The 72,089-nt window shown below is 39.7% G+C and overlaps 2 long non-coding RNA genes and 1 pseudogene across 2 annotated transcripts; 1 reads left to right on the top strand and 2 right to left on the bottom strand.

Moving 5' to 3' along the window:
* Nucleotides 1-28,955: 28,955 nt before the first annotated feature.
* On the bottom strand, nt 28,956-30,388 carry LOC132608827 (uncharacterized). The gene is made up of 3 exons (XR_009570535.1): nt 30,142-30,388; nt 29,782-29,834; nt 28,956-29,060 (listed from the first exon to the last, which is right to left on the bottom strand). It is a non-coding gene; the product is annotated as an uncharacterized LOC132608827 (long non-coding RNA).
* A 3,360-nt stretch (nt 30,389-33,748) lies between these two features.
* Nucleotides 33,749-49,630, top strand: LOC132609074 (uncharacterized; annotated as a pseudogene).
* A 209-nt stretch (nt 49,631-49,839) lies between these two features.
* LOC132611145 (uncharacterized) lies at nt 49,840-51,940 on the bottom strand. Its single transcript, XR_009571481.1, has 3 exons — nt 51,645-51,940; nt 51,055-51,100; nt 49,840-50,112 (listed from the first exon to the last, which is right to left on the bottom strand). It is a non-coding gene; the product is annotated as an uncharacterized LOC132611145 (long non-coding RNA).
* Nucleotides 51,941-72,089: the final 20,149 nt, after the last annotated feature.

Raw genomic sequence — 72,089 nt, forward strand, 5'->3', positions numbered from 1 at the left:
AAACCCATGTAACAAAAGGAAAAAGGGGCCACAAATTATTCATTATTCAAGAACTTTCAAGAAGACAAAAGTTGAGAGCAAAAAAAAAGAAGGGAAATTCGGCCAACAAGCAAAAGAGAGAAAAAATTTGAAGCTTCCAATCTTTGATCCAAAAATTTATTTCTTCTTGAATTCCTACTAAGTTCAAGACCCTCTTCAACGTGGTATAATTATTTAGGCAAGAAAACCACTTTGGTGGCAAGTGGAAAATTAAAGAAAAGGTAAGAATTCTATCCTTTTTTATGTTATGGAAGGCGTATATATATATATGTTGTAGTGAGTAGAATTGAATGAAAATCATGAAAATGTCGTATGTTGTGTGTGGGCCGTGTGGGTATGTGTGAGTGTATGTGGCCGTGTATGTGTGTGTAGGGTAGGGAAGATGAACTAATTTTTATGTAGCAATTTGGTTGTTGTTGATATTTATTCTTTGATGAAAATGAGAATTTGGTGATTCGAGTTGAAGTTGTGATAATTGTGGGCTGTTTTGGAAGCCACCATGGTCATTAATGTAGTTCTTGTATTTGCGGGAATAACATTGCTAACGTATGAATTGTTGTTGTAGTTTATGAATTTGAAAGAAGAAAATGTGTCGTCGTAGTTTCGTTGCAATTGTAGAAGTTTCGGGTGGAATATGGTGTTAGTGGGATTGTTTGAATATTATGTAAATTGTTTGAAATGTTCTTGAATTGTGTTTGAATGATCTTGGATTAGTAATGAATATGTGAGCGTTAATATTGGCTTGAAAATACGTAGTTGAATTGAATGTGATAAGCTACGTAGGGATTCTAGGTTACTAATATTAGAATGCGCTTTAAATTGATTCTTGATGTTATTGGTATGGTTGTTGGTATGGTTGGTATGGTTGTTGATGAATTTGGCCGAGTTAAATTTTCGGGGATGTTGAATTTACAGGGGAGATGCTGCCGAAATTTCTGTAGACAAGTACTAGTTAGAATTGAATTTCTAAGTACTTGTAGCTAATGTTTGGTATTTGATAATGTTATTGTAGATATTGGAGAGCCCGAGACTTGAGTCGGGATTTGGTTAGTGAGCGATCGAGGTATGTAAAACCTACCTTTCCTTGTTTTGGCATGACCCTTTTGAAATGAACAAAAATGTATATGTATGCTTATAAAGAAAATCCTACTCTTAGAGCCACTAGGATGGCTAACATCCTTGACTTCCATAAGCTATTTCATATGGCTTGATACATATTTGTGATATTCGAAGACTCTAGTTGTTATGTTTCCGAATGTTGTTCGAAAGAAAAATCGAGAGGACTAAGTCTTTGATGAATATTTTGGTACGTAAATATGGTCCAAAAGTCTCCATTTGATTTGATCCATAATGTCATTCGAAAGTTTCCTATTATGAATATTTGATCCATAATGATGTTCGAAAGTTTTCTAATACAAATAATACTTGAATTTCCAAGTATGGCTTATGAAATATTTTTAGAAGGTTCTGTACTTCAAAAGCTCGTAACTTTCTTATACTAACTCCGATTGACCCGAATCTTATTTTTGAACCTTCAGATGTCGGTAAATATATTTGTCCATCGAGTTTTGAAATTTATTTATGTACTTATATGCATATGGTTTCCTCACTACTCCGCTCGTGCATACTACTATAATATCGTTCGCCCCATCCCGGGCCGGTTTTGTGATCGTTCGCACTATGTTATATTCGGCAGTATGATGTGTTACGGTTCCGAGACCTCGCCATAGGGACGGGTACCGCATATATACGGCGTTATGATGTGATATGGCATATGATATGCTCTGATGTTGTGATATGTTATGATGATACGATATGTTCGGGGATTGTACGGAGATTTGAAACCTTCTGGAGTATGATGTGTTGTGGCGCCAACGTCGGAGTGGCGACCGCGTTCCTGAGCCCTATGCATGATTTTTATTTGCATTATTTATATTTTCAGCATAGGTTTTGATATACTAATTCTGTATCCATTTTCTGTACTCCTCACTTCAGTTATGATTCGGATTACTGTGCTTCATGCTTTACATACTCAGTACATATTTCGTACTGACCCCCTTTCTTCGGGGGCTGCGTTTCATGCCCGCAGGTACAGACGTTCGTTCTGGTGACCCGCCAGTGTAGGACACTTATTCTGCTATTTGGAGTACTCCTTTGATCCGGAGCTCATATTTTGGTACATATCTTTTGTCATACACATTTCTGTATATATGATTATTTGAGGGTACGGCGGGGCCTTGTCCCGTCATATGTTTCTGTTATGATTTGTAGAGGCCTGTAGACATATATGTGGGTAATGGGTCGCGTTTGTTCGATTATGTTTGCGATTTGTGCCTTAAGCGGTCCCGTTTGCTATTATGGCCAAAACGGCCCATATGTTTGTATATGTATGTATATTCGGGCGATGTGTATTCCGCCAGCCTGCCGACTTTTAGTATGATATTTTTCGTTACAGGTGGCCGCTTAAGATGATGTCTGTTCACAGTATCCGCATGAATATCGTATGTTTAATTTGAATAAGTCTTTGATATGTTGATTTGGCAAGCGAGTGATTTTAGGTGTCCAATTAGGACACTAGTTACTGCCTACGGGGCTGGGTCGTGACAGTAATATCCAAAATGACCTGTAGCTTCCTGTTTATAGATGTGGTGCACCACACACCGATGAACAAGACTCTACTAGACACGGCCTGTTGACATTCCGAGGATGAACCGCTCTGATACCACTTTTGTCACGACCCAACCCCGTAGGCCGCGACTAGTGTCCGAGGTGGACACCCGTACGCACTTGCTAGCTAAAATTCATTGCGGTTAACCAACTCAAGACTTTTATAGATACAAGGCAAAATGTTGTTTAAAGCTGTTGCGTATAATAGCACATACTAGCCGGTCAGGCTGTCGTAAAGTAGGGAAAATGCCAAACGTAAACCATATTAACATAACTGGAAAACAACGACCCATGACCCACATACATGTCCACAGGCCTCTAAGAGTAACAACAGTGTCATATGGCGGGACAGGGCCCCACCGTACCCTAGTTAGACACATATACATATATATATATATATATATAACAGAAGGATCTGTACCAAAAATATAGGCTCCGGACAAGGGAGCACTTCAAAGTAGCAGAATGGATGTCCTAGGCTGATGGGTCACCGCAACGAGCGTCTGTACTTGCGAGCATGAAACGCAGCCCCCGAAGAAAGGGGGTCAGTACGGAAAATGTACTGAGCATATAAGGCATGATATACAGTAAACAAGGCCATAATCAGAACAAGAAATACAAAAAGTAAGTACACTATGGGACTCGGTAAACAAAACATAGTCGCCACCCCATCGCTGGCGCCATAACACATCATACTCCAGAGTAGGGAATAGCTCCATAACACATCATACTCCAGAACCCATCATACTCCAGAACACATCATACTCCAGAACATATATACATATAACGTACCCGGCCCTCTAATGAGGGACTCGGTGAACAATGCAGTGGAGTGCGCACGATAACATATTCTGGCCCGGGCTCAGTGAAGGACATATTGAGGCATCCACGAGCAGAGTAGTGAGAAACCATATGCATATAAATCATTTTTTTAAGACTCAATGAGTAAGTACGCTAATCGACACTTGAAGGATCATAAACACGTTTCGGGTCAATCCGGGTTAGCGTAAGAAAGTTATGGACATCATTTACTACGGAACTTTCTATGAATGTTTCAAAGCAATCTGAGACCGTCTACGAAAGTTAGGGACATTAATACTTATAGGACTCTTTTAGGAACAGGAATTCTTTACGCTTTGTTCGTTATTTAATCATACAATAAGCTTGATTATGCTAAGTGCTTATGTCAAGAAGTGAATAAGAATCATAAACAAACTCGGTATTAAGGAATAGAGTTACCCCAAGGTGCGTGTCATACCTTACTTAGCTCTAAGACATGCCAAAAGAAAGAAAGGATAAGCCTTACATACCTGGAAGATGATTCTCGACTTTCAACTCATTTCCCGTCTTGCAACTCGCCTAAGAATTATTCGTAGCCTCGTAATCTTCATATGGAATCGTTCATAATATCGTTAGGATCGTCGTCGTACGTTCGTCTCGAAACTTTAATTAGAACCCTTTTTTAAATCCTACCGAAATTCGGGCAGCATTTCCCCTGTTTATATGCCTAGCCCGAGATTCCAATTCAATAGCCAACAACATCAACAACAATACCAATCGTATTAACATCATTCCCAATACCGACGTATGCCATAAAACGGCCCGCACACTGTTTTTCTAAATTTCTCAATCAACCAAATTTGCGATATAACTATTTTATAATTTTATTTCCGTAAAGGAGTCGAAATTCATATGAACAACATCAATAATAACATCCTCTACGTTTTTCAAGTTAGATACATTTATTTTTATCCAAAACTCTCTTCAAATCTCATTCCATAATTCACAACACCAACAAACGAATTTATCAGGCTATTCTTTCCGTTCTAATCCGTTAAAACTCTAAATAAACTCGTTAACAATGAAAAGGAACCTTATTCATAACTTAAGCACGCAGACACCACGTTATCACTCTTCTCCTTGGTTGATTTTTAGCTCAAATTGAAGACAACGCAGCGTACAACACTTTTCTCTTCATGGGCTTCGGGATTCGGGGCTCAAATTTTGGTCAAAATTGGTTTTTCTTCTCTCCAAGGCTCTTCTCTCTCTCTTTCCAGAATTTTCTGGTGTTCTTGGTCTGAAAAATGAGTAGAAAGGGCTGAAATTTCACTTAAATAGGCATGGGTCATGGGCCTAACCCGGTTGGGCTCGGATTGGGCCTAGCCCACTGACCTTTCTGCCTTAAAACGTTTGTATCTCCTTCTCCCAACGTCACCTATGGACCCACGACCTATGGTTGGAAAGTAATTCAATTATATAGAACTTTCATCTGGGAGTTTTCCAAAATGCCCAAATACTGATGGGGTGATGGCCTCCCGAAGTCAGATCACCCGACAACGTAACTTAAAAATATTTATTTGGAGGTTTTCCACTTTGATTTGGCTCAAGGGTCCTTCTTGAGTTGTGTTTAACTTCACATATGTGTTTCATATAACTTGTCACATGTCCCAAAAAAAATCTCGATGTGGGGGCCCCACCTAAGCTTATGAATAATCCGATGTACAAAAATACGAAATGTGATACCATCAACGTGAGTTTGAATTAGGTAGCGACAACATGATTGTCAATTTTGAGGAAGCACGTGTCACGCTCATGCTCTGAAAACGCAGGCTATAACAAGCATGTGTGAATCGGGATGTGTTCTTGGCCATTTTATTTCATCATATTCATGGATATACCATGCCACATTTGGAACCTGTATGTTTATCTGTTGATACTTGTTGAAATATGATTTTCCCTTTTTACATTTTTGAGATATAACCGCCTAGTTTTTTAAGTGTTGTGTGTTCAGCTTTATCTATAAATGTGTGTTTTCGATCATTGTCGGCCTATGATACCTCTGGAGTACTACTAGTTGTACTCTCACTACAGTTTTTCACTGTGCGCAGATACCGATCCCTGTTCCAGTTCAAGACCGTGTGGCTAATCTCGAGGCACAGCATTTGAGAGATTCAGGATGAGCTACATGGCTGATCTGTGGCCCCCGGACTTTTCCTATTTATTTACTATCTGTTTGATTTCCACAAACAGTGTTATTTTGTCTTTTAGACTTGTATCCGTCTTATCTAGTGCTATTGTATGGTTTAGACTAGGTTTTGGGTTGTAAATACTAAGTTATCTTTCCGCATTTTCATTTATACATAATCAGACTATTGGATAATTGTTATACCTTGTGGTTTTATACACTTAGAATCCTCATATGTAAGTTATCGTAGTTTTGACATCAGGATTTGTCTTCGGAGGTTATATGAGATTGGACAGGCCTAACTTCTACTTAAAGGTGTTTCAATTCATGATTGGTAAGTACGGAAGGATTAGAGAATAAGAGAATAGAAACGGAAAGGTTCTTTAAAAGGTGTTTCTGGAAAATATAGGGTATGGGCCGTATAAGTGAAATATGGTCTGTATTTTGAGATATGGACCGTATTTAAGGATTTTAAAAATTTACAGAGAAGCAGAAAATTGAGGTGACATTATACGTCCAACAATACAGACCGTACAATGTTATAAGACCAGAAAGTTTACGGCCTGTATAATGCAATGTCGGTGGAATTTTCCAGATTTTAAGTATGACGACCCCTCTTCATTTTAACTAGTTTAAACATAATCCCAATTTCAAGAACGCTCTAGAGAGCTCTCCAAACACATTCAAACACATCTCCAAGCCTAAATCAAAGATCAAAGTATTTAGGGTTTCAAAGTGAGGTTTAAACTTATCTTCTCTTCCTGAAGAAGCTTGGGTGAGTATTTCAAGGTGGAGTAACCTTGGAATTGAAGTGTTCTTGAACTTTGAGGTAATATTTCATCCTAGTTTCATGCTTATGAGTTTATTTGGTAATTATGCTAAGATTTGGGGAAAAGAAATTGAAGAAAAGGTCAAAAGGTGTGGTGTTGAAGTTGTTGTTATGAATTGACTATGAAAGGAAGTTTCGGGAGTAAATTGAGTATGATTTTAATATATTATTTGGGGTTATGGTATTATTGATATTTTATTGTTGTCTTGGGAGTTGATTTGGTGTTGGTAGAAGTAAAGGATATAGGGGAAATACTATCCAACTTTCATTAGCCTACCAATTACTTTTGTTTGACCTTATAAGAGTTTCAATGACTTAACCTTAGTATGAATCATTTTAAATGTAGATTTGTGAGCTCTAGAGGATTGGCATTAAGTATATAAGGAGACAATAAGATATGTTAAGGGTGTCCCTTGTCAGGACCCGACTAGGGGCTATGTCGGGTACCTGGAGCTGACCACCGACCACCACTCATGCTACTAGTCATCACACTTATCCTGCATTCCTTTGTTAATCTCACACTTCTAATCATGGGGAAATCGTTAAAATTTTCAAGAACACATCTAATTCCATATATATAAGCCCTTCGACTATCAAAATAATAAAATAGATGTACATATATACAATGAGGCGATCATAAGACCATACTACCCACACATACGTATCTACGAGCCTCTACTAGACTACTAGACATAAGGATGGGAGATGACCCCGTTGCTCCCAAGTATGTACACAAAATAATAAATCAAATAGCACCTCCGAACTAATGGAGTGTTCTTGTGACTCTGCTGATCAGCTCCTATGAATCTGGGTCGCCTCCCTGTCTACATGCGGGCATGAACACAGCGTCCAAAGAAAAGGGCGTCAGTACGAACATTTTACTGAGTATGTAAGGCACGAATCAAATGAACATAATAAGGGAATCATAAAACATAAGATGAAGATATAACCTGCTTGACCTTTTAGAGTAACCACGTGTTACACATCATACAATATAAACATATCATATGTATCATCGTCGTTAACCCGCGTCTGGGTAACCATCATACGCCGCCCACTAGTGGTTTCATGTCCGACCCTCTAGGCACGGTGTAATCATATGAAGCCCGCCTTTATGGTGAAATGTACAGCCATCTAGGCACGATGGAATCGTATGCAGCCCGCCTTCGCGGTGACATGTCCGTCCATCTAGGAACGGTGGAATCGTATCATCATATACATCTCAGAACTTATCATGACCTTATCATAAGTTTATCATAAACTCATGATAAAACATGAATTAGAATTCAAAGATAGCCTATAACCAAATCGGAGTGACGTAAGGTCGAGAACCCCCGATTCCATTATGGAGTAATCATGATCATCATACCTCACCTTGAAAGAACTAGCATCATAAGGTGAGTTAACACAATGAACCACATCATGAGATCGTAATTAGGGTCATTAGCTTTGTAGAAACATCATATCATAGACTTTAGATTCTTTAGACTCAATTCATCATTATTACTATCATACTCGTAAAATATCTCTTTCCTTTATATGTTGTGAAGCTCTTTATAACCATATACTCACAATTTCCGATATGTAGGAAAGTCATGGAAAGATAGGGGGATTCATGACATAGGAATCATGCCTTAGAAAGAAGGGACTAGCTTTACATACCTTTTCATTTAGCTATTCTATCGCTTGATCGTTCTCCTCCAATGCTCACGTTTCTACCTTCAAGAGAGTTTGTACTAACATTAGATAATCGATAGCTTAAGCGTACTTGACTAAAGCTAGATAAAATTGGGCAGCATTTCTTTTGTTTATACAACTTCCTCCATATCATATATCAACTCTTAAACGTCAATAGTAACATTCGTAATTTCTTAAGCAACAATGTTCATTCACCTACATTATCCAAATTTTCCAATTTCACTTCAAATCCTCCATAACCATGGTTCTAGTACAGTATTACATTTATTCCTATGTAATATTTATCCCATGTCCTTAATGTCATTTATAACATAATTATAATCACAACATATCAAGAATCATGATTCATTTCAAGCTACTACTTAAAAATGTCACTACTCTCATATTCATGACCCATCTTCCTTCTCCTTTCATAATCTAAGTCTTTCAACCCCCTCAATACCCTAAATAACATGAAATGATAATAAAACTTACCTTTGATAGTGTGGGAATGAGCTTTGGGTGGAAATACTTCACTTGAGCAAAACCCTAGTTCCACTTCCAATGAGATTTCTTGTCTTGGATGAACCCTAGTGAGTTTCTTGCACTTGATTCTCTTGGTTTGATGAAGTTGATCATTAGTTTCTCTTGAATTCTTGTAGGAGAAGTGTGGAGAGGGTTCTAGAGAATTCTTTAGGTGTGAAGTGAAAAATGAAATGAAATAAATAAGGTTGGGTCCCTTATATTAACTTAAAAATTTGTCCCGACTTGGTTATATGGACAAACATACGGTTCGTACAATTTATATGGACCGTATGTGTGACCGTATCTTTGGTCCAGTGAAGTCTCCACTTCTGGGCATTTTATACGGCCAGTATCTTTTATACAGTCCATATAGTGGACCGTACAATGCTCAGTTTTCCGAAACTTGTTCCCGTCGACTCGTTTGATCTCCAATCCTTATGGAACCTTCTTAACACTTGTTTAACACTTCATTATCAATCTAGGGGATGTTATAACTCTTCTTCTATGACATCATTAAGCCATCATTAACTTGATACCTCGTAAATTCTTTCCGATGCACAACGTATACCTCGCCTTTCTTGACGAACGTTCTTCTCTCACCTCGAATGTCTTTGAAATCTCAATTAGAACCATTAAATACTACTCCTTACCTATAGAAACATTGTACACCTTGTGCCTTTTGTTAGTCTATTCACTTTGCAACAACATGAAATTTTTTGAGGTGTAACATCCTTCCCCCCTTTAAAAACATTCATCCTCGAATGTTAAGTTCTCGGGAATTCTACGAAAATTTCGCCTGAGTTTCCCCTGTAATATGGCACTACCATCCTGTCACAACACCCATAATAACAATGCCTCACAGGGATACAATATAATAGCAATAAATTTTGGCCACACACGATCCAAATGCATAAAAAGGAAACATAATCTTGATGTTTCATCTCGGATCTCTTCCGGGGGCTGAAATAGGTGTGGATACTTAGACTTCATATTTTCTTCCGCCTCCCAAGTCATTTCTTCTCGATTATTGTTTCTCCAGAAAACCTTAACTGAAGCTACTTCTTTATTCCTAAGCTTCCGTACTTGCCTATCTAGTATGGCAATGGGTACCTCTTCATAAGCCAACTTTTCTTTCACCTGAACATCATCTACTGGCACGATCCTAGTAGGATCTCCAACACATTTACGGAGCATTGAAACATGGAAAACTGGATGGACTGCTTCAAGTTCTGAGGGTAAGTCCAATCCATATGCTACTCGACCCACCTTGCTGACTATCCTATAAGGTCCAATGTATCGAGGACTCAACTTCCCTTTCTTACCAATTCTCATCACGCTCCTTCTGTTTGAATAAATATTGGAGATTCTTATGATTCGTATAAATATCAACATGAATGACGTACAAATAATGTCTCCACATCTTAAGTGCATGAATAACCGCAGCCAATTCAAGATCATGAGTTGGATAGTTCTTTTCATGTTTTCGCAACTGCCTTGAAGCATAGGCAATGACTTTACCGTACTGTATCAATACACATCCTTACCCAACGTCGGAAGCATCACAATATACAACATAACCATCTTGCCCTTCTGGAAGTGTTAGGACTGCGGCTGAAGTTAGTTTATCCTTCAATTCCTGGAAGCTGCGTTCACAAGCATCAGTCCATCGAAATTTGGCCGAATTTTGGGGCATCAGTCCATTGAAATTTGGCCGACTTCTGGGTTAACTTCGTCAATGGTGCGAAAATAGAGGAAAACGCTTCCACAAACCTTCTATTGTAGCCTGCCAAGCCTAGAAAACTAAGGACTTCTGTAGGTGTTATAGGCCTTGGCCAAGTTTTCACAGCCTCAATTTTCTGAGTGTCAACTCGAACGCCATCTGCTGAAATAATATGGCCCAGAAAAGTCACAAAATTTAGCCAAAACTTACATTTAGAAAATTTTGCATACAATTCACGAGTCCGAAGAATTCCAAGGACAATTCGCAAATGGTCTACATGCTCTGATTCTGTCTGAGAGTACACTAGAATGTCATCAATAAACACGATCACGAATAGATCTAAGAGGGGCCTGAATACATTATTCATCAAATTCATAAACACCACTGGAGCATTAGTCAACCCAAATGACATTATCCGAAATTCATAATTGTCATATCTCGTTCGAAAAGCTGTTTTAGGAATGTCTTCCTCTCTAACTCTCACTTGATGATAACCTGACCTCAAATCTATTTTTGAAAACCACTTGGCACCCTATAATTGGTCAAACAGATCATCAATTCTTGGTAGCGGATATTTGTTCTTTATCGTCACCTTATTCAACTTCCTAATCAATACACATTTGTAAAGAACCATCTTTCTTTCGCACAAATAGGACTGGTGCTCCCCATGGTGACGAACTGGGCCTAATAAATCCCTTCTCAAGTAAATCCTTCAATTATGCCTTTAGCTCTTTCAATTCTGCAGGAGCCATTTGGTAAGGAGGAATAGAAATAGGCTTGGTGTCCGGCAACACATCAATAGCAAAATCAATCTCTCTTTCCGGAGGAAGACTTGGGAGTTCATCTGGAAATACATCCGGAAATTCATTCACTACCGAAACGGATTGGAAAGTTGGTGACTTGGCCTCGGTGTCATGAACTCGAACTTAGTGATAAATATAGCCTTTAGCTATCATCTTTCTTTCCTTAAGATAGGAAATAAACCTACCCCTTGGAGATGCTGTATTACCTTTCCATTCAAGCACGGGTTCTCCTGGAAATTGAAATCGAACTACCTTCATTCGGCAATCGACATTGGCATAACATGAGGCCAACCAATCCATACCCATAAACACGTCAAATTCTAACATTTCCAGCTCAACTAAATCAACTTTAGTTTGGCGGTCACGTATCACAATTACACAATTCTTGTATACTTGTCTAGCTGTCACGGGATCACCAATGAAGCCATCTACAAATTCTTGCCAAACTGAAGGAGGTGCATTTTCTTTTCTGGAAGATACCCAATTATTAGTATATCATAAGACCATACTACCCACATATACGTATCTACGAGCCTCTACTAGGGTACTAGACATAAGGACGGGACAAGACCCCGTCATGCCCAAGTATGTACACAAAATAATAAATCAAATAGCACCTCTGAAATAATGGAGTGCTCTCGTGACTCAGCTGATCAGCTCTTATGAATTTGGGTCGCCTCCCTGTCTACCTGTGGGCATGAACACAACGTCCAAAGAAAAGGGCGTCAGTACTGTTACACCTCAAAAATTTTCCGTGAGTCTACAATGAATAGACCAATGAAGGGTATAAGTGTGCGATGTTTTACTAAGTAGGGAATGACTAATTATGAATTTTTGGAATTTAGAAAGTTGTAGAATTTCAATTCAACCAGTGGTCGTAAAGCAGAATACGACCCGTAAAGTGATTTACGGACCGTATACTCCCATCGTCCTCCAGCCTTTCAAAAATTTCAAATTTCTGTCCAATGTTAAAATGGTTAAATACGACTTGGTATACGGCCCGTAAACTGGTTTACGGACCGTAAACCTCGATCGTAAACTGCCATGATCCTCAGCAAACCTTTCTATTTTGATATGCTTAAACACGACCACACTATATGGTCCGTAAACTGGTATACGACCCGTAAAGTGTGGTTTACGACCACTATTCACCCCGACGACTGTTCATTAAAAATCAGATTTTGAGTTGTTAAAAAGGGACCATAAGCTCATATTATTTCATTTTCTCATCTATACCACTCAAGAAGTCTCTAAAACTCTCCAAACACTTCATCCATGGGAATTCAAGAGAATCAAGGAAATCAATGATCATCAACACCAAATCAAGGAAGCAAAGCTTATGAAACTCAAGTAGAAGTTGTCTCCTTCAAGAAATACCAAAGGAGAGGATATAGGGTTTTGGTGCTAAGGTAGAAACTCAACTCAAGGCTTGTTCCACCATCAACCAAGGTAATTTTCATGACCATTCCATGTTGTTTAAAGTATTGGGAAGCTGAGACACTTGAAACATAGAAGAACATAGAAGTTGGATCTTGAATGAGTGAATAGTGTCACAATTGGAAGATGGATGAATGGAATCATAAAGGTTGATATGCTATGATTATGAATACATTGTAAATGATGTTTAGGTCATGAAATAAGTATTATATACAAGGAAATGGGATAACGAGCTATAACCATAAATGAGAAGGAAATAGGAGAGAAATGGTGGATTTTGCTTATGGTATATAAATGACGATTGTTGCTTGCAATATTATGAGTGTTGTTGTAAATGTTTGGGAGTTGAAATAAAATGGGGGAAAAGTAGTAGAAACAAAGGAAATGCCGCCTAATTTTCTCTATAGATAACGACGCGTTTTTAAAGTTGATTAACTAATGTTAATACGATTCTCTCGTGAAGGTAATGACGTGACCTCGAAGGAAGACGAGTGATCGATAGTGTAGCTAAGCGACAAGGTATATGAGGCTAGTACTTTCTTCCTAATGGCATGAATCCTATAGCATGAATTCCTTTCCTCTTCATGAATTCCTATATTCCGGAAAGCTAAAAGCCTATATCCATAAGTGCCCATATAAGATAAAAAGATATGTTATGATGATGCCATGTTGTTAATGATGTTACTTATTGCTCACACTCACCTCATGTATCATTTCCTTCAAGGTGAGGCAGAATGCTTATATATGTTCATAATGGAATCGAGGGTTCACGACCTTACGTCACCTCGATAGAATGCAGTCGTGCTAGAGTCTTTATGCATGTATGATGACAAGTGTATTTTGATAAGCATATTATTATAAGTATTTTATGATAAGCATGTCATGATTGCATCACACCGGGCCTAGTTGGCCAGGCAGTCACCGCCAAGGCGGGCAGCTATACGGATACACCATGACCTTTTGGCATGGGCAGACACCACTAGTGGGCGGCATGAGATGGTACCCCGGACGCGGGAGGCCTGGACGCGGGCTAGGTTATTGATTATCACACCGTTCCAATATGGACGAGCAGCTTACATATTATGCATATATGATATGGTGATGAGTATGAGTAAGACAGCATGCATCACTTCTCTTATGATTGTCATTAAGATCCAGATGTTTCGTACTGATACTCTCATTATGTTATTGTTGTCTTTCTTCATTGTGTATGCCTCTCATACTCAGTACAATATTCGTACTGACGTCCGTTTTATTTGGATGCTGTGTTCATACCCACAGGTAGGCAGGGAGGTGAGCTAGATCCAGATCCATAGTAGCTGTCAGCTGATTGAGAGCACTCCATTGTCCGGAGGTGCTTATGCTCATTCTTTTAGTATATATGCATATTTTGGGCACGACGGAGTCTTGTTCCGTCTATGTGTATTCAGTCTGTCAGTAGAGGCTCTTAGATACGCAGTGTGGGTTAGATGGTCTCACAAGATGTTGTTATATGTATATATTATTTTGATGGCCGAGAGGCAAGTGCATAAAAAGCATTGTGTGTACAAAGTTAATAAAAAGGCAGTGAATGAGTAAGATGAGTAGTAGACCAAGCGCTGCTCGGTGGCTAGCTCCGGGTACCCGTCGCGGCCCCTAACTGGGTCGTGACAAAAGTGGTGTCAGAGCAGTTCGTCTTAGGAAGTGTCTACGAGCCGTGTCTAGTAGAGTCTTGTTTATGATGTGTTGCGCCACGCTAATAAACAAGAGGCTACAAGGCATTTAGGAAAATGACCATCTTTCTTTTTATTAGATCGTGCGATAGAGCCATACATAAGATTTCATTTTTCCTAAAAGTGTGTTGTGCTTTCAGAATACCGCCAAAGGGAAAAGCTACAGCCGCCCAGAAGGGCAAAGCTACGACAAAAAGGTGAGCAGAACGAGAGCTTCCGATGAATGTAGGAGAGGGTGAATTACAAAATGAGGCCCCGCCCAATGTAGAAGAGCAAGGAGGAGCCTCAGCTCCGATCCCTCCACCCGGTGCTTCAGGTCAGCAAGTGACCGAGGCCATACACTTATTGACATAATTGGTTGCCGCCCAGGCACAACGACAGAATGCGGACCCGAGTGATCGTTCAGCTAGTATGAGAGCCCGTGATTTCCTGACCTTAAATCCTCCGGAATTCTTTGGGTCAAAGCCGGATGAAGATCCGCAAAACTTTATTGATGAAATGTTGAGGACCTTAAAGATTATTCATGCCTCTGAGACCGAATCCGTGGAGTTGGCTTCTTATAGACTCCACGATGTGGCGGTATTATGGTACAATAATTGGATGGCATCAAGATGAGAGAATGTGCCCCCTCCGGTGTGGCAAGAATTTGTGGATGCCTTTATTCGCCATTATTTTCCACCCGAGGTCCGCCGAGCTAGAGCGGACAGGTTCTTGAATCTAAAGCAAGGAAGCATGAGTGCCCGATAGTATAGTATGAAGTTCAATTCTTTAGCTAGATATGCTCCAACTATGGTAGCCGATATGGGAGACCGGGTCCATAGATTCGTGAGTGGTTTGGGGCCACACTTATTTAGATATTGCTTGACGGCCTCTCTGCAAGATGGGATGGACATTTCCCGAATACAGGCCCATGCTCAGAATCTTGAGGAACGACAACAGCCGCAAAGAAGTGATCGTGATAATGATCGAAGACAAGGTAAGAGGGCTAGATCTATGGGAGCCAGCAGTGAATATAGAGGGGGACCGAGACAGATGCATTCTAGGCACTCAGGTCAGTCAGGGACCAGTGCGCCTCCCAGATTCTCGGACAGGAGGTTTGATCGTTCTTTTCAGTCAGGACAGGGCCAGGGTTCGAGGGCCTCGGATTTTCAATCCAGAGGGGATTTTAGTCAGAGGGGACCCCCAGTACCGCGGTGCAGCCAGTGTGGTAGACTACATTCCGGGCAGTGCCGTCAGGGCTCGGATGCGTGTTATGCCTATGGGCAAGTTAGCCATATGATGAGAGATTGTCCTTCGGCGAGAGGTAGAGTTGGGACTCAGCCCACAGGTTCAGTAACGGGTTCTTCCTCAGTACGCCCGACAGCACAGACTTCTCAGACTACAGCAGGTAGAGGCAGAGGTAGAGGGGGAGCATCTACTTCAGGTGTTGTTCAGCCCCGCGTATATGCTTTAGCTGGGCGACAGGATCTTGAGTCTTCCCCATATGTGGTTACAGGTACATTGACTATATTCTCCCGTGATGTATATGCTCTGATCGATCCGGGTTCTACTTTCTCATATATTACTCTGTATGTTGTTGATTGTATTGGGGTGAGACCCGAGACAATTAGACCTTTCGAGGTATTTACTCCGGTTGGTGATCCCCTAATAGCAAGACAAGTATGTAAGAATTGTGTATTTATTATATGTGATCGTCAGACAAAAGCTAATTTGATTGAACTGGAAATGATAGATTTTGATGTAATCATGGGGATGGATTGGTTTGCCTCGTGCTATGCCAATGTTGATTGCCGGACGAAGATGGTTCGATTTCAATTTCCGGGAGAGCCCGTGCTTGAATGGAAGGGTAATACGGCGTCTCCAAAGGGTAGGTTTATTTCCTACCTTAAGGCGAGAAAACTGATAGCTAAAGGTTATATTTATCATCTAGTTCGGGTTCATGACACAGAAGCAAGGGTGCCAACTTTCCAGTCTATTCCGGTAGTGAATGAATTCCCAGATGTATTTCCAGACGAACTTCCAGGTCTTTCTCCGGAAAGAGAAATTGACTTTCTATTGATGTGTTACCTGACACTGAGCCTATTTCTATTCCTCCTTATCGAATGGCTTCAGCAGAATTGAAAGAGCTGAAGGCACAGTTGAAGGACTTACTTGAAAGGGGATTTATAAGGCCCAGTTCATCGCCGTGGGGAGCACCGATCTTTTTCGTAAGAAAGAAGGACGGATCTCTACGGATGTGCATCGATTACAGACAGCTGAACAAGGTAACAATAAAGAACAAGTATCCCCTCCCCAGAATTGACAATTTGTTTGATCAATTACAGGGCGCTAAGTGGTTCTCCAAGATAGATTTGAGATCTGGTTATCATCAAGTGAGAATTAGAGAAGGAGATATTCCCAACACAGCCTTCAGAACGAGATATGGCCACTACGAATTTCGAGTGATGTCGTTTGGGTTTACTAATGCTCCGGTGGTGTTCATGAATTTAATGAATAATGTATTCAGGCCATTTTTGGATCTCTTCGTGATAGCGTTTATTGATGATATTTTGGTGTATTCTCGCACAGAATCAGAACATGCAGATCATTTAAGAATTGTTCTTGGCGTTCTTCGAGCGCGGGAATTTTATGCCAAATTTTCAAAGTGCGAGTTCTGGCTAAATTCTGTGGCATTTCTAGGTCATGTTATTTTAGATGATGGCATCCGAGTCGACACTCAGAAAATAGAAGCTGTGAAGACTTGGCCAAGGCCTACAACGCCTATGGAAGTTCGTAGTTTCCTGGGGTTGGCGGGATATTATAGAAGATTTGTAGAGGGCTTCTCGTCTATTTCTGCTCCATTAATGAAGCTAACCCAGAAGTCGGCGAAATTTCAGTGGAACGATGCTTATGAGCGTAGTTTCCAAGAGTTGAAAGACAGATTGACTTCAGCTCAAGTGTTAACACTTCCAGAAGGGCCAGATGGCTATGTGGCATATTGTGACGCTTCCGGTGTCGGGTTAGGATGCGTATTGATGCAACATGGGAAAGTTATTGCATATGCTTCGAGACAGTTGCGGAAACATGAACAGAATTATCCAACTCATGATCTCGAATTGGCCGCGGTTATTCATGCGTTGAAGGTATGGAGACATTATTTGTATGGGGTGCACGTTGATATCTATACAGATCACAAAAGTCTTCAATATATTTTCAAGCAGGTGGAGTTAAACCTGCGGCAAAGGCAGTGGTTAGAATTGTTAAAAGATTATGATGCGAATATTTTATACCACCCCGGAAAGGCAAATGTAGTAGCCGACGCGCTTAGCCGCCGATCAATGGGTAGTTTATGTGAAGTCTCCCCAGAAAAGAAAGAGATGGCTCGTGAGCTCCACCAACTAGCTAATCTTGGAGTACGTGTAATGGATTCGGGTGATGTAGGGATTTACATTAATGATCCCACAGTTTCATCTCTGAACGCAGAAGTGAAAGAACGGCAATATGAAGACCCTCAATTGCGTCATTACAGAGACACGTCTCATGAAAAAAAGAAGTCTTCATTTGAAGTTTCTATGGATGGGGTTCTTAGGTACCGAAGCAGATTATGTGTGCCGGATGTGGCGGAATTGCGCCATCGAATATAAGAGGAAGCCCATTATTCCCGGTATTCTATTCATCCAGGTGCAACCAAGATGTATCATGATCTCAAATTGTTATATTGGTGGGATGGCATGAAGAAAGACATAGCAGAATTTGCAGCACAGTGTCCGAATTGCCAACAAGTAAAGGCCGAACATCAAAAGCCAGGAGGCTTATTGCAAGCAATGGAAATTCCTACGTGGAAATAGGAAATCATTAATATGGATTTTATTGTGGGATTACCCCATTCACGAGGGAAGTATGATTCTATATGGGTAATCGTGGACAGATTGACAAAAGCAGCCCATTTTCTCCCAGTTAGGACTACCTACTCAGCCGAAGATTATGCGAGGTTATATCTCAAGGAAATTGTGCGACTTCATGGTATTCCATTGTCTATTTTTACTTATAGAGGAGCACAATTCACAGCTAAGTTCTGGAAGTCCTTTCAGGAAGGTTTAGGCACTCAAGTGAAACTTAGCACGGCATTCCATCCACAGACTGATGGACAAGCTGAGCGCACTATTCAGACCCTGGAAGATATGCTACGAGCATGTGTGCTGGATTTTAGTGGTAGTTGGGATGAGCATTTGCCCCTTATTGAATTTGCTTACAACAATAGCTACCATTCCAGTATTCAAATGGCTCCATATGAAGCTTTATATGGAAGGAAGTGTAGATCTCCAATTGGATGGTTTGAAACAGGAGAAGCACAATTGATAGGCCACGAATTGATTCAACAAGCAGTACAAAAATTTAAGGTGATCCGAGATCGATTGTTAACGGCCCAAAGCCGCCAAAAGTCTTATGCAGACGATCGCCGACGAGACTTTGAATTTCAAGTTGGCGATTGGGTGTTTCTGAAGGTATCACCGATGAAAGGAGTGATGAGATTTGGCAAGAAAGGGAAGTTAAGCCCTAGATACATCGGACCCTATGAAATCATTAGTAAGGTGGGTCAGGTAGCTTATGAACTGAATTTGCCTTCGGAGCTTGAATCAGTCCATCGAGTGTTCCATGTTTCGATGCTCCGTAAGTGTATCAGAGATCCCACAAAGATTGCCCCGATAGGGGATGTGCAAGTGACAGAGAAGCTAACATACGAAGAAGTGCCTATTGCTATTCTAGATAGGCAGGTGCGAAGACTTCGGAATAAAGAGGTAGCATCAGTCAAAGTTCTATGGCGAAACAACAACAGGGAAGAAATGACTTGGGAAGCGGAGGAGGATATGAAAGCCAAATATCCACATTTATTCCAGCCCCCAGAGGAGGTCCAAGCTGAGATGTCAACGATATAAGGTATGTATGCTTTGCTTTACTCTTTTGGTCGTGCGTGGCCACAAATATATTAATATTGTGATGCAGTCCTGTGAAGCGATGATATTATGGGTAATTGTGGCAGGTTGGTAATGCCAAATTACAAAGGAAACTCTGGCGAAATTTTTGTAGAATCCCGAGTGTTTAACATTCGAGGACGAATGTTCCAAAGGGGGGAAGAATGTTACACCTCGAAAATTTTCCGTGAGCCTACAATAAATAGACCAATGAAGGGTATGAGTGTGCGATGTTTTACTAAGTAGGGAATGACTAATTATGAATTTTTGGAATTTAGAAAGTTGTAGAATTTCAATTCAGCCAGTGGTCGTAAAGCAGAATACGGCCCGTAAAGTGATTTACGGACCGTATACTGCCATCGTCCTCCAGCCTTTCAAAAATTTCAACTTTCTGTCCAATGTTAAAATGGTTAAATACGACTTGGTATACGGCCCGTAAACTGGTTTACGGACCGTAAACCTCGATCGTAAACTACCATGATCCTCAGCCAACCTTTCTGTTTTGATATGCTTAAACACGACCACACTATATGGTCCGTAAACTGGTATACGGCCCGTAAAGTGTGGTTTACGACCACTATTCACCCCGGCGACTGTTCATTAAAAATCAGATTTTGAGTTGTTAAAAAGGGACCATAAGCTCATATTATTTCATTTTCTCATCTATACCACTCAAGAAGTCTCTAGAACTCTCCAAACACTTCATCCATGGGAATTCAAGAGAATCAAGGAAATCAATGATCATCAACACCAAATCAAGGAAGCAAAGCTTATGAAACTCAAGTAGAAGTTGTCTCCTTCAAGAAATACCAAAGGAGAGGAGATAGGGTTTTGGTGTTAAGGTAGAAACTCAACTCAAGGCTTGTTCCACCATCAACCAAGGTATGTTTCATGACCATTCCATGTTGTTTAAAGTATTGGGAAGCTGAGACGCTTGAAACATAGAAGAACATAGAAAATGGGTCTTGAATGAGTGAATAGTGTCACAATTGGAAGATGGTTGAATGGAATCATGAAAGTTGATATGCTATGATTATGAATACGTTGTAAATGATGTTTAGGTCATGAAATAAGTATTATATACAAGGAAATGGGATAACGAGCTATAACCATAATTGAGAAGGAAATTGGAGATAAATGGTGGATTTTGCTTAAGGCATATAAATGACGTTTGTTGCTTGCAATATTATGAGTGTTGTTGTAAATGTTTTGGAGTTGAAATAAGACGGGGGAAAAGTAGTAGAAACAAAGGAAATGCTGCCTAATTTTCTCTATAGATAACGACACGTTTTTAAAGTTGATTAACTAATGTTAATACGATTCTCTCGTGAAGGTAACGACGTGACCTCGAAGGAAGACGAGTGATCGATAGTGTAGCTAAGCGACAAGGTATATGAGGCTAGTCATTTCTTCCTAATGGCATGAATCCTATAGCATGAATTCCTTTCCTCTTCATGAATTCCTATATTCCGGAAAGCTAAAAGCTTATATCCATAAGTGCCCATATAAGATAAAGAGATATGTTATGATGATGCCATGTTGTTAATGATGTTACTTATTGCTCACACTCACCTTATGTATCATTTCCTTCAAGGTGATGCAGAATGCTTATATATGTTCATAATGGAATCGAGGGTTCACGACCTTACGTCACCTCGATAGAATGCAGTCGTGCTAGAGTCTTTATGCATGTATGATGACAAGTGTATTTTGATAAGCATATTATTATAAGTATTTTATGATAAGCATGTCATGATTGCATCACACCGGGCCTAGTTGACCGGGCAGTCACCGCCAAGGCGGGCAGCTATACGGATACACCATGACCTTTTGGCATGGGCAGACACCACTAGTGGGCGGCATGAGATGGTACCCCGGACGCGGGAGGCCTGGACGCGGGCTATGTTATTAATTATCACACTGTTCTGATATGGACGGGCAGCTTACATATTATGCATATATGATATGGTGATGAGTATGAGTAAGACAGCATGCATCACTTCTCTTATGATTGTCATTAAGATCCAGATGTTTTATACTGATATTCTCATTATGTTATTGTTGTCTTTCTTCATTGTGTATGCCTATCATACTCAGTACAATATTCGTACTGACATCTGTTTTCTTTGGACGTTGTGTTCATGCCCACAGGTAGGCAGGGAGGTGAGCTAGATCCAGATCCATAGTAGCTGTCAGCTGATTGAGAGCACTCCATTGTCCGGAGGTGCTTATGCTCATTCTTTTGGTATATATGCATATTTTGGGCACGACGGAGTCTTGTTCCGTCTGTGTGTATTTTGTCTGTCAGTAGAGGCTCGTAGATACGCAGTGTGGGTTAGATGGTCTCACAAGATGTTGTTATATGTATATATTATTTTGATGGCCGAGAGACAAGTGTATAAAAAGCATTTATCTTTTCATATAAAATATAATTTTTCTACAATGTGTGTACAAAGTTAATAAAAAGGCAGTAAATGAGTAAGATGAGTAGTAGACCAAGCGGTGCTCGGTGGCTAGCTCCGGGTACCCGTCGCGGCCCCTAGCTGGGTCGTGACAAGTACGAACATTGTACTGAGTATGTAAGGCATGAATAAAATGAACATAATAAGGTAATCATAAGACATAAGATAAAGATATAACCTCCTTGACCTTTTAGGGTAACCACGTGTTACACATCATACATATATAAACATATCTTATGTACCATCATCGTTAACCGCGTCCTTGTACCAATCATACGCTGCCCACTAGTGGTGTTATGTCCAGCCCTCTAGGCACGGTGTAATCATATGCAGCCCGCCTTTGCGGTGACATGTCCGGCCGTCTAGGCATGGTGGAATCATATTCATCCCGCCTTCGCGGTGACATGTCCGACCATCTAGGCACGGTGGAATCGTATCATCATATACATCTCATAACTTATCATGACCTTTTCATAAGTTTATCATAAACTCATCATAAAACATGCATTAGAATTCAAAGATAGCCTATAACTATATCGGGGTGACGTAAGGTCGAGAACCCCCGATTCCATTATGGAGTAATCATGATCATCATACCTCACCTTGAAAGAACTAGCATCATAAGGTTAGTGTAATACAATGAACCACATTAAGAGATCGTACTTAGGGTCATTAGCTTTGTAGAAACATCATATCATAGACTTTAGAATATTTAGACTAAACTCATCATTATTACTATCATACTCGTAACATATCTCTTTCCTTTATTTGATGTGAAGCTCTTTATAACCATATACTCACAATTTATGATGTGTAGGAAAGTCATGGAAAGATAGGGGGATTCATGACATAGGAGTCAGGCCTTAGAAAGAAGGAACTAGCCTTACATACCTTTTCATTTAGCTATTCTATCGCTTGATCGTTCTCCCCCAATGCTCACGTTTCTACCTTCAACAGAGTTTGTACTAACATTAGATAATCGATAGCTTAAGCGTACTTGACTAAAGCTAGAGAAAATTGGGCAGCATTTCTTTTGTTTATACAACTTCCTCCATATCATATATCAACTCCTAAACATCAATAGTAACATTCATAATTTCATTTCAAGCTACTACTTAAAAATGCCACTACTCTCATATTCATGACCCATCTTCTACCTCCTTTCCTAATCTAAGTCTTTCAACCCCTCAATACCCTAAATAACATGAAATCATCATAAAACTTACCTTTGATAGTGTGGGAATGAGCTTTGGGTGGAAAAACTTCGCTTGAGAAAAACCCTAGTTCCACTTCCAATGAGATTTCTTGTCTTGGATGAACCCTAGTGAGTTTCTTGTACTTGATTCTCTTGGTTTGATGAAGTTGATCATTAGTTTCTCTTGAATTATTGTAGGGGAAGAGTGGAGGGGTTCTATAGAATTCTTGAGGTGTGGAGTGAAAAATGAAATGAAATAATTGAGGTTGGGGTCCCTTATATTAACTTAAAAATATGTCCCGACTCGGTTATACGGACAAACATACGGTCCGTACAATTTATATGGACCGTATCTTTGGTCCAGTGAAGGCACCAGTTCTGGGCAGTTTATACGGCCTAATATTTGGCCAGTATCTTTTGTACGGTCCGTATAGTGGACCGTACAATGCTCAGTTTTCCGAAACTTGTTCCCGTCGACTCGTTTGATCTCCAATCCTTCTGGAACCTTCTTAACACTTGTTTAACACTTCATTATCAAACTAGGGGATGTTATAACTCTTTTTCGAAGACATCATTAAGCCATCATTAACTTGATACCTCATAAATTCTTTCCGATGCACAACGTATACCTCGCCTTTCTTGACGAACGTTCTTTTCTCACCTCGAATGTCCTTGAAATCTCAATTAGAACCATTAAATACTACTCCTTACCTATAGAAACATCGTACACCTCGTGCCTTTCGTTAGTCTATTCACTATGCACCAACATGAAATTTTTCGAGGTGTAACATCCCTTTATTTCTTATGGCCTGATCATAATGATACAAACTTATACAATTGTCCTTCATAATGACTCCATTCCTAGAAATACTAGAAGCTTATGGTTTTTGAGGTTCTTATGATATTGTTGACATTTATCTCATGATTATTGATCTTTATCATATGGTTATTGATCTTATTCATTGATGTTGATATCATCTTATGGTTATTGTTCCTTCAAGGTGAAATATGTCCTTGATGATAGATCCATAATGGTAATCGGAGGTTTACCGACCTTACATCACTCTGATAGAGTCATGACATTTCTTGAGCTCTCATGCATGCTTATATATATGCGTAGCTATTTTCTCACACCGAGCCGCACTGGCCGAGTACGATACCCATTGTGCACACCACTGTAGTTGGGTATGGATATCACCGAGCCTATTATGGTCGGGTATGGATGACATCGAGCCTATCATGGCTGGGTACGATATTATATATATGTATGAAAATGTTTTTTTTTAACAGCTAGGCATGCATGACATCCGCCTCAAGGGGTATTCAAAGGTATAAATTGATCTCTTTTATCTTATGTTGTCTTCATACTTTCATTATGTTATTACTCATGCCTTACATACTCGGTTAATTATTCATACTTAGTTAATTATTCATACTGATGTCCTTTTTGTTGTGGACGATGCGTTCATGCCCGTAGGTAGACAGGGAGACAGATCAGATCCTTAGGCTGCTTTCAACGTCTGTACAGGAGCACTCCACTTGTTCCGAAGCTGCAGTCTAGTTGGCATGATTCTTTTGAGTATATATGGGCATGGCGGGGTCCTGTGTTTTCCTTATTATGATATATATGCATTCTATGTAGAGGGTCGTAGATAGATTCGTTCAGTTAGATGACAGCCTTGTCGGCTTGTATACATAGGCATAGTTTGATGACATATATATGTATGTATATATCTTTTGGGCTTGTGTCCCTGACGGTTTCTGACATTTGATAGTTAGCATTATGGACCACTTAGGTATGATTATGTGATGCATGTATGTTTGAGATGCTCGGTAGGTTAGCTTCGGGTGTGTCACGACCCAACTAGTGGACCATGACGAGTACCCGGAGCTGACTACTGAGCACCATTTATCATGCCATTTATCATACTCAACCTGGAGACATATCACTCTCAACACATGACATATCATTAAACAATCACCAAATATCTCCCCAAAACATGCATATATACATAAGCCCATGAGGCTACAAAAATAATGTACAAGACATACACTGAAAAAGTCCCATAGCATCTACAACCCACATATAAGTATCTACGAGCCTCTAACTAGAGTACTGAAATCATAAGTACGGGACAGGACCCCGCCATGCCCCAGTATGTACACAAAAGAATATACCAAGAAATGGCGATTCCAGAGTAGTGGAGTGCTCCTGCAAATCTGCTAAAAAAGCTCCTAAGCGTCTGCACCGTCTCCCTGTCTACCTGTGGGCATGAACACAACATCCATAAAAGAAAAAGAACGTCAATATGAACAATGTACTAAGTATGTAAGGCATGTACAAAGACATAATCAAGAAATAAGAAAGCATAAGTAGAAAAGGGAACCTGTAACTGATTGCCTCATAAGGCGGAATCATGCATGCTAACAAGAGAAAACATCATATCATGCATATATACATACATACATACATATATATATATATATATATATATATATAGATATATATATATATATATATATATATATATATCTGCCCGACCATATAAGTACGGTGTGATCATCATTAGCCCGCGTCCGTGGTAACCATCTCAAGCCGCCCACTAGTGGTGTCTGCCCATGCCATATAGACATGGTGTAATCATCATCATAGCTGCCCACTACGCCTCTCGTAGTGGTGACTGCCCGGCCATATAGGTGCGGTGTAATCATACATATACATAATATGAAGCCTGCATGGGAGCTCAAGTAAAAGCTATAACTCTATCGAAGTAACGTAAGGTTGGGAACCTCCGATTATGTTATGGAATAGTCATGATCATCATGTCCCACCTTGAAAGAACTAGTAACATGAGATGAGGCTAACAACAATGATAAATCATCATGGGAAACATAGAATAAGATCATAAGCCTTATAAAAGCATCAATTCATAAACTTTGGAAACTTTGGAATTAGAACCATCAATCTCATCATTATCATAAAACATATCCCATCTCTATCTTGTAAAGAGATCTTAAGAACCTTTAACTTTCATCTTTTAGGATGGAAGAAGATCATGGGAATATAGAAAAGAATCCACAATATAAGAGTCATGCCTTTGAAAGAAGGGGACTAGCCTTACATACCTTTATGCCTCTCTAGCCTTGTCAACTAAACGCTTCCTTCCAGGTTCACGATTCTACATTCAAGAGAATTCGTATTAAGATTAGATAACCGGAAACATACTTGAAGCTTAGCTAAGACAACTAAGGGCTAACGAAAATTGGACAACACTTCCTTTGTTTCTACAACTTCCTCCCTATAATATAATAACTCCCAAACATCAATAATAACATTCATAATATCATAATCAATAACTCCTTCAAATTCAACATTATCCAATTCTCACAATTCCTTACCAAAATGATTCATGACCATAACTATGGCGTAACACCGTATTCGTTCTCATATAATACTTCTTTAACATCATTTGTATCATTTACAACAAGATTTCACTCATAACATATCGGGAATCATGATTCATGTCAAACTACTACTCAAGAATACCATTATTTCCACATTTGAACTCCATATTCCACTTCCTTCCCCAATCTAAGTCATTCAACCATTCAATACTATTATTAGCATAAAACGAATACAAAACTCACCTTTTATTATGTAGGAATGAGCCTTGGATGAAAATACTTCACTTGGAGAAAACCCTAACTTCATTTCCAAGGAAATTTCTAGCTTCCATCAACCCTAATTAGTATTCTTGCACTTAATTCTACTAGTTTTTGCTGTTTGATCTTTGATCTCTCTTGAATTTGTTAATAAGGTGTGTCGATTCTTCTAGAGGTTTCAAGAAGTGTGGAGGAAATGAGGAATGAAAATATTAACTTGGGGTCTTATATTTATAATTGGGAAAAATCTGATCCGTCATGGATTATACCGACACTTATACGGTCCGTACAAAGTTATACGGTCCGTACAAAGTTATACGGTCCGTATAAGTGACCGTGAAATTGCACCAACAACCATCCTTTCTGTAACCATTATACGGTACCTTATACGGTCCGTATAAGTGATCGTATAATACTCCCAGTGATCACCCCTCACTGTGACGATTATACGGACCACTATACAGACCGTGTAATGGGTCATATAGCTCACCCTTTCCGAACTTCTTCTTGATGTTTCGTTTGACTTTCAATCCTTATGAAGCCTTCTTAACACTTTTTTAACACTTCATTAACAATCTAGGGAGAATTATAGCTCTTCCTCAAGACATTATTAACTCATACTAGCTCAGCACCTTGCAAAGCCTTCCCAAAACACGACTCATGCTTCGCCTTCCTCAATGAACTTTCTTCTCTTGCCTCAAATGTCTTCAGAATCTTAATTAGAATCGTTAAGTACACCTTCTTACTTGTAGGGACATCCTATACATCTTACCCTGTGTTAGTCTATTTACCGCATAACGACATGAAATTTTTCGAGGTGTAACAGGGTATCCGTCATGGCCCTCTGATTGGGTCGTGACAAAAGTGGTATCAGAGAAATTCGTCTTAGGGCTGTCTATGAGCCGTGTCTAGTAGAGTCCTGTTTATGAGTGTGCAGTGCACCACGCTTATAAGCAGGATGCTGCAGGACATTTCGGAAGATTGACCTTTATTTCTCATATTAGATCGTACGATAGAGCTATGTTATAAGGATTCCCTTTTCCTGACTGTGCTCTTTGATTTCAGTAACGCCTATGAAGAGGAAAGCTTTAGCAGCCCAGAAGGGCAAGTCAGTGGTTGGTAGGAGAATTAGATGGGTGCCACCAGTGGGGATGGAGGAGGGAGAGTCCCAGAATGAGGTTCCGTCTTGATCCTCTCATACTCCGCCCGCTCCAGAGAAGCATAGAGAAGCCCCTGCCCCAGCTCCAGACTCAGCATTCCCAGTTCCTCCACCGAATGCCTCAGGCTAGGAGATGAGAGAGGCTATTCATTTGTTGACCCAGTTAGTGCCGCTCAGGCCCAGCGACAGGGTACGGGTCATTGTGATAGGGTTGTCAGTGCCAGAGTTGGAGATCTAATTAATTCAGACCCTCCAGAATTCTTTGGGTTGAAAACAAATGAGGACCCGTAGAACTTTATAGATGGGATGTTGAGGACATTGCGGGTGATGCATGCTTCAGACACTGAGTCAGTGGAGTTGGCTTCTTATAGATTACGGGATGTTTTCGTTCATTGGTATGAGACTTGGGTGTCGTCCAGAGGGGTTAGTGCACCTCCACCTGAGTGGTTGAAACACTGACATGCTTAAAAGGGGATTTCAAAACATAAACGTACTTCAAAGACGATTTCGAAAATAGACATAGCTTAATTCCCGCTGAAAGCTAGCACACGTATTCTTCCAAGTTCAACAATCGTTCTACAATGGTTATCAATAACAAAATTTAGAACTTTAACCCATTTTGGGGATTTCTATCCTTAATCGAAAACTAGGGCTTTTAAAAACTTCTAAACCCTTAAGTCTCTGAAGCATTCAATTAAGCATTTAAGATCAACCAGACAACAGTTCAAGTAAGTTAAACGAACAAGAAATCAATGAGATAAAGGATATGCAATTGTCACACCCCAAACTGGAGGCTGAGACCGGCACCCCAGACTAACTTACCGAGCACCACATACGTTACTTGTCTATTAATCTGAACGACATACATGCCGACAAGGCCATCTTGCAATAAAATAAATAAAAGGACGACTCTTTATTCATCATCAGCTCAAACATATGCGACAATATATCTGTACATATATAAAGGGCGACGAGGCCACTAGGGCAAACACCGTATAGCAAAACATAGGCCGATAAGGACACACAACACTATTATTCACAGGACATATGTCAACAAGCCTCTAGGAGCAACAAGACTGTTAGAAGGTTGGGATAGGGCCCCCGCCATACCAAAATTTTATATATATATATATATATATATATATATATATATATATATATATATATATATATATATATATATATATGAATGGAGTGTGACAATCAATGCTGAACTGGGGCAGCCTACCGGGAAAGTCTGTCCGTCTACTTAGACCTGCAGGCATGAAACAAAGCGTCCCAACAAGGGACATCAGTATGAATGAATGTACCGAGTACGTAAGGCAGATAAGAACATATATAAAGGCATCAAACTAAAGACAAACAAGAAATATTAACTTGAATTCAGAATGCCGCTGCGGGCGCATGACATCTATGCTTATACTTAATATACTTTTTTGTATATATATATATCCAGGCGCTCTGTGGGGTCATATCATACCGTGTCCAGCCGCTCTATAGGGCTAAAATCATCATCATAACATACCCAACTGATCAGTGGTAGCAATACATATATATATATAGCGCATACTAGTACCCGCTGATTATAGCTCGAGGTGTGAAGTCATATCATATACATATATATAGAGCACACTAGTGCCCTACCCCCCAATTATAGCTCAGGGTGTGTACTTTATATATATATATATATATATATATATGCATGAGAGACATTAGAATTACATTCTGAGCCTTTTGAAGGGATGTAAGGTCGCTAAGCCTCCGAAAAACATTATGTAGCTAACTCATCTATCAAAGATTTCATTATGAACAAGGAAAATGGGACATGACATAATTTATTGAATATAGCTATGAAGGAAGAACATGAACATTTCTAACTTAACATGAATAAAGTCATTTTGGAAGGATGTTCGTTTATATTTCGGTTTAGTCGGGATCATGCCAAAAGAAGGAAGAGAAAGAATGCCTTAACATACCTTCGGTCCACTTATCCAACGCCGCAGCGCACTCAGCTCGTATGCACCTCGACCTACCAATTCGATAATAGAATTATCAACAACTAAGGAAAGATAATGTACAAAACATCAAGCAAGAAGCTCGCTTATAACATCAACCTACACCTTGTGACCTTCCTACTTCCCTCAAAATACTCAACATATCCATACTCGTACCATCGATTCCCAGCTATTAATCATCATACATGCTACTTCAAAACAACCCATCAAACTATAACAATCCATATTTATCTTCCAACCGCCAATTCATAAGTTCTTACTTTAACAATTAACCCGAGACTTAAATATACCCAAATACATGTAAGAGAAGATAAATATTACCTCAAATAACTTAGAATCACACTTAACCCAGCTTGCTCCAACTTGCAACAACTTTCAAATAAACCACAAGAAAAAGAGAGGGGCTACAGAATCACTAGGAAATAACCTTCAGTCCGCGCGTAAATGGAAACGTTGCTGCTCTATTACTTCTAATTCTTATGAAAAATGATTGTTGTATATGGCTATATATGTATATAATGTTGCTGCTACTACAAAAAGAAATGACTTTGTTGTACCCTTTCTTCAAAAGAAGTTCAACTAATATATAGAGAAGTTATTATATATATATCTGTTTAAAGAGAAATCTATTTAAGTTGATGGATATATATCTTGAAGAATTGCCTATGTAACATGGCCCCCACTCATTTTAAGACTTCCATTAATGCAATTTCTTAATAAGAAGCCACCAATCTTGCATGTAATTGATAAGGATCAAACTTGTTTCTTTGAAAATGGCCCACGTGGATCAGCCCTATCCACATAGTACATCCCTTTATTCATTATTTAATCCTTTATTTCACACAAATTTCAGCATTTACTCACTTTCTCGGATAATTAATTTTCAATTATCATCATCGCACATTAAAATTTTAAATAATTTCTAGACTTCATCCTTTTATATACTGAGCTTTTTATTTGAATACTTGAGGATGACCAAAATTCTCCGGGGCTCAGGTCTACTTTCATACGTCGAGCGGTTCAAACCATAGCCCGAAAGACCGGGGTATTATATTGATGAAATTATACTCTTCGATTCGTATCACCTCTAACCTTCACGACACTTACTTATCACTTGTTAAACATAGAATAAGCATTTATAACTTCAAAGATAATCTTGCCCGTCGAGCTTATGTCGTCTAGCTTAAGACAAACTTGACGTTCAAAAGTACGAGGTGTAACTGTAATTCAAGGACTCTTTCCAACACCCTGTACACACACGTTCAAATACTATGAATCGTGACCCATGGGGGACTTGTGATGTCCATAAACCAACCCGATATCATTTCCCTTCGGGTTCCTATCCTCTTAGGGCTTCCAAATCATCAAACGCAGCCTATAGGCTCGTATTACGAGTCACTTAGACAATCTAGCTCATATCATCAACATCACTCCATCCAAAACCATTTCCCCTCGGACCTTACACATTTACCCTCAAATGCACATGAAATACTTAATAAAGCATGAATATGACATGTAAAATCATAAGAAATCAAGTCAAGAAATAAAGACTCAATCGTTAGCTCTTTTCCACTTTTAAACAAGTAATTTTTAGAAGTGATGAGAACATGCAATCACAAACGACACAGGTAATAAGAAAAGAAGCAATAAATAAGGGACCTGATATTCCAATCACTGACACAATCAATCTATGCTATCAGCTAATGCCCAAAGCATGGCATTCATACTGGACTATATAATTGAAAATACATAATAACCCATATCATGGCATCAGTACCTGATACAAGTGCTCGTCACCTCACAAGTATCGGGACCCTTCCTAGTTACCCCATTATGCCCTCTTGTTAATCCAATTAGACCAATCATGGCGCTCTAATTAAGGTCAAAAGTCTCAACATGCTTGACTATGACTTCGATGATCATCGCAAAGCCTTGCCCTTTCGTAGAGCCTCTAAACGATCACTATCTATTCAAATACTGATCATATGTAAGAATACGAGTCTATCGGTATCCACATGGCCATATAAAGGACTTGAGTTTATAAAGTCAACCCAAAACCCCATTCCCAAACCCAAAGGTCAAAATCATAATTTCATAGGAAAATCGAGTCCAACAAGGTCAAATTATTACTCTATGAATTTATACGAACCCAATGATACCCATATTGGTATAAAATATATCTGAGTCCAAAAATATTACCCAAAAAGGGATTTCGAGCCCCGAAGGGTAAAATAAAAAATTCAACCCTCTAATAGGTTACCCATGATCTGTGGAGTCTAGATTTCAAAAAATAACCCAATCCAACGTCACATCGATAATCAATTTAAGAATTCCCATTCCAACTCAGCGTTCAAAACCCCTCAAATCCCCTTCTTAAATCATGATTTCTAGCATGACAATCGTCAACAATCAATGATATAATCGTAAAAGGAAGTTAGAAGCTTAACCAATTGATGAATCTTGAAGAACCCTTCCAAATTTATTAAATCTGAAGTCTAGAGCTCAAAATATGAGAATGGGAAATAAAGTTCAAACTAGGATATTTTATCCACTGCTAGGGGTCCTTCACAGTTGCGAACCCCTTCCTCGCAAATGCGGACTCCAGGTCTCAAATGCGGAACTACCCAGACCCGACCAATGTCACAATTGTGGAACATACCTCGTAATTATGAGCTTAACATCACAATTGCGGTGACACCAAACATTAGTAAAATCATCTAACTCTCAAACTTCTATCCGACACTCGAAACTCATTCGAGACCTCCGGGATACAAACCAAATATGCAAATCAGTTCTAAACCATGCTATGAACTCACTCGCGCTCTCGAAATTTTCAAAAGAGGTCATCTTAACCCGGTGTTGACCGAGGTCAACTCTAATTCTCATAAAACTAGATTTTCAACTAAAAGTCCAAAATACCCCCTGAGTCCCTCGAGAACAGAACTAACTATTCAACCAGGTCATAATCAATATTACGGGCCTAATGGAATCGACAAAACTTTCAAAAAAGCTCATCTACCCCCAATATTGACTTTGGTCAACCAAACACTTATAAACCTCCAAAAATCACATTTTCTTACCCAAATCTCATCCGAAAATCTTGAGAATTGCGCCACCTATTCCCCCAAGTAAAAGATACCACAAAGAAGCTAATGAAAGGGCTAATATGGGTAAAATAGGCAAAACTACCAAAATGACCTAATGGATCGTTACATCATCCACTACTTAAACTCATGTTTGTCCTCCAACATAAAGAGAAAGGAAATACCTGAATTGCCAAAAAGCTAGAGATATCTACTATGCATGTAAGACTCGGTCTCCCAAGTAACCTTTGTAGACACGTAATTTTTGACCCTCTCGGGACGTTTTCATTGGCTTATTGATTAATTTTTCTTTTAGTCTAATCTTGGATTTTAACTATTATTTCATTTTTAGTAGGTTTGTCTGTGAAAATGAAAAAAAGGACAAAAAAATATATTCGCTATTTTCAAGGCATAAGTTTTGTGTTTAAAAGAAAGAAAAATTACAAAAGAATAGGTTTCTTTTAATCTAGTTTTTCTAAGTTAATTCTATCTTTTTGATTTTTCGTTAGTCTATTTATTTAATTTTTTTTCTTAGTTTTGGTTTAAAAATAGTTGATTAATATATTTATTTTGGTATTCTATATCCTTCTAATGGAAAATAAAAATAAAAAATGGAACCCATGATGGCCCGTCACTTGGCAAAGTTTCACCCTATCCACACAAAAAAGCACAATCCATTTTTGGGAAGGGAATATTCCTTTCATCCTTCAAGATATTTTTATTCATGTGAGCATTTTAGGGAAAAGAAAAGAAGGAATAACACACTCAAAACCCTAGCCTAGACACCATATAAATATTTAATTATAGAAATCTAGAAAAAAAACCCTAATTTTTCACAAATCATCAGCCGCAGCACACACTACACTTAGACCTTACACACCTACACCACAATAATCCTACACTAATTGGCCGCATCACACAATTTTTTGGGCTTGACCTCCACCTCCTTCATAAACCCAAGAACTGATTCCTTTATTTTTCAATCATGGGATAAATAAATCGTCCTAATATCCTACAGCCAAAAAAAAAACCATAACCAGCTAAAAACACCTAATAGCTAGAATATGTGAAAAACGGGAGCAGCTAGAGAAAAAAGGAAAGGAAGAACCTAAGCTTCTCTTATTTTTTTTTTATATCCACCATGTGAGAGTCTCAAACAGCCATGAAACAACTCTGAAATTAACCATCACCAAATAACCGTGGTCGATCCCCAAAGTTCAAGGTCAGTCGAGGTTGTCGAGTTCCGATGAGGTGAGGTTTTCCAGTCGAGGTCTCTATTCCGGGTTTTCGCTCAAAGTTCACGGTTGAAAGCCCATTTGAGGTTGTATCTGGTGTCTAGAATCTTTTAAACAAAGAAAATTTGCTTCATTTAAAGGTCCAATTTCTGTCAATTCTTTATTCTCTATTTTTTATATGATGTTTGAATGAAAGATTTATGTAGTTTATTTGCATACTTGTGACGTGTTGAAGTGATTTTTTTTTTTTTTTGTTCTCTGGATTGAAATGCAATGTTGGATTTGCTGGGCATTAGCTTGCTGTTCGTAAAAATTATAGTTAAATGTTTAGTGTCCCCACTACTTCAGATTGTTAGATTATAGAATGTTTATGCTATAATGGGTATTGATCACTGTATCTCAATTCAATTAAATGAATAAGTCTGTGTTCCGTTCATTTTAGCATTCTGTGAGAATGAGTTTATGTCAAAAGTGCATTAACCTTTTTTAGCAATTAGTCTTCTTGGGTCACATGCATACATCATTAGTTTCATTAGTCTTTTTTGAAAATACTATCTTTAGTTTCTTTTCTAAGCTCCAAGAGGTTCTCTCTTTACACAAAAATATGATTCCTTCCATTAAATTTAGTGTTTTACTTTGTTGAAATGATACGTGTGAAATAGTAATTGCTTTGATTGTTTGACGTTTCCGACTGTGTTGACATTCGTGTGGGGGTTCTAATTCCAAACGATAAAAAAGAGTACTTTGGGCCAAGAGTGATGTTAAGGCCCAATTAATTAAGTGGTGATATGAGCGAGACGAGATGCGAATTATTTCAAATTTCGTTGCTAGTATAAAAAAAAGAGTGGTAAAACCAATTGTGAGGAGCGAGATGGGTTGCGAATTTATTCAAAACCCATTGTCAAGGAGTGAAAAATAATAACCAAATAATAATAAGTCTCGGATTTTAGAGACAAATAATTCCCTTTAATGCTAGATGAGCTTTAGGCACGTTTCAATATGTTTGTTTCGATTAAGAATGCGGTTACGCATCTTATTTCGAGACGTTTTTAAATAACTCAAGGATTCAGTTACGCACCTAGCCAAACTCGTTTTTAATAATTAATTTTGTTTCGAATAAGAATGCAGTTGTGCATCTTACTTTGAAATGCTTAAAAGATTCGGAATGCAGTTACGCATCCGGTGTAAGACTAATAAAAGTTCAACAATAAAAGCACGAGAAAATCAAGGCTTGGGAACATAATTTATCCAAAATAGATTAAGCTAACTATAAGTCGATAAAGCGACCGTGCTAGAACCACGGGACTCGGGGAATGCCTAACACCTGCTCCCCGGTCAACAGAATTCCTTACCCGGTCTTCTATTTTCGTGGACCATAATAAAGAGTCATTTCCTTTTGATTAGGGATTCATAAGGTGGCTTGGAACACCAAAACTCAATTCCAAGTGGTGACTCTGTAAATAAAATAATCTTTTTTCAAAACCGTCACTTCAAATGAAAAAACCCTTTAATAATAAACCTTTGCGCGTTTATAGCGCGGGGTGGGGGGGGGGGGGGGGGCAAAAAAGGGGTGTGACAGCTCTGGCTACTCTGCTGGGGACCTACCAGAATTCGAGCTTTGTGATATTGCTTTATACTTGACTTTTATTATTAATATTTGGATTTATATTATGTTTTTGGCCTAATGTGCTAATTGCCGCTCATTTACCGCTTTGATATTGTTGAACTGTATTATAAAATGCCTTCTCTCGCGCACCCTTCTGAGTCTCTGAAACACTTCACACACGGGCACAGGAATGCAGTTATGCATCCTAACTTTCTGTCAAGATAAAGCCGGAGCGTCTTGGCGCCCGGTGGAGGATTTTAGTCACACATGTTAGGCGGGACAGGATAAGCAATGAAGTCGGAATAGCACTGCTACCGACAGTATTGCCCCTCCCCGGCTCGAGTTATCCACTCGGGTGACCCAGTCTAGACACCTTTTCCATTAGGTTTTAAACCTAGCAGAACTGAAAACGCAGAACTGATATCCCTAGTAGGCTACGTTTATCTGCATCACGTGCATTTGACTTAGTGGGACTCGGCACAGGGGCTGGGTCTGACTAGGACAGGTGACCTTTTTATCAGACCAACATGTGCATCTAATGTGATAATTGTAATATACTTGGAAGGTGCCTGATTGTTGACCGGCTTTAGGATAACCAAGGGGGTTCGAGAAAGATAAATATCATTGACTTTTGGGCCCTACCCTTCTTGAGAAAAAAAGGATAAAAAGAAGAAAAAGAGAGGAGGTCAAATATCATCCCCATTCTTTTTGAGTTTATACGAACTACGCGAGCTTGATTCTCACCGTCCGTGAGATACGTAGGCAACTCTCCTGGAGTTCGGCCCCACCTTCTCAGGTTTGAGAGGGTCATTTGTGTCATTTGAATAGTCCTTTTGTCCATTTGTGTCAGGTTAGTTTGTCAAAACAATACAGATACTATGTCACTTCGCAGAGTCCTTTTCATCAATTAAACATACTCACGAATCAGTGACAGGGTATTTAGACAATTCACTCTAGGTTTGTTTTTTCAAGTCCAATGTTGGGAAAATTTGTTGAGTTTTGCTATCTGGGTCACAGTAGACTGCTGTCATAAAATAAAACAATACGGAGATTGACTGTGATTTTTTCTTGCCTTAGCTTTTAAAACCACATATTTCCTATAAGTTGATTTGTCATCCACCTGCATTCATGAGTCCAAGTCTAAAAAGTTCATTACTTTAATATCCAACAGGTCCAGATGAGTCTTAACCATGTATTTACATTCATAGGTACAACATGTTTTATCCGGGCCGTGGGAAGTGTCAAAAGAGGAAGCGAGATGGGAGTATACCACTTCAGGTTGTTCATGAGGTCCCTTGGAAACTTTGGACATGGTGGAATGAAATGGATGTGCTAGAACACACAAAGATCTTTAAGCATATGGGGTTCTTGACCAACATTATGAAAATCGACCCTAGGAGGGACGTGATTGATGCTTTGCTATCCTTTTGGGACCCTACAAAGAATGTGTTCCGATTTTCAGACTTCGAGCTAACCCCTACCTTAGAGGAAATTGCTGGCTATACCGGATTTGGTGAGAACCTACACCGCCAGAAGCTTGTAGCCCCAAGACCTATTTCTGTGAACAGTTTCCTCACAAAAATGAACATCGCTAAGCGCAAAGAGGGTGAAAAGAAAAAGGGCAAGGAAGAATTTCTGGATGAGGGTTGGGAATCCCTGGACAAAGGTTGGGTTTCTTTAGAATTCTTGTATGAGAGGTACGGGAGAAAAGATGTGTTTGAGAGGTTTGGAAAAAGACTTAGTAATAAAGGAAAGTTGGAAATTTGGAAAGACCACAGTCCTTTTGCCTTCATGGTGGCATTTTTAGGAATAATGGTCTTCCCAAGAAGGGGGCAGAAAATCAACATCTGTTTAGCCGGGATAGTAGACGTCTTGACCACAAAGAAAGATCATACCATTGTGTCAATGATCTTAGCAGATATTTATCGGGCCCTGACGGTTTGCCAAAAGGGAAAGGGTTACTTTGAAGGGTGTAACATATTATTACAAATGTGGATAGTGGAGCGTCTCTTCCGACCCCGTCACGTGGCAAGATTTGTTCATGATCGGAGTGAATACATTTCAAGCTATGAAACTAGGGTAAAGGATTATAAGCAACCAGACGGTGTGGAGGCATGGATTGGACAATTTCGTTCATTAACGTCAGATAAGATCACTTGGAACTTCCCTTGGTTCCCTTGGAGAGAAGTCATATACACATCTACGCATCGTCCATTTCTCTTATTGATGGGTATTAGGGGTGTTCAACCGTACGTACCATTACGAGTTTTACGACAATTGGGCCGGCGCCAGATAATACCTGTAACAGAAGACATGACGAATTTTGTATTTGAGGTAAGACCAGAAATCCCTTGCCTGAAGGATTAGTTGTGGAGATTTGGAATGACTGTCTGGTTATGACATTCGATACAATGGTTACCGAGCGTCATTCGGGGGAAGTGCATCCGGGATACCCTATATGGCTCGAGAACCAACCAGTTATGAAAGGTCAGCCCAAGAGATCCACAAAAGGGCCAGTAGATTATGAAGCCGAAATGGACATAAAAATCGCGATGGCGATGCAGGAGCACCATGCCGCCAATCTACTCTTAAAAGCAGATTTACAGCCTGCTAGAGCAAGCTTGGCCCAACAACAAATGGAGTATGTGGAAAAGATCAGACAAGCCCGTTTAGAAGTAGGCGCAGATTATCAATCCACACTGCAAACCATAAAAACAGACTTGGAGCACGCTAGGGCAATAATTCAGCAGCGGGATGTAGAAATTGCCGAGGAAAAGGCCAAAACAGCCGCACTACAGGAAAAGCTTCAACTTTCCACGATTAGGGGGTCACAGATAGCGGAACGTGCTAAAATTATTAGACATGGTTTGCAAGAGAGATTGAGCATCCTTGAAGAGGATATACACCAGCAGCAGAATGAGTTTGAACGGAAAGAAGAACAGTTTAAAAAAGAGAAGGCTGAATAGTTACGCTCCGAAGATAAACTTCACAATGAATTGGAGGAAGCAAAAAGGAACTTGGCTCGCCAAAATGTAGGCTCTGATATGTCCCAATTAATTCAGGAAAGGGAGATGTTACAGGAGAAATTAGAGTCAGTGATCGTGCGTGAGGAAAAGGCGAGAGAGGAGGCCGCTGCCCGTGAGTTAAGGATAAAAGAATTAGAGTACAAATGTGGGACGGTTCGAGGTAGGGTCCGAGGTATGGCCATTCGCTCTTCACAAGCAGGTTTGGAATATGAAAGATTGGGCTACGAGCAGTTTTATTCGCAAATACCTACCTTTGTCGATCACCTCACCCGTACACTGCAAGGTTTATATAGAGATATGGGTGGCCAGCTGAATCAGAGTCATCATGAAGGGGACAAGGAATAGAAGTGTCGATGCAGTCAACGTGTTCGTCTTTTACCTTTTTCTCTTTCATTTTTCCTTTGAGTCAGTGTTACGTTGTCTTTAGTATTAGCGGAGTCAATTTTATTTCATTTTTCATCTTTTCTTTGAGTCCTTGTAAAAATGATGTAATGAAAGTTGAAAATCAATGGAAAAGATTTTATTTTTGAAATAACCCAGCTATTTGTACGAACTACGTTATGATCTGATTCATGTTTTCAACATGATACGTAGGCAACCCCCAACGGGTTCGATCGAAGCTTCTAAAATTTAAAAAAAAAAAAAGAGCGAGGTTGCACCTAGATAAGCCGGGATAAGACATAGGGCCTTCCAGGTAGAATTGATACATGCATATGAATAAGTGATTATAAATTGCTTAACCCTAACATTGGCTGTTTTACAGAGAAGAGTTAAGGTAAGAGTGGATGGTTTGTGGCCATACTGGCAACGCATCATTATTTCACAAGGTCAAAGGGCAGTATCGGAATGACGGAAGGGACTTCGCTACCGATGATCAACACGGGGGATGAAACAGAACGGGTGGCTCAACAAGAATCTGCCATCACTGAGGAGAATAGAATTCTCAGGCAACAAATGATTGAGATGTTGCAAGGGTGGTCGAATGGTCTGCAACCTCCTCAGTCAATCCCTGGGTTCCCCGACATCACTTCTGCTGCACAGGCAAACTCACAAGCACTGTTATCTACTGCGGAAGACCCGGTATACCCACCTGGGTTCGGTCATTACACCAATTTGCCCAATACGGCGAAAACTTCTGTAGGTCGTCCTCCAAGGGTACCAATCAGGACCGATCATTTCGGGATTGCAACCACTGGGCCTGCTTACACATACCCACTGCCTAACCCCAAGCATGTTGCAAATATAAGGCCCATTTACACAATACCGCCATCGACGGTTATGCAAAGGTCAAACTTTGGGCCACCATCTGACATCCGTCAAGAGCAGCATTTGGCACCCGATTTTGCATTTGGGGCTCCTGATCCTTATCATCAAACTCTACATTTTAGTCCAATCGATTCTGAAGGACCTGCTAAGAATGCGGGTACGCATTTCGGCCATGAATATAGAGGTCCTGCTAAGAATGCGGTTACGTATCTTGGCGCTGAGTATGGGGTTGCTACTAAGAATGTAGAGCATGACGAAATGGTTAGGAAGACGAGAAGTCTACAATAAGCTATGAAGAACTTGCAGGGATCAGGAAGCTATAAAAGCGTTTCATACAGTGATTTGTGTATGTTCTCGAGTGTTCACTTACCTCCGGGATTTAAGACACCGAAGTTTGACAAGTACGATGGGCACGGTGATCCTATAGCTCATTTGAGGAGATACTGCAACCAACTGAGAGGAGCTGGAGGTAATCAGGAATTGCTCATGGCTTACTTTGGGGAGAGTCTGACTGGTTTAACTTCAGAATGGTTTATTGATCAGGACATTGTGAAATGGCATACTTGGGATGATATGGCGAATGAGTTCGTGCAACAATTTCAGTACAATATTGATCTGGTTCCAGATAAAAAGTCTCTAACCAACCTGAAGCAGAAAGTTACCAAAAGTTTTAGGGAGTTTGCGATTCGTTGGCGTGAACAAGCTGCAAGGGTAAAGCCACCAATGAGAGAAGGAGAGATGGTGGAGACTTTTCTCCAGGCACAAGATGAGACATATTATCAACACTTGATCCCGGCCCTAGGAAAACCATTTATTGAGGCCATTAAAATGGGAGAAATAATAGAAGAAGGAATCAAAACAGGACGCATTGTCGGCTTTGCCGCGTTGAAGGCAACGACCCAAGCCATTCAAAATGGTTCAGGGAGTTTTGGTGGAAAGAAGAAAAGGGAAGATGTAGCAACAGTTGCACCTGGGCCACGACGAAAGCTGAGGGGCCCGCCTCGCCAATACACTCAACCCCAACCCAAAAACTATACCCAAGATCCATATAATTACCCACAACACTACTTCTCTCCCCAAAACCCACAATATTCTCTTCCGCCCCCTCAGTACCCCATATACAGTGCGCAACCATATGTCCAGCCCCCTTGTTACCCGCAATGGCGCTCACCAACCCCGCAAGTCCGTCCTCCACCTCCACAGACTTACCAAGGCCCTCCCAGATCCAATTTTCGGCCCAGGCCAGAGTACAAAAGGGCAAATGCGGTCAAGGATAACTTTACTCCCATTGGGGAATCGTATGCTGATTTGTTTCAGAAGCTGAGGGCATTAAATGTTTTAAGCCCAATTGAAGGAAGGATCCCAAACCCGCCTCCGAAAAATCTTGATTACTCTTAAAGATGTGCTTATTGCTCTGATACCCCGGGACACAATATAGAGAAATGTTGGTATTTGAAGAAAGCAATCCAAGATTTGATTGATACGCAGCAAATTGTGGTGCAGAATGCAGACATACCGAATATCAATCAAAACCCACTACCAAATCATAAAGAAACAAACATGTTGGAGTTGATCTATGGTAGTGATGGGTCTGTTGTTCCGTACAAGCCTATCATGAAGATTGAAGCAGGCGTGGAGAAATCAGTAAATGTGGCAGATTCCGCAAAAACAGCACCTTTGGGGTTAAATGAGGTTACAAAGAGGCCAATCCAGTCAGACGCGATGAAACCCTTATTGATTGTGAAAGGAGCTCCAGAGAAGGTTGGGGAAAGTCAGGGAAAACCAAAGTTGATCGTGCCAGGGGTGTCGAGCAGGCCTATTTTAACTGTCAAAGGGGCGTTCACCACCCCTATCATTATTAAGCCAGTGACACAACTTCCAATAGTTGATGCTAAGACGGTTCCCTGGAATTATAATCAGACTATGGTGACTTACCGAGGGAAGGAAATCATCGAAGAGGTAGACGAAGTAGGGGGCCTGACTCGTTCAGGAAGATGCTTCGCTCCGGAGGAGTTGAGGAAAACCAAACAGGTGAGGGAGGGCCAAATACCCGTTAAGAAACCAGTAACAGAGGAAGAAGCTGAAGAGTTCTTGAAAAAGATGAAATTGCCGGACTATTCCATTGTGGAGCAATTAAGGAAAACCCCTTCTCAAATCTCTTTGTTGTCTTTATTAATACACTCAGATGAACACCGCAAAGCTTTGTTGAAGATTTTGAATGAAGCCCATGTCCCTACTGAGATTACAGTTAATCAATTGGAGAAAATTGCTGGGAGGATCTTTGAGGTAAATAGGATCACTTTCTCAGATGATGAACTACCCGTTGAAGGTACTGGACATAACTGAAGCGTTCATATTACTGTAAAATGTGAGCATTCCTATGTCACTAGAGTTTTGATTGATGGGGGCTCTGGTGCAAACATTTGTCCTCTGTCAACCTTACAAAAACTAAATGTAAGTACTGAAAGAATTCGACCAAACAATGTGTGTGTTAGAGCTTTTGATGCAGCGAAAACTGATGCCATCGGTGAGATAGATCTTGTGCTTACAATAGGGCCTGCTGATTTTACCATAGATTTTCAAGTATTGAACATCAATGCCTCCTATAATATGTTGTTGGGAAGACCGTGGATACATATGGCTGGGGCAATCCCATCCACATTGCATCAGATGATCAAGTTTGAATATGACATGCAGGAAGTGATCGTTCACGGTGAAGGGGATTTGTCCATTTATAAAGACTCCACTGTTCCCTTTATTGAAGTGGATAATGCTGATGAAACACTGGTGTACCAAGCTTCTGAGATAGTGGTAGCTGAGCAGATCCCTGAAGGGAAACCCATTCTGAGACCGCAATTGCCTCTACGTGAGAGTCCAGGTCCATTTGGTCTGGGGTTCAAACCAACGACTGAAGATAGAAAGAGGGTTAAAAAGCGGAAAAAAGAAGCATGGTCACTTACTAAGCCTGTGCCACCAATCTACAAGTCCTTCGTCAAGAACACCAGCAGTTTTTCCCAGCCAGTACTGGATGTGGATTTTGGGTTGATTGGGTGTTTCTAGAACTTGTTTGTTGAAGCTAATGTGGTTGAAATTGGAAGGGGTCCCAGTAACGCGGATGTGCAGTTCATTGGCCCTGATGTCCAACTCAGCAATTGGGAAGTCACTCCTCTCCCAACCAGGAAGGAGTTTTGGTAGTCTGTTTTGTTTTCCTTTCCGTTATTCGAGTTATTCCAGGGTTGTAATTCGGATTTTTATTTTTCGCTTGTTTTAATGTTCAAACCCTTCTATCTTTCCTACGATGAAATGCAATTTGTTTTTTCCGTAAATTCTAATGTGTTTGTCTATTTTCTTTTGTACAGTTCTGTTTGTGCTGGTTCTAATGATATGACATGCATGCGGAATTCTCAGCCAGATCTTAAAATCCAACCTAACCATGAAACAATGAACCAAGAAGCTGAATATGATGAAGAAGAAGTATTTCAGGAAATAAGCAGGGATTTGAAACACTTCGAAGATAAAACGAACCCTAATTTGAATGAAACCGAGGAAATCAATCTAGGAGATCAAGATAATGTCAGGGAAACTAAGCTAAGTGTGCATGTTCAACCACATTCCAAGGAATAATTAATCCAGGCTTTGTTTAAATATAAGGATGACTTTGCCCGGTCTTATGATGATATGTCGGGTTTAAGCACTAAATTGGTGGTTCACAAATTGCCAACTGACCCCACATTCCCTCCTGTGAAGCAGAAATTAAGGAAACTAAAATTAGACATGAGCGTGAAGGTTAAAGAAGAAATCGAAAAGCAACTTGAGGCCTGCCAAAGTCATTCGAGTCGCTCGATACCCTACTTGGTAATCCAATGTTGTCCCCGTTCCGAAGAAGGATGGCAAAATGCGTGTGTGTGTGGATTATCGTGATCTAAACAAAGCAAGCCCGAAGGACGACTTTCCATTGCCCAATATCCATATTTTGTTAGACAACTGTGCTAAGCATGAGATTGCATCTTTTGTAGATTGCTACACAGGGTACCACCAGATCGTTATGGATGATGATGATGATGTAGAGAAGACATCCTTCATCACAGAATGGGGTACATATTGTTATCGAGTCATGCCGTTTGGGTTGAAGAATGCTGGGGCAACATATATGAGGGCGATGACCACCATATTTCACGATATGATGCATAAAGAAATTGAAGTATATGTGGATGATGTGATCATTAAATCAAGAAAGCAGTCTGACCATGTCAAGGATTTGGTGAAATTTTTCTAAAGGCTTCGCAGGTACAATCTTAAGCTCAATCCAGCGAAATGTATATTTGGAGTCCCGTCAGGAAAACTTTTGGGGTTTGTAGTCAGTCGACGTGGTATTGAATTAGATCCTGCAAAGATCAAAGCTATTCAGGAGTTACCACCGCCAAAGAACAAAATCGAGGTAATGAGCCTACTTGGGAGGTTGAATTACATTAGTCGATTTATTGCTCAACTCACAACAACTTGCGAGCTCATTTTTAAGTTGTTAAAGAAGAATGCTGCGATTGAATGGACTGACGAATGCCAAGAAGCGTTTGACAAAATCAAGAGGTATCTGTCGAATCCACCTGTATTGGTTCCTCCCGAACAAGGGAGACCTTTAATATTGTACCTATCGGTTCTGGACAATTCCTTTGGTTGCGTATTGGGTCAACATGATGTTACAGGCTAGAAGGAACAGGCAATCTATTATCTCAGCAAGAAGTTTACTACTTATGAGGCTAAGTACACTCATCTAGAACGTGTTGTGCTTTGACTTGGGTTGCACAAAAGTTGAAACATTATCTTTCATCCTACACTACTTATCTTATCTCCCGCTTGGATCCTTTGAAGTATATATTTTAGAAACCCATGCCCACGGGCAGGCTTGCAAAATGGCGGATATTACTCACGGAGTTTGATATTTCGTATGTGACTCGGACCGCGATGAAGGCCCAAGCCTTGGCAGACCATTTGGCGGAGAACCCAGTGGATGAAGAATATGAGCCATTGAAAACGTACTTTCCTGATGAAGAAGTGTCATGCCTCGAGGAGGTAATTTCGGATAACGATCCGAGTTGGAAGTTGTTTTTTGATGGGGCTGCTAACATGAAGGGAGTTGGGGTAGGGGCCGTTCTTATCTCGGAATCAGGACAACATTACCCTGTAACAGCCCAGCTTCGATTTTATTGTACCAACAACATGGCGGAGTATGAAGCTTGCATTTTGGATTTAAGGTTAGCTATCGACATGGGGATTCAAGAATTATTGGTATTGGGGGATTCAGACTTACTAGTCCACCAAGTTCAAGGAGAGTGGGAAACCCGTGATTTGAAGCTTATACCATATCGACAGTGTTTGCAGGATCTTTGCAGACGGTTCATAACAGTAAAGTTTAAGCACATTCCTAGGATTCATACTGAGATTGCTGATGCTTTGGCCACCTTATCTTCAATGCTCCAGCACCCAGACAAGGCTCACATTGACCCTTTACACATACAAACTCGCAATCAACATGCTTATTACAATACAGTCGAAGAGGAACTTGACGGTGAGCCTTGGTTCCATGATATCAAAGAATACATCGAGTCGGGGAAATATCCAGCACATGCCACCAGTGACCAGAAGAGAACTATTCGACGACTGGCAAGCGGATTTTTCTTAAGTGGAGGAATTTTGTATAAAAAGACGCCAGATTTAGGACTTTTGAGGTGTGTAGATGCTAAAGAGGCTTCAACTATCATGACTGAGATACATTCAGGATTTTGTGGACCACACATGAACGGGTATGTTTTGGCAAAGAAAATTCTTCGAGCAGGCTATTATTGGCTCACCATGGAGCAGGATTCCATCTGTTTCGTTCGTAGGTGTCATCAGTGCCAGGTACATGGCGACTTGATACATTCTCCTCCTTCAGAATTATACACAATGTCTGCTTCATGGCCTTTTGCAGCTTGGGGGATGGATGTGATCGGGCCAATTGAGTCGAAAGCGTCCAATGGGCATAGGTTCATTTTGGTGGCCATCGATTACTTTACAAAGTGGGTGGAAGCAATAACTCTCAAGTCGGTGACTAAAAAGGCCGTGGTGGATTTCGTTCATTCCAACATCATTTGCAGGTTCGGGATCCCGAGGACAATGATTACAGATAATACGGTGAATCTCAACAGTCATCTGATGCATGAGGTATGTCAGCAGTTTAAGATTACACATCGGAATTCAACTACATATCGTCCGAAGGCAAATGGGGCTGCGGAAGCTGCTAATAAGAATATTAAAAAAATACTCCGCAAACTGGTGCAAGGTTCGAGACAATGGCATGAAAATTTGCCTTTTGCTTTATTGGGTTATCGCACAACTGTTCGCACTTCAGTAGGTGCAACTCCTTATTTGTTGGTATATGGGACCGAAGCGGTTATACTTGCAGAAGTTGAAATTCCGTCCCTTTGAATCATTGAGGAAGCTGGAATTGATGATGATGAGTGGGTCAAAACCCGTTTAGAGCAATTGAGTCTGATTGACGAAAAAAGATTAACATCGGTATGTCATGGTCAACTGTATCAAAGGAGGATAGCCCGAGCACACAACAAAAAGGTGCGTCCCAGACATTTCGAAGTGGGTCAATTAGTGTTAAGGCGAATTCTTCCACATCAGCCCGAGGCCAAAGGCAAGTTCGCCCCAAATTGGTAGGGGCCATTCGTGGTGAAGAAGGTTTTGCCCAATGCTGCTTTGTATCTGACAGACATAGAAGGTAAAATGTCTGAAATGGCCATCAACGCAGATGCGGTGAAAAGATATTATGTATGATTTTTCATTTCCCCACCTTTGGATTACTTACTTGATGCTTGATACTTTTAAAGGTTGATATGACGAAGGCATTTTATTCTGCTACCTATACATTGTGTCATCTCTTGCCACCCCTTTTGAGCCATAGTTCATTTTTCTTTCGTACCCCTCGTTTGGAATCAAGTTCTTAAAAAAAAAAGGAACAAAACAAAAACAAAAAAAAAGGGGAAAGAATAAAAAAAAAAAACAACCTGCCTGAACTACATTTGACCTGATTCTTGTCTCGGCAGGATACGTAGCCAGCCCTATTCTGGGGTTCGGTCCAACCAAAGAAAATCCAAAATTTCCCGTTTCGAAGAAACTGGGACATAAGTTATTGTTTTCTTTTGAGTCGATTCAAAACGTTGTAAGTCTCATTCCTTATTACTTTTGTATTGTCGTTGAGCCTCCATGCCATCCTTTATTTCCAACCCTATCCAAAAGCCACGTTACAACCAAATAAAAGACCTTCAGATCAATCATTAAGAATGTCAAGGCTGAACAAGCTATGAGTATAAGGCATTCGCATCGTGGGCATCACTTGTGGCATCAGCATAAGGGAAATAAAAAAAAATGATGATGAAAATGAGAAAGTCTTATTGGTGAAAACCCTCACGGGCATCATAAGGCGATGGTGAGATGAAAAATAAAAATGAGAGAGTCTTACTGGTAAAAACCCTCACGGGCACCGTAAGGCGATAGTGATTTGAGAGAATTGAAAACGAGTGAGACTTGTTGGTAAAAAACCTTCGGGCGCCACTAGTTGTATGGAGGCCTGGATTTTGACGCAGTTGTTGGGTGTAGACATTCGGTTTCGAATTCAAAAGGTTAGTAAGAGTTTATGAATAATTAGGATGGACAAATCAGACTGATTAAGCCAAATGCATGTTATATCATTGGAGCTGGCTACAACATTCAGATAAGTTTTCCCCGTTCTTTTCTTTCTCGGAGGGGACATCTTTTGTTAACCTCTTTTCATCTTTATCTTTTGTTTTTCTTTCATCATTTGGATTTCATGCTTTTTCTTTTGAGTTATTCTGTTGCGAGATAAGTAAGGAAGGATCACAAAACTTGCTACCAGTTTTCCCAATCGCGAAGCAAAACATCTTGGCTAGCATATGAAGGTAACATAATTCAGTCGGGGTAAGGTACTCAACCAGCTGTCGACCGTTAATAGGTTCTAGATTCAGTGAAATACAAGGTTCAATAAAGTTTGAGTTAGCGGACATTATGAAACAAGAGATGTATGGTCTAGTGTTGAAGTTACTTCTGAGACATTTTGGCAACCATGTTTGAGTCAGTAATACCGTGGGTCAACAGGATGTGCTAACCGTCTAAAAGCTGAGCCAAACGGGACGAGTGCAAAAAACAGTTGCTTTCACAGCCAAGCCACAAACCAACCACAAAGTTTTGAGACTCACAAAATTTTTCTTTGTTTGAAACAGGGACAGAAAATTTTATTCGCTACCTGCAGGTACATTCTGAAAAATGCAAGGCACAGGTATTGCGAGGACAAAAATCAGGACCCTCCTGGAAAATGGGATTTAGTTATCAGGACCCTCCTGGGAAATGGAATTTTGTTATCAGGACCCTCCTGAAAAATGGGATTTAGTCATCAGGACCCTCCTGAAAAATGGGATTTAGTCATCAGGACCCTCCTGGAAAATGGGATTTAGTTGTCAGGACCCTCCTGGAAACTGGGATTTAGTTTATCAGGACCCTCCTGGAAAATGGGATTTAGTTTAGCAGGACCCTCCTGGAAAATGAGATTTAGTTGTTAGGACCCTCCTGGAAAATGGGATTTAGTCATCAGGACCCTCTTGTAAAATGGGATTTAGTTTAGCAGGACCCTCTTGGAAAATGGGATTTAGTGTAGCAGGACCCTCCTGGAAAATGGGATTTAGTTTAGTAGGACCCTCCTGAAAAATGGGATTTAGTTTATCAGGACCCTCCTGGAAAATGGGATTTAGTTAGCAGGACCCTCCTGAAAAATGGGATTTAGTTGTCAGGACCCTCCTGGAAAATGGGATTTAGTTTATCAGGACCCTCCTGGAAAATAGGATTTAATTTATCAGGACCCTCCTGGGAAATGGGATTTAGTCATCAGGACCCTCCTGGAAAATGAGATTTAGTTGTCAGGACCCTCCTGGAAAATGGGATTTAGTCATCAGGACCCTCCTGTAAAATGGGATTTAGTTTATCAGGACCCTCCTGGAAAATGGGATTTAGTTAGTAGGACCCTCCTGGAAAATGAGATTTAGTTTATCAAGACCCTTCTGGAAAATAGGATTTAGTTTATCAGGACCCTCTTGGAAAATGGGATTTAGTCATCAGGACCCTCCTGGAAAATGGGATTTAGTTGTCAGGACCCTCCTGGAAAATGGGATTTAGTCATCAGGACCCTCCTGTAAAATGGGATTTAGTTTATCAGTACCCTCCTGAAAAATGGGATTTAGTTAGCAGGACCCTCCTGGAAAATGGGATTTAGTTGTCAGGACCCTCCTGGAAAATGCGATTTAGTCATCAGGACCCTCCTGGAAAATGGGTGTAGCTAGGGGACGCACTTCCTAGTTAGTACATTTGATTTTACTTCCATAATTAAATTATTTTATAGTTTATAATTTTGCTAACACTCAGCAAAAATTTCCTGGTACGAACTAGGACAGAAAATTTTGTTTGTGTTCGTTGTTTTTGGTAATTTGCAGGACCCACCTGAAGAATGGGAGAAAGTTGCAAGATCTGCCCAGACATCAGGAACCCTGTCACGACCCAGCCCCGTGGGCCGCAACTGGCGCCCTAGTTGGGCACCCTGACGTACGTATTCAATCGAATCTCAAACAATTAGCATATACGGCCATAAACACTATATGCCGTCTCAAACTATGTCGAACTGTATCAGACACATTTCGACGCAAACATATACATATACTTATATCAAAAAGCCGGCAAGGCTATCAAATGTATCAAAAGCCGACAAGGCTGCCATAACGAACAGGGTCATACAAACACATCTGTACAGAAGTAGGCGCACACACCCACAAATACGTCTACAGACCTCTAAACAGACCAAACGGATCATATGGAAAAACAGGGCCCCGCCGTACCCCTGAACAAATATATACATATGCATCAAACAAGTATATATACCAAAATGTAGGCTCCGGAATAAGAGGAGCACTCCAAATAGCAGAAGAGGGTGTCCTAAACTGGTGGATCACCAAACTGTGCGTCTGTACCTGCGGGCATGAAACGCAACCCCCCGAAGAAAGGGGGTCAGTACGAAATATGTACTGAGTATGCAAAGCAGAAAATACAGAAACAAATCTCAGGCATAAACGAAATAGTAGTACAGAACATAAGTATAAATCCAATATATCAAAATTTGTTTACTTTCAAAAATATGTAAGTCATGCGTAGGGTACAGAAGAATATGGTCGCCCGCCCGTCGATGGCGCCATAACACATCATAACACCAGAATGTTTCAAATCTCCGTATCCCCATCACATATCACATCACAACATAACGCCATACACAGCATAACACCAAATATATGTGGAACCCGACCCTCTTTTGCGAGTAGCTCGGTGAACCATAAACACAGCATAACTCCGGAGTATATCAAAGCGCGCACGATAACAGAACCGGCCCGGGAACCGGCGAAAGATATAACAGAACGCACGAGCAGAGTCATGGGTAACCATATGCATAAAATCATTATCATAGACTCAAATATAAGTAAATGACCATACTTGTAATTCGAAATGATAATCATACCAAATTCTTTCAAAAGTCGTCTGAATTACATAACGGAAAGTCGCGGGACCCACGGATGGGTATTGACCCAAATCTGGCCCGCCTATGGAAAATATACTCATTATATGCCATATAAACTTCTACAAACATATTGAAGCAATCCGAGCCTTTCGGTGAAAGATATGGCGTTCACAAATTACGAAATTCTTTAAAGTGAAACCTTTTTATGCAAAGTTCAGAAAACGATTATTTCAAAGACATAATGGTTCATATTTCATCAAATCATACATAAGAGTGCCAAGGAATATTTATAAGGCTCATAACATGCTCGGATTTCGAATCTTAGAATTTTCCTCAAGGCTTATAATCTAGCCTATTGAAAACTACGGCATGCCAAAAGAAAGAAGGGTTGCGCTTTACATACCTGTTAGCGACTATTCGTAACCCGTTCGTCTCGTCGCTCTTTTAGCCTATTTATATAAAAGTAACGTTATCGTTAGTAACTATATTATCTAGTTTACAAATCCATAGCCTATTTCTTATCGAACCTATATTCCAGCTTATACATATTCGCGTTTAAAATTTTCTATTATCTAAAATTTAGCGAAAATCCGGCAGCACTTCCCCAGTATTTCACCTATCCAAAATTTCCAATTGCTCTCCTGTTGACGCAGAAATACCAACAACAAAAATACCAATAATTTCATATCAAATCAGAATTAAATCCATTCTTAAATCATTTCTAAAACAACCCAATATACATCCGTATACCAATACTTGTATACACTTCTTTATTTTGGTATATACATAATATAACAACAAACATAATAACATCAACTACAGCCAATCCCACGATATTTCAGCCCACAAAACAATTCATAACAACCACCAAACAGCCCACATGATAACAATAATAATTTATCCGATTTCCAATATAACTTTCGTAGGTCTCATCTCACAATTTAACTTTAATCAGAATGAGTTTAAGTATACCTAGGAGAGAATAATTCTTACCTTATATGTCCAGAGATAATCTTCTTCCACTTTACTTCAATTCAGAAAAAGAAATCTCCAATTTTGCTATGATCCAGAGGAAATCGTGATAGAATTACGAAACCGATATGTGAATAGTTTTCAAATCGTGATTTCTTTCTCGTTGTTGTTGCCCAAAACTTGGTCCTATTTTTATTTCCATTTGAACACGCTAGGGAACATTCTGAAGATGGAATATGAGTCCTACACTTTAAGAATTGTTTTAACTTAAAAGGAAAGGTGCATAATATTTATTTATAGATATGGGGTCCATCCCCTTTATCCTTTGCACTAGATAAAGACACCTAGTCATTTTATGTAATGATATATGTGTATATCAGATTCTTCATGATGTTTCTCCTTACAAACTTCCACGTGCATGTCTATCTAGACACTTGTCCAAATAATTACTTTAATTAATCATTTTATCTTCAACTATAACCAATTATTCACATAATTAATTTGTTGACCTCAAATTACTTAAATAGTAATCATTTTTAATACACTCCATATTCATTATCATGATCATTTGACATAGCAGTAGTCCATAGTCCCTCTTGGTACACACAAAATATTATTTCCAATCACCATCATTTCACTTTCGAGTCCTAAATAATTTCGGGACGTCATTCCTTTTACACATTGATCTCTTGATTCCCATACTTAAATATGACCAAATCCTCGAGGTTCATATAAATTTGCTCATGTTGGACGGTCAAATTTCCAGGTCCATTATTCGGGATATTATAGCTTGGACCGTATTTCATTCAAATAAATTTTGAACCTCGACGAAACTTATTTTCTTCAATTGGTTTAACTTCAAATCCTTACGATACATACATACCATCACTTTAATCACCTATAAGCTTGGGGGACAACCTCGTGTCCGTTACTAATATCATTTAACTCGCACACTTCCCAACGTATAAAAATACGGGATCTAACAAACCCGCCTGGAGAATAGGGATAATTTTCAATTACAAGCTCAGGAGCCCGCCTGAAAAATAGGGTGTACTTTCAGTTGGTTTCAAGTTCAGTTAGAAGCAACAGGAGCCCCGCCTGAAGAATAGGGATGGCTTTAAATTTTAAGTTCAGAAACAAGCATGAAGATCCAAGTCGAGATTCAAGAGAAGCTGCATAGATAGGGTCTTGTACTTGTATTTTCGTTTTAACTTTTATTTTTCATTTTTGATGTAATAACAGGAGCCGCGGACCGGAACCTTGACAGGACCTCAATCGACTCCCCCAACTCAGTATGTTCATCACCCATCTTGCCTCTTGAACTACACGAGACTTGATTCCCTTATAACCCGGGATATATAGGATGCCCAAGACCAGGGCTCGGTCACATTTTGTTCCATTCCTTTCTCTTCCTTCAAATAAAGGTCGGGTCCAAATTTGTCTCGTTGTCTACGTCTTTGTCTGAGAACGCTTCACGTCCCCAACCAAAGAGGGACATGCTGTAGACACATAATTGTTTACCCTTCCGGGACGTTTTCATTGGCTTATTGATTAATTTTTCTTTTAGTCTAATCTTGGATTTTAACTATTATTTCATTTTTAGTAGGTTTGTCTGTGAAAATGAAAAAAAGGACAAAAAAATATATTCGCTATTTTCAAAGCATAAGTTTTGTGTTTAAAAGAAAGAAAAATTACAAAAGAATAGGTTTCTTTTAATCTAGTTTTTCTAAGTTAATTCTATCTTTTTGATTTTTCGTTAGTCTATTTATTTATTTATTTATTTTTCTTAGTTTTGGTTTAAAAATAGTTGATCAATATATTTATTTTGGTATTCTATATGTCCTTCTAATGGAAAATAAAAATAAAAAATGGAACCAATGATGGCCCGCCACTTGGCAAAGTTTCACCCTATCCACACAAAAAAGCACAATCCATTTTTGGGAAGGGAATATTCCTTTCATCCTTCAAGATATTTTTATTGATGTGGACATTTTGGGGAAAAGAAAAAAAGGAATAACACACTCAAAACTCTAGCCTAGACACCATATAAATATTTAATTATAGAAACCTAGAAAAAAACCCTGATTTTTCACACATCATCAGCCGCAACACACACTACACTTAGACCTTACACACCTACACCACAATAATCCTACACTAATTGGCCGCATCACACAATTTTTTGGGCTTGACCTCCACCTCCTTCATAAACCCAAGAACTGATTCCTTTATTTTTCAATCATGGGATAAATAAATCGTCCTAATAGCCTACAGCCAAAAAAAAAACCATAACCAGCTAAAAACACCTAATAGCTAGAATATGTGAAAAACGGGAGCAGCTAGAGAAAAAAGGAAAGGAAGAACCTAAGCTTCTCTTATTATTTTTTTTTTATATCCACCATCTGAGAGTCTCAAACAGCCATGAAACAACTGTGAAATTAACCATCACCAAATAACCGCGGTCGATCCCCAAAGTTCAAGGTCAGTCGAGGTTGTCGAGTTCCGATGAGGTGAGGTTTTCCAGTCGAGGTCTCTATTCTGGGTTTTCGCTCAAAGTTCACGGTTGAAAGCCCATTTGAGGTTGTATCTGGTGTCTAGAATCTTTTAAACAAAGAAAATTTGCTTCATTTAAAGGTCCAATTTCTGTCAATTCTTTATTCTCTATTTTTTATATGATATTTGAATGAAAGATTTATGTAGTTTATTTGCATACTTGTGACGTGTTGAAGTGTTTTTTTTTTTGTTCTCTGGATTGAAATGCAATGTTGGATTTGCTGGGCATTAGCTTGTTGTTCGTAAAAATTATAGTTAAATGTTTAGTGTCCCCACTACTTCAGATTGTTAGATTATAGAATGTTTATGCTATAATGGGTATTGATCACTGTATCTCAATTCAATTAAATGAATAAGTCTGTGTTCCGTTCATTTTAGCATTATGTGAGAATGAGTTTATGTCAAAAGTGCATTAACCTTTTTTAGCAATTAGTCTTCTTGGTTCACATGCATACATCATTAGTTTCATTAGTCTTTTTTTAAAATACTATCTTTAGTTTCTTTTCTAAGCTCCAAGAGGTTCTCTCTTTACACAAAAATATGATTCCTTCCATTAAATTTAGTGTTTTGCTTTGTTGAAATGATACGTGTGAAATAGTAATTGCTTTGATTGTTTGACGTTTCCGACTGTGTTGACATTCGTGTCGGGGTTCTAATTCCAAACGATAAAAAAGAGTACTTTGGGCCAAGAGTGATATTAAGGCCCAATTAATTAAGTGTTGATATGAGCGAGACGAGATGCGAATTATTTCAAATTTCGTTGTTAGTATAAAAAAAGATTGGTAAAACCAATTGTGAGGGAGCGAGATGGGTTGCGAATTTATTCAAAACCCATTGTCAAGGAGTGAAAAATAATAACCAAATAATAATAAGTCTCGGATTTTAGAGACAAATAATTTCCTTTAACGCTAGATGAGCTTTAGGCACGTTTCAATATGTTTGTTTCGATTAAGAATGCGGTTACGCATCTTATTTCGAGACGTTTTTAAATAACTCAAGGATGCGGTTACGCACCTTAGCCAAACTCGTTTTTAATAATTAATTTTGTTTCAAATAAGAATGCAGTTATGCATCTTACTTTGAAACGCTTAAAAGATTCGGAATGCGGTTACGCATCCGGTTTAAGACTAATAAAAGTTCAACAATAAAAGCACGAGCAAATCAAGGCTTGGGAACATAATTTATCCAAAATAGATTAAGCTAAGTATAAGTCGATAAAGCGACCGTGCTAGAACCACGGGACTCGGGGAATGCCTAACACCTTCTCCCCGGTCAACAGAATTCCTTACCCGGTCTTCTGTTTTCGTGGACCATAATAAAGAGTCATTTCCTTTTGATTAGGGATTCATAAGGTGGCTTGGAACACCAAAACTCAATTCCAAGTGGCGACTCTGTAAATAAAATAATCCATTTTTCAAAACCGTCACTTAAAATGGAAAAACCCTTTAATAATAAACGTTTGCGCGTTTATAGCGCGGGGGCGCAAAAAAGGGGTGTGACAGCCTTCTCGATCGGACGATGCCTCCGTTGAACCTTTGTAGAAGCAATCTCTTGGACCTCAACTTTCGGATCTGTCAATCTAAAATAGCATCTGGCTCCTCCCCAAAAGTCAAGTTCTGATTAAGCAATACCGAATCCTATTGAATAATGTGAGAACCATTAGAATGATACTTGATATGAATCGATTTGGGGATGAAGCCAAATCAATTCAAACGCGGAAAAATAAAGGATACGAAGAAAGGGGATGAGAAAAGAGGATAAAAGTAAGACCCAATTAGGGCGAATTTATGGACAAACCTAAGTATATCAAACTTAGACCCTTCCAATCAAATCTGATCCTAAAAAAACCACTACTATTTGACACTCAAGGCAAGAGATTCAATTTGAATCCACAAATGGTAATCTCTTCATGAATATCAATGGACATAAAAGGTTCACAAACCAACAATGGATTCCACCATCATATTGACTAAAATAGCCCTAGAATTTACCTAACAATCTATCACTCAATTTAGAATATCATAATTCATCATCCAAAATCTAAGTAATGAAATGAAAGACAAGATATAGATACAAGCTAAGTAAAGAAGACTAATAGGCAATTACAATGCTACCTTTATTGAAGTAAGGGCCTTGTTTGGCTAGTCTTCAATTCAAGAATTGGCCTTCAAGGGCCAAACACGCCCCTCCTTGCATAGATGGCCCTCTAATCAACCTTGCATGCATGGCCTTCTTGCAAGCATAACCGTCTTTGCACAAATAGCCAACTCTCGACCTTGTCCAAGTTTGCACATGTAGCCAATTTGTAGAAATGTCCCTATTTGCATTTTTGGCCACTTTGCGCATTTTGTCCTCTTTCTAGTAGCTTCTTTTTCAAGCCTCGCCCAAGCCACCTCCCACACATCATAGGACTCATTGTGGGGCTTGTATGGGCCTCCAAAGGCCTTCAACGCCATCCTTATCATCCATGCCGCTTGTAGAGCTTGAAGTTCCATATCTTGGCCTTGGAGGTAAGTCTTGAAATGAGGTGTGTCAAGTAGGTTCATATCATTCTCCCCTTCTTCAAAAGGATTCATCCTCGAATTCGAACCTAGCAAAACCCAAGGGAAGACATACAAAAACATACTCCTCAAGGATTGAGGGTTAGCACACAAAGCAATAATCACATATTCATGCCAAGGATGAACAAATTTGTGGTACAACCACACATCTATGACAATCATGATTAACATTTGCACATATAAGGTATCAAGAAGTTGATTCTTCCAAGGTTCATGACATAAGGATAGAGTAATAAAACCAATGGATTCAAAATAAGAAGTATGCAATTTGACATTAGTTCTATTTGACATGTAGCACAATGTGCAAACAAGGACACTCTCATTATTCAAACAAGGACTCTTCCAAGATAGTACTCTCAAATCACACAAGGTGTCACCCGGATCAAATGGGTAGATTACCCACCTAGTATGGTCAAAGACACACTCATTTACCCTATAAGAGTCTCCCTTCACTTAAGATGCACCCAAAACATACACATGAGCATCATCAAATGCAAACAAGTAGTAAAGAAAGGTATTACGTAAAACAACTTCCTCTTCTATGTCATCCTCAAGTGTAACCTCACTATTAGAATCTAGAACAAGACCATCCAATAGGATACTATGAAGTTGGACATGAAAGGAAGAATTTCTAATTACTAGACAAGAATCACCTTCCTTTGTAACACTTTCCTTCCCCACAAATGGAACACAATCCTTCAACGAAAGATCTCCATCATGGGAAAGAGTGTTATCATTCCATAGTAGGTTACATATCATATTATAGTCTCCAAAAGAAACCATTTGCTCAACATGACCAAACTTCCCACTAGGTACATGACTATTCACATGATCAATTATATCAACATTATCACTAAATTGAGGGTCATTAAGCACATCACAAGGTTCCTCAAATAGTGGATTTTCATAGTACACAAATTGATCAACACAAGTAACCACACTAGTTGGACGCAAATTGATCTTGCTAGAAGAATCAATTCGGTCATCGCTAGGATCAACAAGTGGGTGCACTAACAATTCACATGACAATGTACTAACATGCATATCAAGAGGATTAACACTAGGTGGACACAACTTGAACTCAAAAGAAGAGTCACGATAGTCATCAATAGGATCAACTAGTGTTGGACCATCCTTTTCAACTACATTGTCAATTGTCATTATAGCACTAAAATCATCACAAGGCAAAGCCTCATTAAGTTCAATTATGGAAAAGCCATCATTCACACTCATTTAAACAACATGGTCATTCACACTATAGAGAGAGTTAAGATTAGCTATTGTACCTTAAAATTCACATTCATTTCCTTTGCCATGGGTTTCAACTTTGGAGCTTGTTTGCTCCTCCGGGGAGCTCTCAACTACCTCAAGAACCTTCAGAGGTTAAGGTTCATCATCCGGCTTGCTCCCAAGAATACTTGCACTATCATCAAGATCACTAGAAAAGAAAGGAAAGTTACAAGTGGTAGATAGAGTTTGTGACAACTCTCTCACATCACTCCTTACATCCTTTCCTTTTTCTTCTCTAGAGTTGTCACTTTTCGCTCCCTTACTCCTCTCAATCTTTTCTCTCTCAATTTCATTGGAGTTGGGACAAGTGTCAAGTATTTCTTTAGAAGGGTAGGGAAAACTCTCCACCTCATTCTCTTCCTGTTCTTTATCTTCCTCCCATTGTTTGAGTAAGAGTCCCAACATTATGCGGTGCATTTCTTTTAATTTCTCCTTGCGCCTTAGCGAAGGATTGGACCCTCCGCCTATAGCAAGTACGGTTGGAAAGAGAGGCATTCCGTCATTGTCCACTACAAACTCATGCCACCTTTGCCCAAACGAAACCCTATGCTTTTGGAACCAAGGATTACCCAAACACATGTGACAATGGTCTAGTGGGAGTATATCACACCAAACCTCTTCTTCTTGGTAGTCGCCACGGGTAAAGAACACCTTCGCGCTCCTATCAACCAAGAACCCTTGTGAATCATAGTAAGGGTCTTGTTTCATCATACACTCTATACCCAATTGTGCAACCGCTTGAGGTGCAAGGTAGTTATCATAACTCCAATCATCCAACACAAGAACATATCCCGCACTACTAAGCAAAGTGATTTTTGTCTCGAGTACTCGTCTCTCCGGGTCATTTCTCACTTGAGATCTTGCATTCCCGCTACTTCCTTCACTTATCAACATTCCCCTCCTAGCATCCACACCATAACCATGAGAACATGGCACATTCGTTCTAGGATAAGAAGCATGGTTCCTTGTATTTCTTGAAGTAGCAAATGTTTACTCTCTCCTCCTCCCCGGACTACTCCTACTTGGACCAATCCACACACTTACACCATTTTTCTTTGAATAGGAAGTATTACAAGGCGATGTATGTGAATATCTACTAGAAGGCCCCTCATAAGAATTATATGCAATCCCGTTATCTTCACAAACATATTCACCATGAAGTGCATAGCCACTAGGCTCATCATCATCACATTCTTCCCATTCTTGTAAATTCCCACCAATTGGTTCATATCGAAAGTGTGAGGATAGAGCATACCTCAATTCCGCCCCATGTCTATGGTGTGTAGATGAGACTCTTCATGCTCGTATCTACTATAGGACTCTTCGTCATACTCATCTACTCCTTCTTCTTCATAAGCCTCATGAGGTGTTGCCTCACAATTGTCCTCAGAGTAGTATTCTTCACCCTCATACGGGTTATGATCATCTCGACCATATTCTTCATACAACTAATAAGCACCATCACCATCATATTCATTGTAAGAATAGTGATACTCGTATCCCATGTCATCTTCCTCATAGCCCCCATATTCATCATAGTCATACCCTCCATTGCTAGAAGCATAACCTTCAAAATCATCTCCACAAGACTCGGATGCTATGGATAACATCCTTATCTCTCCTTCTCCTTATGTCTCCTCTTTGTGTACCTACAAAACGAGCAAACAAGATTAGTAGCAAAAGCTCCTCACGTCACTCGTATTTGCACTCAAACTTTCCTCTCAACCTAAGCTTCTTCCAAGGTTGGTCAAGAACCCTTTTAATCCAAATCAATTCACACGATTGCTAACCTTTGTGGAGGAATAGATTCTTGTTAATCGAATGACGGACTACTCGATAAAGCAAAAGGACTTGAGCCAAGAAGATTCAACGATATCAAAATGAGAAAAGCTTGAAAAGAATTGGCACGAATGAAAGACGGACTCAAGAAATAGCATACATAAGTAGGAAGAGTACTAAATGCACACTAGTTGAAGGGAACAAGAAAACAAAATGCGAAAATCGAGAACGAAATAAAATTTCGGGCCCGGGTAGGTGATAACTTGAAAACACGTCCGTGAAGCCCCAATTGTGCCAAGGTATCAATTTGAAATAATGGAAATAACGAAAATTTTAAAGGATTAGGGACACAAAACCAACAAGAAATCCCAAGAAATTTTCTGGAATTAAAATGAATTAAGAACAAGATTTGAGGCTTGAGAATGAGATGAAAGTGAAAGGAATCGAAGTTGAATCAAGAAACGAGCACCTTACAATTGTTGCGGAAGATAGTGTTATTTGATCACTATCACCTTTCACCACCAACTTACACGGGCCGTATAATATTATACGGTCCGTATAATACGTCCGTATTCGAAGGACGAAATGAACAGAATGTCTCCAAGTCAGCTCCTATTTCACGACCAGGTTTCACGGGCCGTATAAAATTGTACGGTCTGTATAATACGTCCGTATTTGAAGGACCAAATTGTAACAGAAACTCTCCAAACCAGCTCCTATTCCACGACCAAGTTTCACGGGTCGTATAAAATTGTACGATCCGTATAATACGGTCGTATTCTAGGGATCAAATGCAACAGAAACTCTCAAAATCCGGTCCTATTTCAAGACCAAGTTTCATGGTCCATATAAGATTATACGGTCTGTATAACTTCATAACAGCAGTTTCAGTGAAATTCGACTGTACCTCGTTTGGCTCGGGAATTGGGCTAGATTTTCTGAATTTGCTGACTTCTTGGGACCCACTCAACCTTGTATTTACCCTTTTTGGCTAGAAAAATAACTTTTCAACTTTTGACTTGGATTCCTTCGATCTAACTTTCCCTTTTTATCTTCTTCTTCACCAAGAACAAAGATGAACAATAAAGAGCACTCAAAAACCCAATGTGGTCCAAATAAACACATTTTTGCCCCAATTTTCAGATCTAAGCTCCTTATCACTTAGATAACAAAGCCCAATACGAAACAAAGCTCAATTTCACCAAAATCAACTAAACCAACTTTGAGTTCTTCAAGCTTTGATTAACCTCTAATGGTGGAAACTTTAATTCTTACCCAAATGGCTTCAATTTTCGTTTCTAGATGTTTTCCACCACAGCAAACTCAAATCTATCTTCAAAAACACTCAAATCAAACAACAAAAATGATTTTCGAATTTTTTTGGATTTTTTTTTTTTTCAGATTTTTTAGATTTTTTTGGGATTTTCAAATTTTGAGCCCAAGATTAGAAATTGTAGGAATAATCTCTTAGCCTATGCTCTGATACCAAATGATACAAATCGATTTGGGGATGAAGCCAAATCAATTCAAATGCGAAAAAATAAAGGATACGGAGAAAAGGGGATGAGAAAAGTGGATAAAAGTAAGACCCAATTAGGGCGAATTTATGGACAAACCTAAGTGCATTAAACTTAGACCCTTCCAATCGAATCCGATCCTAAAAGAACCACTACTATTTGACACTCAAGGCAAGAGATTCAATTTGAATCCACAAATGGCAATCTCTTCATGAATATCAATGGACATAAGAGGTTCGCAAAGCAACAATGGATTCCACCATCATATTGACTAAAATAGCCCTAAAATCTACCTAACAATCTATCACTCAATTTAGAATATCATAATTCATCATCCAAAATCTAAGTAATGAAATGAAAGAAAAGCTATATATACAAGTTAAGTAAAGAAGACTAATAGGCCATTACAGTGCTACCCTTAATGAAGTGAGGGCCTTGTTTGGCTAGTCTTCTTAGTGTAGTCTTTAATTCAAGAATTGGCCTTCAAGGGCCAAACACGCCCCTCCTTGCATAGATGGCCCTCTAATCAACCTTGCATGCACGGCCTTCTTGCAAGCATAACCTTCTTTGCACAAATAGCCAACTCTCGACCTTGTCCAAGTTTGCGCATGTAGCCAACTTGCAGAAATGTCCCTATTTGCACGTTTGGCCACTTTGCGCATTTTGTCCTCTTTCTAGTAGCTTCTTCTTCAAGCCTCACCTAAGCCACCTCCCACACATCATAGGCCTCATTGTGGGGCTTGTATGGGCCTCCAAAGGCCTTCAACGCCATCTTTATCATTCATGTTGCTTGTAGAGCTTAAAGTTCCATATATTGGCCTTGGATGTAAGTCTTGAAATGAGGTGTGCCAAATAGGATCATATCAATACTTCTTGAGCATGGAAATATGAAACACAAGGTAGACACCCGACAAACCCGGAGGCAAAGCCAACTCATAGGCTTCCTGACCAATTCGCTGAAAATTTTCAAATGGACCAATGTACCTAGGGCTTAACTTACCCTCCTTCCAAAACCTCATCACACCCTTCATGGGTGAAACTTTCAACAGAACTCACTCACCCACCATAAAATCCAAGTCATGAACCTTCAGGTCCACATAACTCTTTTGTCTACTCTGAACTGCGATAAGTCTCTCCTGATTAATTTGACCTTGTCCAAAGAATCCCGCATAAGGTTTGTAGCCCACCGCCTCACCTCAAATGCATCAAACCAACCCCCTGGCTAACGATACCTCCTACCATACATTGTCACGAATGGTGTCATCTCAATGCACGAATGTTAACTATTATTGTAAGCAAACTCAGCTGAAGACAACAATTAATCCCAATGACCACAATCAATCACACAGGCCTGCGACATATCCTCAAGGACTTGAATAGTACTCTTGGACTGACCATTTGTCTGAGGGTGAAATGTTGTACTAAGCTCTACTTTTGTACCCAACTCCTTCTGCATGGATTTCCAGAAATGAGACGTAAATTGAGTGCCTCGATCCAAAATGATAGAAAGTGGTACCCCATGCAAACGAACTATCTCTCGGATATAGATTCTGGCCAACTTCTCTGAATTGTAAGTTGTCTAAACTGTTATAAATAAGTTGACTTAGTCAAATGGTCCATAATTATTCAAATGGCATCAAACTTCCCCAATGTCCGTGGTAGCCCTACCACAAAATCCATAGCAATCCACTCCCATTTCCACTCAGCTATAGGCATCGTTTAAGTAATTCCACCCAGCTTTTGGTGTTCATACTTCACTTGTTGAAAATTGAAATACCTAGACCCGAATCCTGCAATTTCCCTCTTCATATTGCACCACCAATAAAACAAATTCAGATCTAGATATATCTTTGTAGCTCCCAGATAATTAGAATACCCCGAACTATGAGCCTCCTCCATGATCAATCTAGCCAAAGCACCCACCTGAGGAACACATATGCTACCCTTGATCCTCAAAGCCCCCTCATCATCAAGAAATTCCTCCCTTGCTTTTCCTTTCAACACCTTGTCTCGAATTTTGCACAACTTTGCATCATCAAACTGTTTGGCTCTAATCTGTTCAAAGACGACTGCCCTCCACACAAGCTAGAACCTTACAGGTTCCGATATAACAATTATGTCACGCCCCAAATCATGTCCTGGGCGAAACACAGCACTCGATGCCATACTGCGTGTGACCGAGTGAACCACATGGCTTACTGAATCATCATGAGGCATACATGAGCGGAAATATAACATGATGTGATGAGCTTTTATAAAACATGATAATTATAACATTAACAAAATACTGGTTTAAAACATGAGTGCAAAAATATCACAAATTGAGCCCAAGATGGCTACACGACTCCGAGTATCTAACATAACTGACTGACTAGTTGTTACACCTCGGAAAATTCTGTATGTGTTGATTTGTGGATAGGTTAATGTGATATTAAGGTGATTATGAAATCCCTTCGAGGTTAAGCGAAGGATTAGATAGCTTAAGGTGCATACAATAAGATTTCGAAGTTATATGAATATGTGAAGTTTAGTTTGTTGAAGGGAGCGAAATGTAAGTCGTGTTCGGAAAGGTTCCACTATGATTGAGCTAATCTCGATGTGGTGATGTTTTAAAGGGCTGATATAGAGCCTATATTATTGTTAATGAAGCATTATACAAGTGTTAAGAAGGTTCCATAAGGATTGGAGATCGAACGAAACGACGGAAACCATTTCAGAGAAATGGAGTTATACGACCACTTATACGGTCCGTATAACTTTATACGGTCCATATAAGGTGTCCGTATAACTCCCAGCAGTGAGTAGGTTTGTTGGTTGGAGAACCACGACCACTTATACGGTCCGTGCAATATTATACGGACCGTATAAGTGTCAGTGGAAGTCCCGACGGGCTGATTTTCAATGTTTGTATAAATAGATGCATTGGGTTCTTTTACTTCATTTTTCATATTATACAAGTGTTGAGAGCTCAAAAACCCTTCTCTAAGCATATTCCACTCAAGTCCAAGAGAACACAAAGATCAAAGACAAAAAAAAAATCGAGTTTTTATGTGTTAGAAAGCTTCCAAGGGGTAGAGGATCACAAGAAGTTCCATTGGAGGAGAAGGGTTTGGATCAAGTGAAGTATTTTCACCCAAGCTTCATACCTACACCATCTAAGGTAAGATTTATGGTATTTCCATGTTATTTAAGGTATTTGGAAGTTGAAACACTTGGATTGTAAAAGGATATAGAAAATGGGTCTTGAATATGAAAATAGTGATGTTTGTGAGTAGTAGCTTGGGTTGAGTAATGATTCTTGATATGCTATGATTATAATCATGTTGTAAATGATGCTAAGAACATGGGATAGAAATTGTATACAAGCGAGTGTATTAGTGTGCTATGACCACGGATATGGGTGACTTGAAGTGAATTGAAGAATAGGATAATGTAGGAGAATAAAGACTATTATTATGATGTTGTGAATGTATCATTGATGTTTGGGAGTTGATATATGAAATGGAGGAAGTCGTATAAATAAAAGAGATGTTGTCCAGTTCTCTCTAGCTTTAGTCATGTATGCTAGCTATCGATTTTCTAATTATAGTATAACTCTAATTAAGGTAGAAACGTGAGCATTGAAGGAGAACGTGCAAGTGATAGAATAGTGAACGGAAAAGGTATGTAAGGCTAACCCTTCTTTCATAAGGCATGGTTCTTTAGCCAATCATCTAAATATTCTATAAGCCTATGATGTCCTCCAAATGACTCTATCTTCAAAAGCTACTAAGCTTATGATTCTCGATGTATTACGAGTGTACTAAATTCCTCATATGACGAATAATCCTATAAGGATAGACGTAATGAATGACAATAACGATGACGATTATAGCGATAATGATAAGGATGACAATGATAGTAGTGATGATGCTAAAGATGCCTATGAGCTTATATGTATTTGTTCCTATATATGGCTATTATGAAACCCCGAGCCTATATGGCCGGGTAGAATATATATAGATGTATATATATAAATATATATGACGACGCACGCGCACCACTGCAGTTGGGTACGGATAACACTGAGCCTTGGTAGAGCCAGGTATGTGTAACACTGAGCCTTGGTTGGCCAGGTATGTATGATCACCGAGCCTAACCATAGTCGGGTACGCGAAACACTGAACCTTCGTGGTCGGGTATGTTATGTAAATGATATGTATATGATATGGATACGGACATGATACAAATACGAATAAGAATGTGTATATGAATACAATTATGGATATGAATGTAAATGAGTACGGATATGAATACGGATACGGATACGGATGCATGTACACAATCACGCTCTAGAAATGGAAAGTCCCTATGAAAGGCAAGTAAGTGCTTATGACGATGATATTACTATCTCCCGTCTTATGCTATTTCTTATGTTGCTTATGATGCTTCTATATTGATTTTGATCGTGCTTTACATACTCAGTACATTCTTCGTACTAACGTCTTTTTGTTTGTGGACACTGCGTCATACCCTCAGGTGGCCAGGGAGATAGGCTTTATCCATAGCTATATTACCCAGGGACTACATAGCGGAGCTTTATTTCTTTCGGAGCTAAAGCTTTTGGTACTTATTCTTTTGTGTATATATTTGTCACGACCAAACCAGAGGGCCGCGACGGGCACCCGGTGCTAGCCCACCCGGGCACCTTTTAACATACCTTTACATTCACATCTAGGTGAGCCACATATTCAATCATACATTTCTATTCATCATTCATACGAATCCCATTGGGAAACAATACTTTTATATCAACATTAGCAACTAAGCCCAAATCAATGTACATAAGCCGACGAGGCTAACAAAATGATATCCAAAATATAGGTTGACAAGGCCAAACACATCTAACTATATACACATGTCTACGAGCCTCTAAGGAGAGTATGTCATATCATAAAGGCGGGACAGGACCCCGCTATGCCCATAAATATATACACAAAAGAATAAGTACCTAAAGCTATAGCTCCGAATGAAGTGGAGCTCCGCTATGTAGTCCCTATGTAATGTAGCTATAAATCAAGTCTGTCTCCCTGGCCACCTGCGGGCATGACGCAACGTCCACAAACAAAATGACGTTAGTACGAAGAATGTACTTAGTATGTAAAGCATGATCAATATCAATATAGAAGCATAATAACCGACATAAGAAATAGCATAAGATGGGAGATGGTAATATCATCGTCATAAGCATTTACTTGCCTCTCATAGGGACTTTCCATTTCTAGTGCGTGATTGTGTACATACATCCGTACCCGTATCCGTATTCATATCCGTACTCGTTTACATTCATATCCATAATCGTATTCGTATACATACTCTTATTCATATTCGTATTCATACTCATATCTATATCATATACATATTCATAGCATATACATAACATTTACATAGCATGCCCGACCACTAAGGTTCGGTGTTTCACATATCCGACCATGACTAGGCCCGGTTATCATACATACTTGGCCAACCAAGGCTCATGGTTACACATACCTGGCCCTACCAAGGCTTCAGGGTTATCGGTACCCAACTGCAGAGGTGCGCGCACGTTACATAACTATATACATATTCTACCCGGCCTTATAAGCTCGGGGTTCCATAATAGTCATACATAGGCACATATACGTAATAGCTCATACGCATCTTTAGCATCATTGCTATTATCATCGTTATCATCATCGTCATTACCATTATAGTCGTCATCAATGTCATTATCACTATTATCGTCATTCATTACTTCTATCTTTATAGGCTTACTCGTCATATGAGGAACTTAGTACAATCGTAACATATCGAGAATCATGAGCTTAATAGCTCTGAAGATAGAATCATTTGAAGGACATCATAGACTTATAGAAGATTTAGATGATTGGCCAAAGAACCATGCCTTATGAAAGAAGGATTAACCTTACATACCTTCCCGTTCGACTATTCTACACTTGCACGTTCTCCTTCAATGCTCACGTTTCTACCTTCATTAGAGTTATACTATCATTAGAAAATCGACACTTAACATACATGACTAAAGCTAAAGAGAATTGGACAGCATCTCCTTTATTTATACGACTTCCTCCATAGCATACATCAACTCCCAAACACCAATCATACATTCACAATATCATAACAATAGTCTTTATTTATCCACATTATCTATATGCATTGCCTATCCCGTTCTCTTAACATCATTTATAACATATCCATATCACAACACATCAAGAATCATGACTCAATTCAAGCTATTACTCAAAATGGCACTATTTCCACATTCATGACCCATTTTTCTATATCCTTCTACAATCCAAGTGTTTCAACTTTCAAATACCTTAACAAACATGGAAATACCATAAATATTACCTTAGATGTTGTATGAACAAGCTTTGGGTGGAAATACTTCACTTGAACCAAACCCTAATTCTCCTCCAATGGAATTTCTTGTGGTTCTCTAACCCTTGGAAGCTTTCTAACACATAAACACTTGATTTTATTCTTTGATCTTTGTGTTATCTTGGACTTGAGTGGAAGATGCTTAGAGAAGGGTTTTTGAGCTCTCAACACTTGTGGAATATGAAAAATGAAGTAAAAGAACCCAAGGCATCTATTTATACAAACATTGAAAATCAGCCCGTCAGGAATTCCACGAGCACTTATACGGTCCGTATATTATTGTACGGTCCGTATAAGTGGTCGTGGTTGATGAACCAGCAAACCAACTCCCTGCTAGGAGTTATACGGACACCTTATATGGACTGTATAAAGTTATACGGACCGTATAAGTGGTCGTATAACTCTATTTCTCTGAAATGGTTTCCGTCGTTTCGTTCGATCTCCAATCCTTATGCAACCTTCTTAACACTTGTATAATACTTTATTAGCCAAACAATAGGCTCTATATTAGCCCTTTAAAAAATCGCCACATAACCATTATCTCAATCATAATGGAACCTTTCCGAACACGACTTACGTTTCGCTCTCTTTAACAAACTAAACTTCACGTATTCATAGAACTTCAAAATCTTATTGTATGAAATTAAAGCTATCTAATCCTTCCCTTAACCTCATAGGGATTTCATAATCACTTTAAGATCATATTAACCCATCCACAACGCAACACGTACGGAGTTTCCGAGGTGTAACATTCTTCTCCCCTTAAGAACATTCGTCCTCGAATGTTAAGTCTTTGGGGATTCTATAAAAATTTCGCCAGAGTTTTCCCTATAATATGGCACTACCATCCTATCACAACAACCCATAATAACAATGCCTCGTAGGGCCACGACATAATAGCAATAGAATTTGTCCACACACGACCTAAAAACATAAAAGGAAAACATACATACCTTATGATCTTGATATCTCATCTTGGATTTCTTCTAAGGGATGAAATAAATGTTGGTACTTGGATTTCATAATTTCTTCCGCTTCCCATGTCATTTCTTCTTGTTTATTGTTTCTCCACAAAACCTTAACTGAGGCTACTCCTTTGTTTCTAAGCCTCCGTATTTGCCTATCTAGTATGGCAATGGGTACCTCTTCATAAGTAAACTTTTCTGTCACTTGAACATCATTTACTGGCACGATCCTATTAGGATTTCCAACACATTTACGAAGCATCGAGACATGGAAAACTGGGTGAACCGACTCTAAGTCAGGAGGTAGATCTAGCTCATAGGCCACTTTGCCTACTTTGCGCACAATCTCATAAGGCCCAATGTATCGAGGACTAAGTTTCCCCTTTTTGCCAAATCTCATTACACCCTTCATTGGTGACACTTTTAGGAATACCCAATCTTTCACTTGGAACTCTATGCCCCTTCGACGATTATCCGCATAGGACTTTTGATGACTTTGAGCTGCTAATAACCGATCTTGTATGAGCTTGACTTTCTCTATGGCTTGCTGGACCAAGTCTAGCCCTATCAATTTAGTCTCTCCTGCCTCAAACCACCCAATCGGGGATCTACACTTTCGCCCATATAAAGCTTCATATGGTGTCGTTTGAATGCTAGAATGATAACTGTTGTTATAAGCAAATTCAATGAGTGGCAAGTGATCATCCCAATTACCTCCGAAATCTATCATACATGCCCGTAACATATCTTCAAGAGTCAAAATGGTACGCTCAGCTTGTCCATCAGTCTGAGGGTGAAATGTCGTGCGAAGGCTCACTTGGGTCCCTAAACCCTCTTGGAAAGACTTCCAAAAATTAGCTGTAAATTGAGTTCCTCTATCAGAGATAATAGATGCTGGGACATCATGGAGTCGCACTATCTCTCTAACATAAATCTTTGCATAATCTTCTGCCATATATGTCGTTCTGACTGGTAAGAAATGAGCTGACTTCGTGAGTCTATCCACAATCACCCATATAGAATCATACTTACGTCGAGAATGGGGTAAGCCTGTAATGAAGTCCATGTTAATTTCTTCCCACTTCCAAGTTGGAATTTCTATAGCTTGTAGCAATCCGCCCGGCTTTTGGTGCTCGATTTTCACTTGTTGGTAGTTGGGACATTGAGCTACGAATTCTGCTATATCTTTCTTCATCCCATTCCACCAATATATAGACTTAAGATCATGGTACATTTTCGTTGCTCCGGGGTGGACAGAACAATGAGCTTCTCTCAATATTTGGTGGCGTAAACCTGCCACATCGAGAACACATAATCTGCCTCGGCATCGAAGAACTCCGTCTTTTGAAATCTCATATGATGACTCCTCCTTCTGAGGGAGTGTATCTCTGTGATGCATTAGCATGTAATCTTCATATTGTCGCTCTTTCACTTCCGCTACTAGCGACGAGACTGCTGAATTGTGAATGGTAGTTCCTCTGCTACCTGAGTCCACTACTCGAACTCCTAGGCTAGCTAACTGCTGGAGCTCACGAGCCATTTCTCTCTTCTCGGGTCGTACATCATGCAAACTTCCCATAGATCTACGGCTAAGAGCATCAGCCATAACATTTGCCTTTTCGGGGTGATATAAGATATCAGCATCATAATCTTTTAGCAATTCCAATCATCGTCGTTGCCGCAAATTCAACTCTTTCTCCTTGAAGATATACTGAAGGCTCTTATGATCTATATAAATATCCACATAGACACTATATAAATAATGTCTCCACATCTTTAATGCATGAATCACTGCAGCCAATTCTAGATCATGGGTTGGGTAACTTTTCTCATGTTTCCGTAATTGCCTTGAAGCATACACAATCACCTTACCATGTTGCATCAACACACAGCCTAGCCCAATGCCTGAAGCATCGCAATAAACAACATATCCTTCCAATCCCTCTGGAAGTGTCAGGACTGGGCAGAAGTCAATCTATCTTTTAACTCTTGGAAACTACGTTCACAAGTATCTGTCCATTGAAACTTTGTTGATTTCTGGGTCAGTATTGTGAGTGGTGTAGAAATGGAAGAAAAACCCTCAACAAATCTCCTGTAATAACCTGCTAAGCCCAGAAATCTACGAACCTCAATCTTTTGACTATCTACCCGAATACCATCGGCTGCAACAATGTGCCCCAGAAATGTCACTGAGTTCAACCAAAACTCACACTTAGAAAATTTTGCAAACAACTCTCGAGCTTGAAGAACTCTAAGGACAGTAAGCAAATGATCCGCATGTTCTGCCTCGCATCTAGAATAAACCAAGATATCATCGATGAATACGATCACAAATAGATCTAAGAAGGGCCTGAACACGTTGTTCATTAAATCCATAAATACTGCTGGTGCATTAGTTAGCTCAAATTACATTACCCGGAACTCAAAATGACCATACCTTGTTTTGAAGGCTGTCTTAGGGATATCTTTCTCCCTAACTCTCACTTGATGATACCCGGACCTCAAATCTATCTTGGAAAACCATTTGGCACCTTGTAATTGATCAAATAAGTCATCAATCCTCGGAAGAAAATATTTGTTCTTAATCGTCACCTTATTCAATTATCGATAGTCAATGCATATTCTCAAGGAGCCATCTTTCTTTCGGACAAACAATACGGGTGCTCCCCACGGGGATAAACTAAGCCTGATAAAGCCTTTCTCAAGCAAGTCTTTCAATTGCTCCTTCAACTCTTTCAATTCTGCGGGAGCCATTCTATAAGGAGGAATAGATATAGTCTTAGTGTCTGGCAACACATCAATAGCAAAATCAATCTCCCGCTCAGGAGGAAGGCCTGGAAGCTCTTCCGGGAACACATCCGGAAACTCATTTACTACAGGAACTGACTGAAGAGTCGGTGGTTCAGCTTCTACATCTTGAACTCGCACTAGAACTGGGGACTATCCCTCTACCTCTACCATGGCCAACTGGCGCATGTGATCCTGACCCCATATGGCGTACAGATGATGAAGATCCGACTACCGACCCTGAAGGCTGGGTCCTACCTCTACCATGAACTGAGGGGAAATCACGCCTAATATAGCCTGGTCGACCACATGAATAGAAAACCTCTGAACCCAATCGACATGGACCCCAATGTAACTTCCCACACTGGGAACATCGTGGTACGTATGGCCTTGCCTGACCCAAATCACCTCTGAATTAAGATCCCAAAAAGCTCTGACTAGGCCCGAAATGAGTGGATCTATCAAATCTCTGGCCTGAAAATCGTGGAGGCGCACTAGTCATAGAATGGTCGGAATGCCTAGAAAACTGTTGTTTGTGCCCATCTCTAAACTCACTCATCGGACCCGAAGATCTGGCCCTCTTGCTATGTCCCC

This window comes from Lycium barbarum, chromosome 9 (assembly GCF_019175385.1).
Source record: "Lycium barbarum isolate Lr01 chromosome 9, ASM1917538v2, whole genome shotgun sequence".
Classification (NCBI taxonomy): domain Eukaryota; kingdom Viridiplantae; phylum Streptophyta; class Magnoliopsida; order Solanales; family Solanaceae; genus Lycium; species Lycium barbarum.